Source organism: Amphibalanus amphitrite, unplaced genomic scaffold (genome assembly GCF_019059575.1).
Source record: "Amphibalanus amphitrite isolate SeventyFive unplaced genomic scaffold, NRLGWU_Aamphi_draft 000375F_arrow, whole genome shotgun sequence".
Taxonomy (NCBI): Eukaryota; Metazoa; Arthropoda; class Thecostraca; order Balanomorpha; family Balanidae; genus Amphibalanus; species Amphibalanus amphitrite.
In genome coordinates, this window is record NW_024881869.1 from 467,875 (window position 1) to 528,822 (window position 60,948).

General features: G+C 49.4%; 7 protein-coding genes across 22 annotated transcripts; 4 read left to right on the forward strand and 3 right to left on the reverse strand.

The window, feature by feature from the left end:
- The first annotated feature begins 3,053 nt into the window (after positions 1 to 3,053).
- Positions 3,054 to 6,529, forward strand: LOC122389871 (atlastin-like). The gene is made up of 2 exons (XM_043382332.1): positions 3,054 to 3,261; positions 3,899 to 6,529. Exons 1-2 carry the CDS (start codon positions 3,253 to 3,255, stop codon positions 5,777 to 5,779), a joined length of 1,890 nt encoding a protein of 629 aa, XP_043238267.1. The 5' UTR covers positions 3,054 to 3,252; the 3' UTR covers positions 5,780 to 6,529.
- Positions 6,530 to 14,810: 8,281 nt separating this feature from the next.
- LOC122389896 (collagen alpha-1(III) chain-like) lies at positions 14,811 to 33,162 on the forward strand. 3 transcript variants are annotated; one of them, XM_043382368.1, is made up of 6 exons: positions 14,923 to 15,128; positions 17,534 to 17,582; positions 24,330 to 24,374; positions 26,189 to 26,427; positions 28,004 to 28,225; positions 30,184 to 33,162. In XM_043382368.1, exons 4-6 carry the CDS (start codon positions 26,290 to 26,292, stop codon positions 32,578 to 32,580), a joined length of 2,757 nt encoding a protein of 918 aa, XP_043238303.1. In that variant the 5' UTR covers positions 14,923 to 15,128; positions 17,534 to 17,582; positions 24,330 to 24,374; positions 26,189 to 26,289; the 3' UTR covers positions 32,581 to 33,162. The 3 variants fall into 3 exon arrangements, with proteins under 3 accessions (XP_043238302.1, XP_043238304.1, XP_043238303.1); XM_043382367.1 differs by lacking the exon at positions 24,330 to 24,374 and having other exon boundaries at positions 14,811 to 15,128; XM_043382369.1 differs by lacking the exons at positions 17,534 to 17,582; positions 24,330 to 24,374 and having other exon boundaries at positions 14,916 to 15,128.
- A 41-nt stretch (positions 33,163 to 33,203) lies between these two features.
- LOC122389901 (thyroid transcription factor 1-associated protein 26-like) lies at positions 33,204 to 35,341 on the reverse strand. 2 transcript variants are annotated; one of them, XM_043382387.1, is made up of 4 exons: positions 35,134 to 35,258; positions 34,758 to 34,936; positions 34,117 to 34,249; positions 33,204 to 33,782 (listed from the first exon to the last, which is right to left on the reverse strand). In XM_043382387.1, exons 2-4 carry the CDS (start codon positions 34,900 to 34,902, stop codon positions 33,512 to 33,514), a joined length of 549 nt encoding a protein of 182 aa, XP_043238322.1. In that variant the 5' UTR covers positions 34,903 to 34,936; positions 35,134 to 35,258; the 3' UTR covers positions 33,204 to 33,511. The 2 variants fall into 2 exon arrangements, with proteins under 2 accessions (XP_043238322.1, XP_043238323.1); XM_043382388.1 differs by having other exon boundaries at positions 34,758 to 35,341.
- On the forward strand, positions 35,017 to 38,765 carry LOC122389891 (probable palmitoyltransferase ZDHHC24). The gene is made up of 6 exons (XM_043382360.1): positions 35,017 to 35,047; positions 35,879 to 35,932; positions 36,296 to 36,403; positions 36,561 to 36,678; positions 36,997 to 37,125; positions 37,758 to 38,765. Exons 1-6 carry the CDS (start codon positions 35,017 to 35,019, stop codon positions 38,083 to 38,085), a joined length of 768 nt encoding a protein of 255 aa, XP_043238295.1. The 3' UTR covers positions 38,086 to 38,765.
- A 164-nt stretch (positions 38,766 to 38,929) lies between these two features.
- Positions 38,930 to 46,124, reverse strand: LOC122389898 (oligoribonuclease, mitochondrial-like). 9 transcript variants are annotated; one of them, XM_043382379.1, is made up of 3 exons: positions 46,027 to 46,122; positions 39,690 to 41,222; positions 38,930 to 39,609 (listed from the first exon to the last, which is right to left on the reverse strand). In XM_043382379.1, the coding sequence occupies exon 2, from the start codon at positions 41,091 to 41,093 to the stop codon at positions 40,539 to 40,541; it is 555 nt and encodes a 184-aa protein (XP_043238314.1). In that variant the 5' UTR covers positions 41,094 to 41,222; positions 46,027 to 46,122; the 3' UTR covers positions 38,930 to 39,609; positions 39,690 to 40,538. The 9 variants fall into 9 exon arrangements, with proteins under 9 accessions (XP_043238314.1, XP_043238311.1, XP_043238315.1 ...); XM_043382376.1 differs by having other exon boundaries at positions 45,932 to 46,065; XM_043382380.1 differs by lacking the exon at positions 46,027 to 46,122 and adding an exon at positions 45,823 to 45,846.
- Positions 46,125 to 46,274: 150 nt separating this feature from the next.
- LOC122389900 lies at positions 46,275 to 48,504 on the forward strand. 5 transcript variants are annotated; one of them, XM_043382382.1, is made up of 4 exons: positions 46,275 to 46,617; positions 47,141 to 47,404; positions 47,587 to 47,762; positions 48,076 to 48,504. In XM_043382382.1, exons 2-4 carry the CDS (start codon positions 47,158 to 47,160, stop codon positions 48,253 to 48,255), a joined length of 603 nt encoding a protein of 200 aa, XP_043238317.1. In that variant the 5' UTR covers positions 46,275 to 46,617; positions 47,141 to 47,157; the 3' UTR covers positions 48,256 to 48,504. The 5 variants fall into 5 exon arrangements, with proteins under 5 accessions (XP_043238317.1, XP_043238316.1, XP_043238318.1 ...); XM_043382381.1 differs by having other exon boundaries at positions 46,275 to 46,341; XM_043382383.1 differs by having other exon boundaries at positions 46,275 to 46,311.
- On the reverse strand, positions 48,444 to 49,633 carry LOC122389897 (glutaredoxin-3-like). Its single transcript, XM_043382371.1, has one exon. It carries the CDS (start codon positions 49,631 to 49,633, stop codon positions 48,656 to 48,658), a length of 978 nt encoding a protein of 325 aa, XP_043238306.1. The 3' UTR covers positions 48,444 to 48,655.
- Between the last annotated feature and the right edge of the window lie 11,315 nt (positions 49,634 to 60,948).

The following is a 60,948-nucleotide window of genomic DNA, read 5'->3' on the forward strand; positions in this document are numbered from 1 at the left end:
TTCCGGCTCTGATTTCGCTCAGTTTTGCAAGCGAAGAAACTGAGGCTAATGCGCGTGCTCTCTGATCGGCGACGGCCGCGGCCCAACATACGGCAAAGATGCGCCCGCCACGTGCAAGCCACCGAACCCACCCCCACCAAAATTTAATACGACAAACAGATGCACGCGTCCGACTTGCGTCGAAAATTTCACCCCCGTAGCCCGCACCGTTCCGGAGCAATAGCCCGCCAAGCGTGACTGACGCGTTACATACATACATACATACATACATACATACGTACAGACGTTTTGATTTTTATATATGTAAATTAATAGCATGGAGGATATTGTGTTATACGGATCGAGCTGGTTGTTCATATATAGGTACTGTGATAATGTGTGCTTAGATGGAATGTGACTAAAGTTAAAGGTAGTGTGCCAGCTTTCTTGGACCGTATGGAGTTAATGACCCGGATAAGGAGAACCGGATTTTTAGAACTCATCCATATCTTCAAAGCTCATGGAAACGTCTTAAATTCTTCAAATTTTGAGTACCCCAGTGCGAAATTCGCCCCGACGGGTTGTCGGTCGTAACCCAATCACATTTCACACCACTATGAACAATAAATGCACACAATAAAATCGCTATTACCGATAGGCTCATCCAATCAAGTTTCGATAAACCCGTTCATCATCATCTCCTGCGGTTTCGAACACGCCTGTTAGGTGGCTTCTGATGCTCGTCGAGGTCGGAATTTCCAAATACGCGTGGTGCGTCGGGCCGCGCGCTCCTGACTTCGGCCAAGAAAAATGCGTCAACTGATCATTGTCATTTCTGCCACTTGCGTGTGGTGAAGTGGGGTCATAACTTAAGAGACGGCTGTTTCATATCAATTATTTTACATAAAATCATATTTCAAACCACAAATTTATGTTCGACAGCCAAATTAAAGAAACAATACCAATACAGGCTTGCAGTTTATGTTCGACATTGCGTTGTCTACGATTAGAACAGCTGATAACTCATTCCCGTACGTCGTAACTCTATAATGACCTTTGCTTATTGTCACATGTGCGCCGCATTCGCGATTGTTGCCAATGCCGACGCCTGTTTGCAGGTCAGCCCACCACAGTTGTTATACATATCGAAAAACCGATAAACTTTTAGGCTAAAAAGTCACTATTCCAGGCCCATTTTTTTTAAGTAAAAACAGAAGCTTCTTATCCTAGGAAAAATAAAATGGGAAATCATTGGAAGGTGGCACACTACCTTTAAGGCCAACAAAGTTGACCGAAGAGTATACTTCCCTACCAACGTATGGTGTGCTTACATTTACACCTCGCTCTCCCGTTGTCATGACTCATGACTATCTGGTGCTGGTTTCTGATTCTAGTGCAGCCTTTGAGTTAGTCGTGAATCGTGACGTGATTCCCGGTGCGTAAACTCCTTACCCCCCCCCCCCACCCTTGGGTCACCGATTGCTCAATTATGTACAGTGAAGTGTGAACCTATTTTGCGCCGCCATTCAACTCTTTCTGGACCGCCTCATTAAAACCATGTCCTCAGATCCTGTCACTTAATTCAACAGCTTCACTTTACAGAGCACATTGCGATCAACATGACACGGATCGATTTGTTCTATACGAATGTTTAGTTAGCTGTTTTGAAGTGGGTGATTTTGTGAGACTTCGATGACGTTGAAAGATCGTACAAAATATGCTCATCTCAAACACGGCATTTCTCAGCCGATCGCGATGAAAGTGCACCAATCAATTAACCGTTTGCGGTAGGTCACCGTAAGTCAACTTATAAACCTTTTCACAACTGCTTATTATCCAAAGGCGAACATCAATGAAATAGCTAAGTGTGACATACTGGGGCTAATACGTTAACTGGGAAGGGGGGACGCAATTGCCTCCCCAGTGGCCAACATTCCCCCCCCCCCCAGTCAAAACGTGAACTTTTTGCAAAGTATACATAATACGCTTTAGTGATGGTCGGTTTAGCCTCCAGCAGGGGCGCGGGAACTGCTTTCAGACGGGGGGGGGGCACACCACGATAGAGATCAACCTAGGGTACCCCTAAATCTAGTTTTCTCACCGGTTTTAGGCCACTTATTTTTCATCCCTTGACTTTTGCAAAAAAAAAGAAAACATTTGCATAAAAAGTGCGGTACCTATTCCGTCTCAAAGTTATGGGGGCACCGCCCCCACGGCCCCAGAGTTGTACTGCCTTCCCCCCCCCCGTTCCCGCGCCAATGGCGTTCAGAAGGAGAAAATTACAAAATAGTCGTTTTCACGAAAAATGTTTTTCTGCAATAGCTTTTGACTCAAAGGAGTTACGACCTTACCTTTGCCAGCATCGTGCTTCTGTCGGCGAGACGCGTCAAACAAATTATAAGTTGACCTCGAAAGGTCATTTTTAAAATTTGACCTCAGGTCAAGGCCATTAGGCCATCAAGGACCTGACCGGGAAAGGTAATGCTGCATATCAGTCTATCCGGTCGAGCTGAACACATGAGGTGTTTACATCGCTCTGGCATGTCTCTATCAAAAGTTATTGTCAAAAGACTCATGGGGACCTGTCATGACCTGATATGACCTCAGGTACACAAAGAGGGGTCACGGGCGGGATTTTCCGATTCGGTGTGTCATTTTTACCTGTACTCGTAAACCGGTGTTTTAGTGCTTACAGCGACTTTCTTGAGAGTGTTTAGAACGACTTTGACTTTTCACTTTGAAGTTATTTTTCGGCTTGCTGAGCGTATAAGGCAGAGGGCTATTGCACGGAAATGCTAGTTTTGTGATTTTCAGAGAATTAAGTAGCAAATTATCAACTGGCAGCTCGCCAGTGAGTACTCGTAGTGACCCAACTCATCTGGTCACCTGATTATGGGTGGCGAAGGAGTGATAAAAATTAAAATATCATGTTTGACCCGCCCCCCCCCCGAAATCCCTTAGACGAGGCTCTGTACCGCAGCATTCGTCAACCGATGCCAATACCTCACCACTCGGACAGTGTGTGGGCCGCCCGGGGAACGGGGAACTACCGATCTCCACCTACTGTTTATTAAGCGGCCTCCGCGGGGCGGGCCCCCCACTCCGAATCACGGCTGCATTGTCGCGCATTCCCAGCCGTCCAGTCTTCAGGTTAGGTCGGCAGCAGGCAGTGACAGGTGCACAAGTCATCTTATTGTCTAGTTGAGCTGAAGAGCTGAAGGAGAGTTTTCCGTCTACCTCTACAGCCGGCACGACCAGCACAACATCGGCACCATGAGTCAGGTGAGAGAGGTCAGAGTGCGTAAGGAGTGACGGAGAGTGCGGTGTCAGGGAGTGATTGTAAAACAAAATTAGTTATGTGGGAGTTTTCAAATCACTCGCACCGCCGTCAGGTATTAGCTGAGTGGTAACGGGTAAGTGTCATTCTATACCACTGGTCATTGTAGCCAACGCAGGACAGTTAGGCTTCCTAGGTAACTACTCATTGCTCAATGCTCAATGCTTTACTACCTATGTTATTCAGATGGCGAACAGCGAACATAAAACAAGCAAAATCACTGAGGGCCGAGGGGGTATTCTGCGTTTAAGGTAGCTCTTGCCATCTAGTTACACATACATTGGTTGGCAGCTACATATTTGTTGGTATGCCTCATATACCTAAGTTAACAGTAAACACATGCTAATAACCTTATTTCGGGGGCGACTATACGAGTTGCGTGCGAAAGTGGTTACATAGGAAGGTACATGATCAATGAAATTGCCAACTAAAAAAGTAGGTATTTTGTGTCTTTCCTTTCAAAATTTGCTTTCCACTGCGTCCTGAACCTCCAAGACATAAAGTAGGTAGGTTTGCGTAACAGATATCAGTCACGGCGATATCATGGTTAAGTGTTAATCTACACCTTTCCTTACCTTTCAGATACCTGTCAGTGCCAAGCAGATACTCAAAGAAAATGGTACTGGAGGCTTCACGCTCTGTTCGGACACCCTGGAGAGCATCCTTGGGACAGAACACGCCGATAAACCCGTGATAGTGATATCAGTAACGGGTACAACCGACCCCGGCAAGACAATGATTTTTGACATGATGCTACGGCATCTCGATCCATCCACAAGGAGCACAGACGATCGTGGCGGCTCTACAAGAGGAAACGAAGACCGTCCATCACGGAACAGCGGCATCGAGTTGTGGCCGCACCTGTTTCCCGTGACGTTACCCACCGGGGAGGAGGCCGTCATCGCGCTCATGGACACCCAGGGCGCCGCTGATGACGCGCCGCGGTCGCAGGCGGTGCAGGCCCTCGCCACTCTGCTCAGCTCGCTGCAGATCTTCAACGTCGTGGACGACTTGAGTGACGATGTTTTGGAGCAGCTGAGGCAGTCCATAGAGTTTGGTCAAACGCTGTCGAAGAGCACCAACGCTCCGGCCTTTCAAAAGCTCATGTTTGTTGTGCACGACTGGAAGGCGATAGACAAATTTCCAGTCGGGGCTGGTGGGGGTGACCAACTTGTGAAGAAATGGCTCCTGCAGAACGGTACAACAAATAAGCAAATCGAGATGGCCCGCCAGCATATAGGTGACTGCTTCAATGACGTTAACGGATTCCTCCTGCCGTTTCTTGGGCCTCCCAGCGATCACTCTCCTTCCGCGCCTGACGGTTCTGGTCTGCTGGGTGTGCTCCCGCTAGCAGTTGTGTTCCCACCAGCACTGCTGTTCGTACCAGAAATACTTCGCCACCGGTCAGCTTTACTGCAGGGGACAAGGAGTCGTCAGCTTATCAATGAATTTTCTGCCAGACTCATTGAGCTGATCCAAGAGACTCTGGCGCCAGAGAATCTAGCTATCAAGGTTGTCGCGGGCGAGCGCCTCACCACTGGCGACCTGTGCAGGCTCATCACCAAATATGTGGAACTGTTCTCCAGCAAGGAGCCGCCGAAGCCGGAGGACGTGGTGTACGCGACGATCGCTTGTCTGTATCCCGCAGTACAGGCCGCCAAAGAACAATATGTAGAGGCGATGGCCAGTGTGTTTCGTGAGGATCAGCCCGCGTTGAATGACGACGAGCTGATGAGACAACACAAGGAAGCCACAGCGAAGGCAGAGGCAACCTTCCACGCACAGAAAAAGACGGGAAACGACTCTCTGGTACAGAACGGCCTGAAGATACTGCTGAAAGACATTGAGAAGTGCTTTGATGATATTGATCGTGAGAACACTGGCAAACGCAAGAAGGAGGAACAGGCAGCTGAAAAGAAGAAGAAGGAAGAGAGCCAGCAGTACATCATAGAGCTCGTAAAGACCTGTACGGAGATGTACATCAACGCGATGAAAGCTGTTGCCGACGTCGACGGCTTCGTCACTCGAGACAATTTAAGAAGGGCTCACGCCACTGCCAAAGAGAAAGCGATGAACAAGTTTGACGCCAGGAGCAAAAACCACACAGTCGAGTGGGACAGTCGCTATTGGTTAACCTGTGTCATCGGTGCACGCTTTCGCCTGATGCAGTACCACAACGAGGTCATGAAAGACGCTGAGGATCGACGAGCCGTACGTGGCAACATGAAGGCCGTGGAAGTGGCTCTCAAATCCTACCGAACTGTGCTGAGCTCGACGATTTCTGGAGAAGGCATAAACGATGACAGTCTGCTGCGTCAACATGATCGGACAGTCGCGGCAGCCGTCGACACTTTCAAATCGCTCCATGAAGGGGATGAAGATACGGCTGAAAAATACGTGCAGGAACTCAAGACGCTCATCGGTGAGGAGTTTAAAATGATCCGATGCAGTCTCAAATCATAACACCCACTGCGACCCACAACGAACCGCGACGAGTGTCGATCGAGTGTCGGTCGGAGTCGACAGTCCTGCGCGGAGTCGGAGTCGTGGTCGGAGTCGCCAAAATCTTATCCGGCTCTGACCCTGATGTCGGAGTCAATATTGCATGGCTTAATGGCATGCCCGACACCTCTTTGCTTGAAAAAATCGTTCGTTGATCTTTCCAAACCAGGTATTGTCGAAGCTAAGGCAATAATTCTTTTTTGAACGAGCGTTGTCAGCGAAAAAGCAGAGGGCAACGGCTGCGCCAGGGCCAGAGCCTGCTTATAGTTCTCCATGTTATGTTTGTAATGCATGTCTTTGAAACGCGCATAGGATTATTTAAGGCAAGAGAAAAAGATGCAATGAACGTAAAGGGAAACCGGAAACGTCCGAAGTCTGAGCTGGAGTCGGAGTCGACTCCGACTCCGACTCCAGCTACGGAGTCAATTCCGACGTTGTTTTGACGACGAACTCCGACAACTTGTTCATTTTACGGGGTCGGAGTCGGAGTCCCTTAAAAGTTACCGACTCCGCAGCTCTGTCTGTAGTATTAGAATGTTTGAGTGTTGACTGGTTCTACTGTGATCCTAACTATGTGAGCCGGAGGCAGCGAGGCGTCCAAGGAACCTGTCCGTCACTTTAGGTGTCAGTATGTTATTGTGGATGATTTGTTTAATCGAGACAGCACTTTGTACATAATGTGACGAAAATACATTTTACGTAGAGCGACCACTTTGACATTGTTATGTTTATCTTTACCAAACGCGTTAAACCTTTATATGGGAGAGGTCATCTTGGTTGCTGACCTCAGCTTAAAGTTGAGGCCGAGGCCGCTCAGGTCAGGAAGTTTGTCGAAGGGGGACACATTGCATATCATTCGATTCAGCAGATAATTCATAGAGTCATGTGTGCTGAACTCAGATGACCTCAATCGACCCATTATGTATGTCACATATGACATAAATAGATATCGGCCATATGAAAACGTACCTACTGTGTTGTGTCAGACCTTGCAAGGAGTTCCAATATAAAAGCTCACGTTCCAGAGGGATGGGATTAGATCGTTACCGGCGCCGAGAGCAGTAAGCAGTTTCAATGTTCCCGGATTGACTTCAGAGTTCAGTCTTAGGTATACATAGGTAGGGCCTAGGGGAGCATGGGGTAATTTGGCCGGCAGTATAATTTGGCCGCCCCCACCTTTACGATATCCGACAAAATATAATGAAAAAAATCTAGCCTCTATTCATGTGTCATGCGTGGAACTAATCCGTGGCAAATTTTCAAAAATCTCCCCTTCTTAATTTTCTTCAAAATCAATAACACATGAATTTGATTAGAAAATGGTAGCTTTCACTTCCGTTCGAAAAATTGTATAGCATGTGGAATTCGAGTAGACAAATTTCGACATTGTGGTCCCATTGCTTAGGTAGGATGCTCGCTCAACTTCAAGAGTAGGTAATTTCACGCATTTTCGTATAACCGTAACGATTTTATAGAGTGTAGACAAAACTTTTCAGAATTGCAATGCGGGGTAATTTGGCCGGTGCTAGTGGAGCAGCTTTGACGGTGCCCTCAGAATCGCTATGCTGGGAAGTGGGACAGCCAACTTGATAAGGTCGTCGTGCCGAGCTGTTTGGTTTTATAGCCGTTGGCGGTGGCATTGCGACAGTCTGCCTCCTAGGGGCTCATCAAGACACCGCGCAATGCAGCACTACCAAGATGCTAGGGATCTGCTCAAACCAAATTGATAGTCACATCTCCAGCTCGCAAACACTATCGACAACTTGTTTGCAGACATCGGAAGGTTACGAGATGCGAGTATTTGAGACTGAGTTGAGTTATTTCATTGATTGCAAAGAACTTTTAATTGAAATTAGTCGATTATTTCCTTACTAGAATAAAAAGCTAACGTTTTCCCCAAACAATGCCCTCTTAGGTACTAAATTCACTTATTATAAGTTTCATTGTGAAAATATTTTTTGATAATAAATAAATCGTTTAGCGGACTGACTGTGTGTAAAGAAGCTATTTTTCTCCTGTACCGCTGGGCGACCCGACCGGACAGATCCGGCCGTACCGGACGACCAGACAACTGAACGACCCCGTACTATATACGTACATCGGTACATTAGCATCCCCTACGTCAAAGGAACCAGCGAAAGAATTGCTAGGATTTTAGCGCCGCACCAAATTCGGTTAGGATAGGTTTAGCTCGAAGTCAACACTCAGGGACAAACTAGTTAAAGCCAGGGACGTACCACCAAAGGATTTGCAAAAAGGTGTCATTTACAACTGACTTCTTGTGATTGTGGTGTCACGTATGTTGGCGAGACCGGGCGTCCTATTGTTTTGTCAAGACGCATCGAACATAGGCGGCGGAACGGGGAGGGCACCGGGGCACCGTGCCCCCCTTTGATTTTTGCATTTTAACATTAGCCCTATGGGCGTTGCATGGAAAGATTTTTTATAAATTTAGTTCGAATGTTTGAATAGACGGATTGACAGAGCCGACGCCCACGCTAAGCAGAGCTTGTTGCGTAGACCCCGACCCCTACAGTCCGATCGCGCAATTCCGGGTAACGGGAGAATTTAGATGCCAAAGTTTAACGTGCCCTTCAAAGCCGGACACGGCCTGTCCCACTCAACTGACTTCAACTGGCTACGGATGCTCCCACCAACCGCAGACCATCCCCGTCAGGAGTCTCATATATCGAGCGCCGGAGCGACTCGAACCCGGGCTCTCACTACCGGGAGTCCGGTGCTCTACCAAATGAGCTACGGGACAGGCTGAGACCAGAATGGGAATGGGACCAAAAGTCGGCAGTGCCCCCCCCCCTTAATTGAAGGGGTTCCGCCGCTACTGGCATCGAATGATGATAATGTACATTGTACAGCCCTCAGCAGACTGCGTGGTAGGAATTCTTTTTTTTTCGACAAAACCGGCAATAGGTAACTCAAAGATAATGTTATCAGTCGGTCGGAACTCACTGCAAATAGAGGCGCCATGCTCCACTCCTTCGATTGGGTCTATCACTAAACAAAGTATATGCCTTGTCACGTGGCAACAAAATGCAAAAGTTTGTTTTGGGGCAAATATAGATTTTTGGTTTTTGTTGCCAAACTGGATGGAAAATGAGTACGATGGTAATACCAATCTTAAATCTAAGGTGCGGAGTCTCGCCGGACTCTCGCGCGTCTTGCTGTTACGATTTCCAAGCGACCGGTAGCTATAGTATCCGCGGTATTCTCGGTTTTGTCGAAAAAAAAAATACCACTACCACACAGTTTGCAGAGGGCTTTTTGTTCGGTAACAAAAAGCCCTCTGCATGTTGATGCAAGCAGGCCTTTGCATGTTGACCACAGTCCAAACCAGTAGCGGCGGAACACCTTCGATTAAGGGGAGGGGGGGGGGGGGGTTACAGGCACTGCCGACTTTTGGTCCCATTCTTTCCATGCAACGCCCATAGGGCTAATGTTAAAATGCCAAAATCGAAGGGCCAGCACGGTGCCCCGGTGCCCTCTCCGTTCCACCGCCTATGGTCCAAACGAAGAATCTCGGATGACTTTGGATGACCACTGACCAGTTGACACATGAAATGTAGGTAATTGATTGTGAACCTACGTGATGTAGGCGCTGACCACGAATCTAATAGGTATCCACTTAGCTTTGAACATTCATTCAGAGTCTCGGGATAGCGAAAATAACAATCATGCCTAATGGCTGACTTAAATCGTCAGATATGGCCTCTAGCAACGATACCCTCTTTACATGACGTAGACTTGAACTCGGACCAGCCTGCAGCCCTACATTGTTAGGTATACGAACCACAACTGTTCACTGTTGCCTAAGCCTTGACAATTTTTTCAAGAACATTTTGGAATTCGTTCATACCTATGACACACAAAAAAGTGTCAAGTTTTCGGACAACTTGAAACATGACCCTGACCTTGGCATTACCTAAATTTAGAGCTTAGATATATTATTCTCATAAGCGCGGGAGCCGGGGGGGCAGTGGGGGCAGCTTGCCCCCCCCCCCAACTCTGGGGCCGTGGGGGCGGTGCCCCCACAGCTTTGAGACGGAATACCACACTTTTTTTTGCAAATGTTTTCTTTTTTGTTGAAAAAGCCGAGGGGTAAAAAATAAGTGGCCTAAAACCGGTGAGAAAACTAGATTTGGGGGTACCCTAGGTTAATCTCTATTATGGTGTACCCCCCAGTCGGAAAGTAGTTCCCGCGCCCCTGATTATTCTACTCCTCAGAATGTCTGCCTTCGCTTCCAACCATTTTTGCCCGATTCGGATTTTGTCTTGCTATCAGTAGTGGCGGAACACCCTCAATTAAGGGGGGGGGGGCGCTGCCGATTTTTTGTCCCATTCTTTCCATGCAACGCCCATAGGGCTTATGTTAAAATGCCAAAATCAAAGGGGGTACGGTGCCCCGGTGCCCTCCCCGTTCCGCCGCCTATGCTTGCTATCCTCAGGGCTGGAGCAGGGCCTCCTCTAAGGATTTTTCACTGGGTGGGCAAAATTTTCGCAACTCCCCTGCCCAAAGGCGGATCCAGCCACTTGTTTTGGGGTCCAACCAATTTCAAAACCTGCGACCGGGCGGAGGGTGCGGGGGTGAGGCGAAATAAGCTAAGCTGTGCCATTTTTTACCAAGCTGATTTTTTTCCAAGCTGATTTTTACCTTGTAAGACCGATGAAGAGCAGTGCTCGAAATATCGGGCAGGGGCTCTTCATAGCCCCCCTCCTAATTCCGAAACTACTGGGCCGATCGTCAAAATTCAAACGGCGTCTGATAGCCCCAGAAAACTGTCGGGCGAAACCTAATTTCATTGACCTCGAGGTCACCGATGACGTCAGAGGTCAGGTCAAAGTAAAAATTATTAGCATTTTGGCTTGTTCACATTTTGGGCTCTGGCCGCCGTCTTACAAGTCAGATCAAGCTCATTTTTTAGTTACACACTCGTGAACAGATGCTTTAGATACCCTCAAGGTACCAAAATTGTACTTTGATTTTCAGGTCAGGGTCAGGTCATCACAGGTCACGGAAATATTATATCATGCGTCGGTCAGGTGACACATGTTTTATGGTCCATTTAGGCCATATATATATATATATATATATATATATATATATATATATATATATATATATATATATATATATATATATATATATATATATATATATATATATATATTTCGAATTTGATGTCGTTTGTGTCATTTGAGGTCATTTTGAGTTGAATTTAGCTTAGGTCAGGTCACTTCCAGGTCAAAAAAGGTCAAATTTTGAAGTAAGAACTTTTCAACAAAAAAGTGTCTATTGGATGCAGTTTGAGCTCAAGAACACGATGGTGCTATTTATATTGGTGTACGATGTCAAAAACGCACGGAAAAATTGATTTAAAAAAATATTATTGTGAATTTTTTGCAATAATGCGTATAATTTGGCCATTTTTTTTTAATTGAAACTTGCTAGTGTAAGTCATTAGCATGTGTTCTATCACATATATTTGTTTTTTTCGAAAAGTCCAAAAGTTTTTGAAAAAATAAAAATAAAAGTTTTGAATTGTTTCTCAAATTTTGAAAATTTTGAAAATCCCAGATAGCAGTTTGATAGCGCAGTCTATTCTGAGCCCTCTCATGCAAATAAATTGGATCTAGCTTAACCCTATTCCTGGCGGGCTCCGCCGGGACAAGAAACTGGCGGGGGGGCCGATTCGTCCCCCCTGAAATCTCGAGAACGAAGCAAGATAGCGACAAACGGTAAACGGCATCGGATACGCACGGTCAAGATCTACAATTTTTACTAAGGTCATTTTCAGGTCAGGTCAAGGATGACGTCACAGGGGTCGAAAAAGTCAAAATGGCGGCGCTAGATATGGAGAGAGTTTTTCTCGAATAACTTTCGAATTAGTCAAGATAGGAACAAACTAAGGGCATCATCGTGATCCTCTCGTCAATCCGCATCGAATGATATATATGTTGACCTCGCAAGGTCAAGGTCAAAGGTTGACCTCAGGTCACGTGACCTCGAGGTCATCATGTATATCATTCGATGCGTCTTGACGAGCTGAACACAATGAGACCATCCACGCGTCTGTATCTTGTTCCTGTACGGAGTTATTGGCCAAAAACCTTTGGTGACCTTTGATGACGTCACATGACCTCACAGCTGCCCAACAGCAAAACAGACCTCAAGGTAGTGAAGGTTGATCGTATATGAAGTCATGTATGGTATATGGGGCCATTCCGACCCGTTTTAGTGGTAAAAACAGGGAGTTGATTTTTCCCCCATTATTGACTTATAATGGGGAGGTCGCGAAACTGACCTGACCTTAGGTCACCGATATCAAAATTCCGAGATATACAAATTGCACATACTGGTACCCTAACTATAGCCTGAAGAGAAGAAATTGATCGGTCAAAAACTCTAGCTCTGGCGTGATTGCAAACTTTTCTGAGGTAGGGTCACCAAACCGCCTCTGGGCTCTGGTGACCTGACCTGAGGTCAGATTAACTCAAAATTTACAGACATGTTGCGTAGAACCCTTTTAGGAAAAGTCAGAAAATTTGAGCTTCCTAGCTCAACGCGTTTGGGAGAAATAACCAAAAAACCTCAGGGGGGGGGGGCTCCTGAGGCCCCCCCCCGCCAGGAATAGGGTTAAAAACTGAGCTCTTGGGAGCGATTGCCGTGGTTCAATGTTTTGCGTCGAAATCGGCCGAACATGATGTCACTCTGGCGTCATTTCCGGCCGACCTATGGTAGCTACAAAGTTCATATTTTGACAAAAGGTGTCAAATTGATGCAACCGAAGGTACTGAAAGTTTGGCTTCTATACGTCAAGCCGTTTGGAAGTTATTGCAGAAAAACGGGAGGGGGGCTATGAATACCCCCCCCCCCCCCAGTGGGGCGCGGGTTAAGACCGGAAATGTATGTACCGGACGTCCTGCCAGACCTTAATTTTTTTATTTGCTTCTGGGTGGGCAAATCAACGCCACTGGGTGGGCAATTGTGGTGACTTGGTGGGCATTTGCCCACCCAGTGGGTATGTTAGAGGAGGCCCTGGGCTGGAGCGCGGTCGGCGGTAGATTGAGGTCTCAACACATGAGCTGGCTTTGACCTTTGGGCTGGCCTTTGACCAGAGATAAATTAACTAAGGCTCTTTAGATTTATAATCCTCTCATTGAGACATTTCGTTTGGTACCGCTTTTGTTTCCATAGCTTATCCGTGGACGGAGGGAGCTAGAGGGGAGGGACGAAGTACGCCCCCCCCCGGGCTGGATGGCAAGTCTTGCCCCCAGGCCCGGCTGTGGGTGGGGGGTGGGGTGGGGTAGAACGTCAGGTCAGAAACAAGCTAATGCGTCCACCCGAGCGACATTACCATTTTTGATCCATTTGCACGCAATACGCACAACAGAAACATTCTGTGTATAATCGTCCCATTTCAGCACTATAGCAGTCCGCATTCCGAGCGATTACTACAGGATTACTAGCCGGCTCACTCAATTTCAATCCGTTTCCCATTAGTTATTCGGTATTCCGCCTAGCAGGCGGAGTCGGTGCGCAGTGCTGCCCTGATGCACCGCGGCTCAGTCACCGTACAGCGTTTTCATTGGTCCGCGCCGGCCTTGGAGCGGCGGAGCTCGTGGAGAGGCTATCTGGTCGCCGCCGTTGGAGGCTTCTCAGGAATAGTGCCGCGTGGGGAGGAGTCAGACACAGGCTCCCCCGGCTGTCAACAAAGAAACCTGGCAAGCTGCCAGTTGTCATTAAGGGCCATTTCTCTTGACTCACCAGTGAATACTGGACCTTATGGGCTGCCGGTGACAGCTGCCCGGCGCCGGATCAATAGCTGGGACCGGGACCGGTGCTGCCGCAGAACCGGACTTTAACGGTGCTAGGGCCGTTCCGGGCGCAACGCGCGGTCCCAGACTGGGGCGGCCAGCTGGTGTCGAGCCGGCGGATACTGCGCGGCACAAGCTGATTGGCTGTCGCTGTTGGGCAGCAGCTGAGTCAGCTGCGTGACAAAGAGCCGGATGTGGGCGATAGGCGCGGCTCACGCCTGGGGCCCTGCTGTAGCGGTTACCAATGGTTGTTGGAATGCTAAACATTCCGCTCCTTTTGATGAACCGGACGGGAGGCATGCGTCAGGGGCCTTCATCCAAGGAATAAGGATGGGTGTCACTTTACGATATTTATTGGGAGGGCTCTTATGGTTGGTTGTTAGATGTAAGATGAAGAAATCATGCAGCGTCAAAGGAATAGCCGAAATTATTGGTAGGTTGGGTGCCTATCAGGTCTATTCAAAACGATACCCTTCATAATTCCTCGATGGCTCTTAAAAATGTACTTAGAAATCAAATGCATTGTAATGAAGCACATTTTGGGTTGGCTCTGATATATGATGTGATAGGTAGGTATATGCAAGGTGCGAACTGTTCGCTTTGTTTCTTTTCAGAATGTAATAAAACGTTTCTTTTTCGAGCATAGGAGCTATGCGAATAAATTGAACGTTTCCCTGTATTCGCATTTAGCTTGAACTATATCGGTCAGTTACTGACTAGCATCTTTTGCAGACCTCTTCCCTAATAATATTATGCTTACGTTATGGTAGTGAATCGGCTGGCTAACCAGTAGCAATTTGATAATGTGCGTTCACTTCAGCTCTCACTTTTATCACGTTCAATCCGCAAATTATACTGCACTTCTACAGTAGGTAGGGTAGGGCATAAAGGGTAGCAGGCACGATCATTGAGCGTCGAAGCATAATATAGTTCCAAAGTTAAGTGCCCACTAAGGCTGGGTTTCATTTCACCCAAACATTTCAGCTTGACTGGATCGAACTGTCAGCACTCAGCAAGCGAACTGTTATTTCATCAGTTATTGAATGCCCCGAGACCCCTAATCCGCTATGGATTCCTTAAGGTTCATTTTCTCGTATCGTTTACCGACCGTTTCACCCGTATGGACAAACAGAGAAAGCTCATACTGCGCGCAGAACGGCCCTGTGGGACAGGCACTCCCGTCACTGCGGGCTTGGCTCGATGCCAGCGCCACAACAGGCTGGCGGCCTGATCCTATTTCCTAGCGCTAGCTGAGCCCACGCTGAGCCAACGGGCCCAGGCTCCGCCCCCAGCTGGTGAGCGCCAGTGACTGCTGCCTGGGCCCTGACGGCCCTGAGCTCGTGACGCGCATGCGCAGTAGGGACACGTGTGACCAAGTGAAACACTACGGCGGGCGCTGGACGGCGGTGGGGATGTGCTCCACGCTGTTTCTGTGTTATTTGTGGTGTGTACGCGACGAAGAAACTGGAGCATTTAGCAGGTATTGTGGCATTTCTCTCATAAACTTGTCGTTATTGTTTTTCAGCGTCCTACAGCAGTGTTTTGATAACGCTGGGCTGGGGCCTAGGGGCTAGGGCGGCCTCTGGTGGCCGGACGCCATTGCTGCGTCAGGCGCTGGCGGGGCCGAGGGGCCCAAGCGTCGGGGCCCTGGCTAGCGGGGTGACGCAACGCCGGCCTTTAACGTCGTTGATACGTCAACGGACCCTGGCGCTGGCGCTTGGCTAGCGCTGTACTACACCTTTTTGCACTCAAAATAGGCATCTTTTCATTCAATTTCGGCGAATTGCATTCAATTTTAGCGATCTCTCTATTCGAAGCAAATGAGAGATCGCTAAAATTGAATGCAATTCGCCGAAATTGAATGAAAAGATGCCTATTTTGAGTGCAAAAAGGTGTATAATGTGCTGCGCTGTAATAATCTTAGTTTCAACAATAACAAGAAAGACGTTTATTACAAATTGTATTGTAGGTGCACAATTAACATCGAACGTTCGCCCGTTCTTCCTGCACTTTGGGGGGGGGGGGGAAGGAATGATTTGATATAATTGCACTTAGGTATGTTTGGCATTTATTCATTTAGGTATTAGGCATACATATTAGGTTGGCAGTGAGCGCTGTCCTTTAAAATCTGAACTTTCCCCCATTTCTCTGCATGAATTGTGGCGAGCATCATAAAAATACGTTTATTTTTCACATTTTATACATTTTTGAGACCAAGTCATGCAGACAGACATAAACTAAATTCCGGAGACGGCGAGCCGCCACGAATCCGGTACGTCTACTCGAGCCGCCAACTAAATCCATCGAGGAAGCTTGCTGCCAACTAAACCCAAGAAACTAGAAAGAGCCTGTTTCAATGGGCAAACGTTGGGCTAGATACTATCTAGTATCTATCTATTAGGCAGCTAGTTATTAGATAGCTGGCTCTCCAGCAGGCTGCCAGCTAAATACCCGGCACTCGTCGGGCTGGGGCCATGCATGGGACCGACTGTGGGGACGAGAGATTGCCTTGGGACCGGCTGGCTGGACCGCCAATGTAGGCCCGGCGGTATTGCTTTGGAGTCGGGAGCCCGCGCCTCGCTGCAGCGGAGCGGTAACCCCAGGAGTCAGGACCCCCAGCGCGCTGGGGGTCCTGGATTTTCACGCCCTGCTGAGGGGTGTTTGAACACCCCCCCCTTAACTAACTCGACTCCTGGGCCACGTAGCGGTATAATACGGGGAAGGCGGCTTTTGAAAGAGCGTCAAAAGTAATGAATTTACTTTGATTACTTTATAGTCACTAGTCAGGTCACCAGAGGTCATTGAAGGCCAAATTTCGCCGATTTCTAGGTCAAATGTCAACAACTTTTAACAAGCCGACGCATAATTCTGAAACTAATAGAGCTACAGCGCCGCGGGAAAGAGCATTTGATAGTCCTTTTAACGCTCTTTCTGATTGCCTCTCTCAGATTTGACCTAACGTCAACGCCAGCGGTTTTGCTTGCAGGGGGCAAACACTGCCAAAATAGGCGATGTTTGCGATAACAGTTTTTCTGCAATAACTTTTGACTCAAACCATGCACAAGCTTACTTTTACTGACATCGTGTTCCCCTCGTGAAGACGCATCGAATTAACTATAATTTGACCTTAAAAGGTCAATTTGAAATTTAACCTCAGGTCAAGGTCATGACCTGACCGGAAAGGGTCATCTGCACATCAGTCGATCTGTATCGTCGAGCTGATCCCATCTAACGAAACGATTATCGATTATCGAAGTCGTTATCGATGATGATAACGTTTTTTGAAGTTTATCGTTTTTGATCATCGTTATCGAAGTAACGTTATCGAAATCCCCGTTTCGGTCAATCGATAACGATAACTTCATCAAATGCGACGCGAGCGCATTAAAGGGAAAGTTCACCTTCAACATAGGGTTTTGAACTGAGATAGCAGTTTGAGTTTTGTAGATTGAGAACTGAAAGATGCTGTTTGGAACGCCTTGCGGCCCAACAAGGTCTGTCGCCAAAGATATTCAAGTTTTTCGACGAATGTTTTCCTTATTTAAGGAATATGTAAGGAATTACATATTATTTAGTTAGAAGCTTATTACTTTCAAATATTTTATCCTTTCGATTTCTTTTTTTAGGTTATCGCTATCGTTATCACGTTATCGAAGTGACCGATTTGGTTTTCAAGTTATTGATATCGAAGTCACCGACCTCGAAAAAGGTTATCGAATTATCGTTATCGAAGTCGCGATCAAGTTACGAGTGCTCACCACTGCTAATGAGCGTCCAACTCCAATGCACATTGCAAATGCGAGGATCTTTATGACTTGATCACAATGGTGCTCGCTCGTTTGTCGCCCTAAAAGTCGTTTTACTGATATAATATTTCTCTTTTAGGGAATGAATTCTCAAGTGAACGTGGTTAAGGCTGAGCCCATTGTAACAGGTAAGTCAACTGATTTTTATTGTTACTTTGGTTTGGGGAATCGGTAGATTTTCCACATACCTATTTATCCTTATCCCTCGACCATATCGGCATTTTCACAGCGGTTAACACGTATGGGGTGAGGGAGAGGGGGTCGATCGGACTCTTTTGTTTTGCTGGAAAAATGAGTGTTTGCCTGTGAAGATAGATAGCCGATTGTACCCAGTTTTAACCCGGCAGGCGGTGGGCCTCCCGGCCACCTTCCGCGTGGTGGTGGTGGTGGTGGTGGTGGTGGTGGTGGTGGTGGGGGGGGGGGGCATTCCCCCCGATCTCCGAACCTACTGTACATACAGATCCGTAAAATTCAAACGGCGTTCCATAGCCCTGTCACATTTGTCGGGGAAACCAAATTTCATTAACCTCGAGGTCACCGATGACGTCACAGGTCAGGTCAAAGATAAAATGTTTCACCGTTCACGGATCTTCTAGGAAATGCACTATAAAACCGAGTAAAACGCATTTTGTCGAAAGTCAGTGTTAGGGCGTCAGTTGCCTAGTGCATATGATGCTATTAAAGGTCACTGATAATACCAGCTCAGGTCACAGGTCAGGTCACCAAAGGTCAGCACATGAACCTAACTTTACTAAGATTTGCGATGCATGTTTTATGGCCAATTTTTCATTTCCAACTCAATGGTGTTGGTTATAAGACCATCAGGTACGGTTTAGGTCACTTTCTGGTGGAGGTCAGGTCAAAAAAGGTCAAATTTCAAAGTTGATAGTTTTGCATAGTTTTGTAGCCCTCCTAATTCTTCACCTTTTATCTCTGAATTTTTTTTTCTTCTGTATCTCTTAAACTGTAGGCCTGACAGCTCTTCCCGCGCAACCTTTTTTGGGTCGAAAATGGCAGAAATGACGTCAGTCCGATGTCATTAGCGGCCAACCTATCATAGCCTTTGGAAAATTTCTAGTCACAGTGTGCAATAGCTATTCACGGGAGGGTACTGAAATTTTGGTGACGATCGGCGCAGCGGTTCGGGAGATATATAGAAAAAACTAAAGGGGAGGGCTAAAAAATCCCCCCCCCCCACCGCCTGGAAGGTTGTCCAAGGACATTGGCTGACATTCCAGATTAAAATTTTCGGGGAAATCGATGCCTGTTCAAACTACTTGAAGGGAGTTTCATGGGGTACCATAGGGGAGAGCGGGGCACTTTCGTGCATGGGACACATTCGTTTTCAGCAGTTTATGGGAATACGAGTGACTGCCCGAGCTCAAGGTAACTTATGAAAATATGTCATCATTGCCGCCCCTCGTTCACTGTAGAAAACAACACTGTACCTGCTATCATGCTTGATAAAAACGCAAAGTCGTATTATTCGTGCGCTTTCCACTTTTTTCATAGCATCCATTTTCGTGATCCTGACTCTGAAATGTGGTTCAGCCTTTTTTTTAAATTAGCGACGAAGAAGCTCAGTCTATTCACGGAACTGCTGCGAACTTGTTTGTTGCGAAAGTGTCATTTTTTCAACAAGAAATTTTGAAATATATCACAAATAACTTTGTGAGGCAGGTTCGTGCATGCACTGCCTAGGGGCACATTCGTGCATATTTTTCTCGTTTTTGCGATTTATGACTATCTGTAGAAGGTTTCACTTATGACGCTCGCGTGACTCAGCCTCGGCTGCTTGCGACGTCGTGACAAGTAATTCACGCGACCTCGGCGAGGTCACGGAGGCGGGTCGATGGCCGGCAGTTGGCACATTCCTGTAAGCCAGCCCTTTCTTTCTACATTTGTTGTTCCTGTCGATAGGAATCGAGTGAAATGGCCCCCTGCCAATTTCTTTTGGTAAATTTCTGGTAAATGCCCGGTAATTCCTCGAACTTTGCAGGGTGCACGGAAGTGCCCCATCCCTTGCACGAAAGTGCCCCATACCTGGGGCAGTTTCGTGCAAACGTTCAGAGTTATTCAAAGTCATTTTTTTTTTCTAATAGAAGCGATAATTTTAGAGGATAATTTTAAAGGGGAAAAATGTCTGCAATAGTTCCTTTCCATACTACAATCAACAATTTTTATACCATTGCACCAACCAAAGAACAGATATATGGATTTATCCTTTTTTTTGCACGAATGTGCCCCACTCTTCCCTACTTGATTTTGAATTTCACGTTACTTTTATGATGCACCTATTTGTGCATTTGGGTTGGGCCGGGTCAGGTCAGGTTAAACCGTCAGCCATCCCACAGATTGTTCTTGAAGTAGGCATTTACCACCATGCTGATGCCTCCATCACATGTTATGTTGACCTTTAAAGTAGTTTCCAAATGCTCAATTCAGTACTAAATTTGAAATCATCTCCGAACACTGCTCTGAAAATTGCATAGCTACCTAACTCAAAAAGAACCGAATCCATCCAAGGCTGATCCAAGGTCTCCTAACTTGCATTGACCTTCGCGTGGCCTTATTACCCACCATGATCCATGAGACAAACTTACGTTCACATGTTGGTACCTACTTTTGTTTTCACAATAAGTCTGAAAAAGTACCTATAGGTGTAATGTGTGCTGGCATGGTCTCGAGAAAGAGGTCACATCTCAAAGGTCATTTGGGTCAGGGTTATGAAATTTTCGGGGGAGGTATGCGTGAAATAAGTCGAGGTTAGGGAAAGTTTTGTTGCTACCCGTCGCTTTTCACGCGAGTTATTTTATTCGTGAAAAACGAGACTGGTCGACACCCTCAATAATGCGTGGGACCAACATCAAATCACATGTTTGAACGCTTGAAACCACAAAAAGGCTGCAAACACGCGGCTAATGCGTGCCGACATACGCCGAATCGCGATTCCGGCCAAACGGTTTCGAGAAATAAGTCACAGGTCAAAGGTCATTTGGGTCGGGGAGAAGTCTATGGTCAGGGTTATGACATTTTCAGGGGAGGTGTGAAATTGATCAACTCGAGGGTACTGAAAGTTTCGTCGCGATCGGCCGCTTTTTACGCAAGTTATTCGCGAAAAACCGAGGGGGGGTTCGTTCGACCTCCCCCCTATGCGGGTGAGGGCTAGGTTTATGGGTGCCCTATCAAATTTTTAATTTCATTGGATACCGTATCTGAACAATCTTATTGCCCCCCCCCCCCCATGCTCCTGTCCTGAACATATTTTCTCTCATTTTTTTTTGGGGGGGGGGGAGGGCGTCAGGAGGGTTGCAGGTGGGCCCCTTGGGCGGAGGGTGACGCTGGACGGACGCGAGCTGGGGGGAGGCCGGCTGAAGCGAGTGGTACGGCGGGTGGTGCCGGCTGCGGGCGGCCCGCAGCCGCCACTGAGGCGGTCCGCCGGGCTCCAGACGGACCGACCGATCCAGACAGGCCGGCCGGACCGACCACGTCGGGCGGGTGTCGGGCGGGCCGGTGTCGGGCCGCCAGTGGGCGCTGCGGGCCGGCGATGCGGGCCAACGTCGGGTGGTGCTGAAGTTGCCAGCTGGTGACAAATGAGTACGGGCGGGTGCTGGGCGGGCGCTGGGCGGGTACGGACCGGCCTCACGCGATATAAAGCTGGCTACGACCGGACAGCAGGCGGTCAGCGTACAGAGGGCGGACACAGCGCAGCGGGCCAATAGCGGTCAGCTGGCGAACCAAACGGTCGATGGGCGGACGATCGGACCGGCCTCGGACGGCCGTCGGGCGGGCGGCTGTCTTGGCGCCGGTCCAAGCTGGCTTCCCGGACAGCGGACTGAGGGCGGACAGCAACCAGCGCGTGCGGGCTGCGGACATTGGGCGACGGCTGATGGGCAGCAGGACAGCTGGCGAGTCATACGGTCGATGAACGGGCGCTGGGCGGGTAGGAGGCGGACGGCTGGTATGGCTAGCCTGGCGCCGCGCCGGTCCAATCTGGTTACGGCCAGACAGCCGGCTATGTGCGGGTACCCAATGGGCCTGGCGGCGGACGGCAGCCCGGGCGGGTAGCGGACTATTAGTAAAGTAATCTTGTAGCGGACATCTCACTGTCTAGCCATACGGTTCGTCGATTGGGCGGGGTTGGGATACAGCCTGCGCCCTGCAGAGGTGGCGCACATTGTGGGAAGCTGGGCAGAAACAGCCTTGGGAACTGGTGTACCTATAGTTCGTTTTTTTTTTTCAAAAGGACGCTGGCTCCAAGTATGTTTTTCGAACAAGCACGTGTTTTAGCGAGCAAAACGAGCAAAAACTGAACCTGAGAAAATCGAACGTCGACTAATTTTAACATGTGATTTCTTCCCGATAATTTCCATATGTGCGTTTTGGAACCATATATGAGAACAGTGGTGACGTCATACTGTCGGAACATGTATTTCAATGTAACTTATAACTATCATGGACGGAACTGCTTACTCGATTATAAGCTCGGCAACAGTGAAAAACTAAGTTTCACCCAAATTCGTTGACACTTGTCCCATTGCACGGACATTTGGGTGCCTGCTGCCACCAGTGACGTCATCATAGTATGTTCATTTTTAAGAAACAATTTCCAGCTACTTACCGTGCACAATTTGAAATCGGTTATTTTTTCGGTAAGAAATTCTTCGCCAGACACTGAAGCTGCCAAAACTCACGTGAGAGCTTCGATATTGAACTTTGAGCCAGCGTCCTTTTGAAAAAAAAAACGAACTATAGCTGCAGTATCGCCCACTAACCCGACGCTATTTTTAGCTGTGTTATTTTTGTTGGCTCCGATTTCCTGCTCAGCGCTCACATGTTTAGTCCCTTTAAATTGAACATGTTGTGGCATCGCCCCTGAGAGTGTGAAACTTGGCAAATTGTTTACGTTACGCAGAACCTACACGTGAATCCTTCTTTGCTTGGTAGGTAGTTTTGTGCAAATTCGTTCCATTGTAGCATGAATTTAATTCAGCACTATGAAAATAGCCATATTGCAATTAATTAGAGCTTCTGGATGTGTTCTGCTTTACGCGAATAGGTCAAAATAGAATAGTTATACTAGCTACCTATGGCACCAGTCTGCAATATGAACAAAAATCTGAATGACTAAAGGAGAAGCGATCCCACCTTACCCAGGATAAGCGTGCCAGTAAAGTCATCGTTGCACTCACAATCCATATGGCTCAGTGCCTCGTTCTTGGCAGACCTATTTCATGACATTTTCGGCTTTCGGCATGAGAAAACAGGGGCCCGGGAACGATTTTCAAGTTGGGGGGGCGAGCCTAAAATACTTGACATGATGCATATGAAACAGTAGCGTAGCTAGGGGTCTAAGGGGACACGTACCCCCCCCCCCCATCGGGTTCAAAGGGACCCTCGGGTCCGAAGGGCCCTGTGGCACGGCGCCATTTGACCGCTGGTGGTTAACGATGGCCATATTTCTACCATGGATGAAGTATTCCTAATAATACCTAATCCATGTTTCTACTCAGAAGGGCCCCATGGGGCTCGTTAAAGCACCTCATGAACCCTAAATAGCCACACTAAGATCTCCATAAGGGCCCCACGCTGGTTTCTGAGGGCCGCTTGCGGCTTTTAAGGGCACCTCGGTGGTCTCCAAAGGCCCGTTACTGGCCTCTGAGAGGTCTTACCGGCATGAGGGGCCAGTCTAGGGGCATTTCCCGCCTGTTATGGTCCCACACTTATTTTTCTGAGAGCCCCATAACGGCAACTGTGGGGCCTTCGTCGGCGCCTATGAGGGGCGAGGGCCCACGGTCACATCGGTGTCTCTGAGGGTTTCACATCCCCAACTCTGAGTGCCTACACCACTGCCTAAAAAAAGCCCTATATCGGCGGCTCCGAGGACCCAACCAACACCTGCGCATCTAAAGGCCATCCACTGGTGACTTTTGAGGGACCCACACCGGTGACTGAGGGCCCCACATGAGGGCCCCACCATGCCGGTCTCTAAGGACCCCACAGGACTTATTCTGCCGGCCTAAGGACCCCTTGCCGGTCACTGAGACCCCTTGCCGGCTTGTAGAGAGTTCGCGTCAGCAGCTCTAAAGGCCCCACACCCGTCTGTAACGGCTCCACACCAGCGTCTATGACGGCCCACAGCAACGCCTGTAAGGACCCTCATCGGCGCCTCTGAGAGAATCACACTGGCACCTCTGAGCGCCCACACCGGCACCTGCATGACGGCCCCACACCAGTACCTCTAAAGGCCCCTTACCGGCGATTCTGAGGGCCCTACGTTGGTGATTTTAAGGGTGCTACCGATAACCGAAGGCACCACGCAAGCCCTTAGTGTCGGTGTCGCTGAGCTGTAATCCCATACGGGCCCTCCGAGGGCGCCACGTCAGTGCACTCGTTGCCCCACACCCCTCCCTCACACCCGGAGCGGGTAAACTGTGTTATACCTATAGCAACGATTTTACCACCGTTGTACGTTATGTATTTTTCAAAGTTGACTCAAAATGGTCCAGTATAAAAGCTGGCCTGCCAAACTTATGGCCAAGGTCAGGCACAAATCAAAGCGGGATGACAATAGCAGATGTTGTCAAATCAATGCTGTATCAGCAGAAACCATTCAGATGGCAAGGAAAATGCCGCGTGCTGATGTTTAGATGTAGGAAACAAGACGGAAAGAAGTCCGGAAAAGGGAGGAAAGATCTTTTCTCGCTGCCTCAATGTTGAGGGGGCGCCGCCCCCTCGGCTCCCAAGTTGGGGGGGGGGGGCAAGCGCCCCCGCTGCCCCCCCTGTTCCCGGGTCTATGTGAGAAAATTATGAACCCGAAGGCCGAGTTATGGGACCGTCACCGTTTAATCACCCTGAAACTTTGTTGTTTTCAGATGGGTGGCTGAGAGGCCGGCGCCGCGAACTCCGCTGATGCTTAGGTGATTTGCTGCCCTGGCGTAACACGGAGTGTGCAGTGTCCTTTGAGTTTTGGCCGATATTGCTTGCTTGGGGAAGGAATCATCTTGGCCGCGACGATGGTCTCAAAATGCTTGTGTTTCGTTCTGTTCTGCTGGCGCGTTAGGTTGTGTGTAGTGCTCAGCGGCGAGCTGTTTTGCGTTGTCAGCTGCCAACTTTTTGTAGTAATATCTAGGTGCTTTTGGTTGCTTTGATTTCGGGTTGAATCGCACGGACGGTTTCAGTATATTCACTGATGATTTATTTTTGCGCACTATCAACCGTTTTAAGGGTCTTTGTTCCTAGTTGGTGTAAAATTGTTCCTTTTTTAGGCTCGAGCGGAGGGCTTATTTAGCTGGTATAAAATGGCAACGCCTTGTGCATCCTCTGACAAGGTGTGCCTTGTCATATTTTCCATTTATCGTGGTGATTCGCGAGCGATCGCTGAGTTTGCTTGCCAAGCACTCTTTGCACGAAGTCTTGATTGTCGATATCCCTGACCTGAAACTTCACCCAATCAGACCCAATAGGCCAAACAATCGCACTTTTGGCTTGGTTCACCGCTTCTGATCCGCAAACAGCATGCTTTATTTGTCTTCCCCTCCGAGTGCCTTTTGGGAACTATTAATACCTACTGGAACCGGGGAATGCTTACTGGGACTGACTGTGAATCGCACAGGGGACTAGTATGTCTGGCCTGGAGGCTAGATGCCTTCAGTGGTTCATTCTCACAGGGCCTGCAATTTACTAGAATGATAGGCAAGCTGAGTGCGCTATTTCTCAGAGATGATGCTGCCGTAACTCCTTCGGCGCTACCGGCGCTGAGTTTATATCATGAGATATTGTTTGTTGTAGAACTGTTGCCGAACTGTATGGCCTTTTGGGTAAAAAGCCCAACGTCGTACCGCCTGGCTTTTGGGACGCTGAATCCACTGCCGTTCTCTCGGAACGGCGGTGGCTTCCCGGCGGTGTCTGGAGGATACCAATTACCAGGCAGCGTGGATCAGGTGCTGGGATCAATAGACAGTCTGTGGATCACCGGACTGCGATCAGGACGCCCCCTGTCGCCGGTGGACGTCCGGGGGTCGATGGTGCCGCAACTCTTGGCGCTTTCGACCCGGGCGACCGACCAACTTTCCCCAGCCGTATTAGGGGAAGGCAAACTTTCGCCCCGCAGACTGATGGCGTCTCCCATCTTGGTGGACGCTTCTGATGGCTTTCTTGGGGACATCTCACTGGGATGGGCGCCGATGACCACTGTGGTCCGGGCGCCCAAAAACCCCAATTCATCATCATCATCTTACTGGGAGATTGCAATATAGCTTATTTTTACAAAGACTGACATTATTTGCCGTGACAACCCGCCGTCATTGGCGTACGATATAAAAAAGGGTTGCGCTTGCCTAATTTTTTTTCCAACAAGGCACGTTATCCTGCCAGATCCCAAGTGAAAAGCGACCCTGGTTTCCACTCCCTGCTGGCTTGAAGTCGGTATTTCTTTTACCGGGGCTTATCCCCTTATTCTTGCCGACTTTATCCTCGAGTTTTGAGATGAATTGGTTGCTGACCGGACACAGCGCTTGGGGCTGAGCTAAATTCGTTTACCTGTTTAGCGGGGTAAAGTGTGGCATTCATTCTCAGTTAACGCGGGATCATTAGCTGTTAAAGTAACAAACATAAGTAAGTGGTTCTTCCCATTTTCAAGTTGCCAACTTACCAAGCTTCCCATTCTCAACCCGCCTAGCTGCCCAGCTGGAGTGTGTAACCGTTGCTGATGCCCCCGTCTCTCTCCTTTCAGAGGTGCCTCCTGTGCTGCCCGAGGCTGTGACAGTCGCCTTCTTCGCCGAGTGCAACGTCTGCCACGAGAGGTTCGCTCTTCAGGAGGACCATGTGCTGCACATGACCTGCCACCAGGAGTCGCACCCTGCCGCCTGTCGCCGTTGTCCCAGCCAGTTCGCCACGCCACAGGAGCTCTCGGAGCACATCAAGCAACAGCACGTGACTGTTCAGAGACGACGCAAGCCCGGCCCCGCCAAGGTACGCCCCTGCGAAAAATGTGTTGGTTTGAATGCGAACGATTTATTCGGATCGTAAGCTCAGAAGGTACCTATTGGGATTATTGAACGGAATGATAAAATCTAAAACGGCGGCATTATATGGTTGATTTCTTAGAAAGTGAAACCGTAAATGAAATAACGATTGGGCCAAGCGTTTCATAAAACTCAGTGTATTTTCAAACTTTGCTCATGCAACACCCTTCTCCCATCAAAAGCACCCACCTCGCCCCCAGCTACGCTATTTACAATCTACACAGACGCAGGGCGGATACACGGACCACGTGTACCGCGCTGCCCCTCCCGCGTGGTAGTAGCGGCGCCCTCCCCAGTGGGACGGGTCGCATTTCATCACTCAGCCCAGCGCGGCGCCATAACAGCCCTCCCGCTCCCCCACAGCGTCCCCCCCCCCTCCCTCCGTCTACCCAGCGGCGTGCCGTAACGACGCCCTTCACTGCCTCCGCTGCTCTCTCCTTCCCCCTCGCTCTCTCCAGCTCTCCCAACGTGACAGAACGGCAACTCGACTCCGCGCTCTCCCAAGCTCTACCTCTCCCCACCCCGGCCGTTGCCCACTCCCGATGGGACAGGGTCGTATTATCCTTATCAGCCCACGGCGGCGCAATAACAGCCCTCCCCTCAGTCCCATCCCCTCAGTCCCCACGACGTCATAACAAGCCCATTCGACGCCGACGCTGCTCTCTCTCTCTCTCTCTCTCTCTCTCTCTCTCTCTCTCTCTCTCTCTCTCTCTCTCTCTCTCTCTCTCTCTCTCTCTCTCTCTCTCTCTCTCGCTCTCTCTCTCTCTCTCGCTCTCTCGCTCGCTCGCTCGCTACCTCCCGCAGCGTGACAAAGGTCACGGCTCTACCCTAGCTCTCCCCTCTAACCATCGCTGCCATACAGTGACTCTCCCCCCACCATTACTCAGACCCTTCCCCTCCCCACATCGACCCATTCCCCATCCCGACCCCAGTCATATCACACCCAGACCATTCGTCCCCTTCCCGTCCCCAATATTCCCCGCAACCGCCTACCCATCCCCTACCCCCACGCCTGCTGGACGCACCGCACACACCGCACGCAGCAGTGTGCGGTGCCCGTGAACACCCCTCCGGCTTTTTCTCCCCCGTCGGATTACCCGAAGTCCCCATGTGGCGCTGACCGACCAGGCATCCCAATCACCGCTGCCAGTGGGTACCCTGCTGAGCCCCTGCCAGTAGGGAGGGTCTGTTTTCACCCCTCCCTCCCTCCCATGGGGAATTGAGAGGGGCCGGCCGGGCGCCCCAACTGGCGCCCCAGCTGTTGCTACGTCAGTCTCAGTTGGCGGCCTGGTGCTTGTCCCTCGCCCCGACCCTCCTTCGGTTGAATTTTTGTCAGAGGGGACATGAACAAAGGAAGTGCCCTTCCAGCACACACTCGACCATACAGACTCTTCCACGTTGATGGGTGCATAAGTAGCCTTGAGCGCACAATGGCCTCGCTGCTACCGCTCCCTAAACCCCAACTAACAAAACCCTCCAACGTTCTAACAAACCCCTCTAATGTTACGTATACCCTCCGGCAGGTTGACAGAGTTCTTCGCTGCGTCATCTGTGGGATCGACAGCTTCCCCAACTTCTCCTACTTCCACGACCACCACTTGTACCACCACCTGGTGACGCGGCCGGAGCCGACGGTCACCCTGGAGCGCTCGGAGCCCGCCGCTGCCGCCGCCGCCGCCGCGGCCGCGCTCAAGCTCACGCTCCGGCGCAGCAGTCAGGAGCAGAACGGTGGAAGTCAGTTTGAGGTGGGTGAGAGAAGAGATATAATACCCATATCTCTATGGGTGAGGGGGCGAGCATGGGGACTGTGTGCGGCGACTGGCGGTGTGTATGGCTTGTTGGATGGATGTATGGCTTGGTGGGTGGAATTGGTGGATGGGTGTATGTCCGGCTACATGGCTGCGTGTATGTCGTATGACTCGGTATGTCTGGCTGGCTGGATCTGGTCAGGTATGATTAACTGGCTAGTGGCTAGTCCGGGATGAATGCAGTGATGCACGTTGTCTGGGTGACTGGCAGGATGGTCGACTGTATCTGGTTACAATATGCCCGACGGAATGGATGGCTGATATTTGATACGCTGGGTGTAACACGCTGGTTGATTGGGTGGTAGCGAAGTAGCTGAATGCTGACATGGTCGCTGGCTGGGTTATGTTGACTGCATAGCTATGTGCATCGACTTCCCACTGTAGATTGGACGGCTGATTTTATGACTATTGGGTGACTGGCTGCATGGCTTATTGGGTAGCTGAGCTGGATATATGGCTGACAGGGTAGCTGTTCGGTAGATTGGCCGCTGGGGCTGGCCCAGCCGGGTCAATACGTCGCCTGTATGCTGAAAGGATCGACCGCGGGCGGCTTGGAGACCAGACAGGCTGCAGGATGGAGCATCCTCCGACTGGGAGTAGAATTTAACGTCGTATGGAAGCAGCTTATCAGTTTCTCCGCCACCACCCAGCTTCCGTAAAAGATTCGTGTTATAATAGCACTCGTTGCCGGTAAAGCCAGTACATATATTTGCAGCTGCCGAAAGGGCAAACCTGCTGTAGTGTTAGTGCACTGCACCAGTACATTGTTATTGCACTGCAGTTGCAGTACAGTGTTCGCTGAGTGGTACGACTCGATAAGATCGGCTGTACTATCTGATAGTTATGTTATCCTTATGTTTTATCCTTATGTTTTTATGTTCCTTATGTTTTTGTCCTCCTGTACTTGGTAACGACGTTGCCGTTTTCCTGTAGCACCCACACAGCAATTATAGCATAGATAAGCCAAGATTACCTGTATGGTTACCTCGCTACATACTGTTATCTAAACCATCTACCTGAACAAATCACAACCCTTTGTTCCAAGTGTTAGGGAGTAGGGACCATACATAGGAGGGTAACAGTCTGTCGATGATTCGGCATCAGCGTCTTTAGCATCTCATCAGATGACCTCGGTCTCGATTCGCGCAAGCCGCTCTGAAGCTGCCCGCCTGCAGTTCCAGGCAGGGTTACTAAAGGTCAGCCAAAGGGCAGCGGGCACATAACGACCCTTTACGGCGCTCCAGGATTGGACGGCCGAACCACGGCAGTATGGCGGTCGAAGAATAGATTGGTGGATTGATTGATCTAAGGATTGATCTATCATGCTTGGGCTGTGTCGGTACTGAAAGAGGCGGGCTATAATGGCACGATATCGGAGTCCTATTGTCACGAAGATCCAATCATATCCTCTGAGAAGGGCTATTCTATGATTTTCGTCATACAATGGAGAATCGGAGCAAAAGCTCCAGTTCGCACCATTAAAAGAACAGCACATTAAAACATCACTGAAACACAGAATTAAAAACACTTGGGTAAAATCGCAGGTAAAAACAAATAGTACCTACATGCTGGTGATCTAACACGATAACGAGTTGGCTGTAGCTCGCACTAGCGCCGGGACATGGACTCACGTTTGAGCACTGCTTTCAGCCGTCGCGCCGTCAGATCCTGGCGATTTTTAGCTAGAGTCCTAGAGTCCTAGAGGGCATGCAACGGATGGTACTGGCATGGAGACGGATTAAGTACCTACGGAAGACTGGACTAAGTACGGACTACGGAATGAGACTGGAATGTCTGACTAATGTCTGCCCCCCCCCCCCCCCCGATGATCTCATGTCCCTCCGATGATCTGTCATCCCTATCACTGTGTGACCCACTGTCTCTCTGCTCCTCAGGTGATCCCATCGGACGGCTGCTCCTCTGCCGGCTCCGACTCCGGTATGGACGCCTCCGAGCCGGCCTCACTCTCGGGCGCGCCGCTAGAGGCGCCACCGTCGCCGGCTGAGCGGCTCCCGTCCGACGAGGGCCTGGCGCCCGGCGAGGATGACTCGCGCTGGTCGGCCGGAGAGATGGGTGTCGCCGACGAAGACTCGCTCTCGCAGGGACCCACCGATGCCCTGCACGTGGACGCGGCCGCCGGCGACGATGACGCCCTGGCGGAGGATGGCGAGGCGGTGGACCCGCTGGATGATCATTACGGAGACGAGGGTGAACCCGACGAGCCGGGCGCGATAGATCCGGACTTTGACACGATGCACACGCGACTGTCGGACGGCTCGGGCTCGGGATCGGCCGAGGGAGACGAGGAGACGGTCGACAACGGGCTGAGCAGCGACACGGAGCGGCCGGGCGGTTCGTCGGCCGGGGATGGAACACAGGCAGAGGAAGGAGTGATCGCTGACGTGCTGCCCGAGGGCGAGGAACAGGATGACGTGCTCCGCCTGCTGGACTCTCTGAACCGTGAGGGCGCGCGCAGCGCCTCCACGCCGCCGCCGCCGCGGCTGCTGCCGGTCGGCTCTCCGGCGATGCCACAGAGGATGACCGCCTCGGCGCCGCCGGCGGACATCGAGGCCGGCAGTCCGGCGCCGCCGCGCTCGGTGGCGTCGGACCCGGGTGGGACAGGAGACACCGACGGCCCGGCGCCCACCCTGCAGGACCTGGCTCCTCAGGCGGCCGACGGGGAGTCTGCACCACCCGCGGAGGGCGCCGACGGTCAGCCGGCGGGCGACCAGGCGGAGGGCGGCTCCGGTCAGCCGCTCATCCGGATGGCAGCCATCGCGGCGAACATCCCCGACGAGCGCAGCTTCCGACACGAGCCGCCGGCGACGCCGCAGCCACCGCAGCTGCAGCCGCGTCCAGACGGCGCGCGACTGCCGGCGCCGGCCGTCAGTGGCGCTGCCGGTCTGCCGCCTCTGACGCAGGGTGTTCGGCCGCCGGCGCCGCCCGGCTCCGTGTCATGCTTCGTGTGCCAGCTGCCGCTGCCGAACGTGGCCGCGCTCCAGGAGCACCTGCTCACCCACCAGGACCAGCTTCAGTGCAGCATGTGCCCCTTTAAGGCCTCATCCATCAACGACCTGAAGGCGCACAGTGTCACTTTTCACGGCAAGATGCAGGCGGGTGCCGTGGGCCGGCCTCCCAACAGTAATATGTCCAGTCATATGGCGGCGATGCAGAGCCCCATGACGGGCGTGGGACGACCACCGATGCCCGTGCCGCCCGGCACGCGATTCCCGCACATCCGTCGCGGTCGGCCACCGCTCGACGCAACACGCATCGCACAAATGCAGCACATGAACGGCTTGCGCGGTCGGGGTATGATGGGCCCGCGAGGGATGCAGCCGGGCCGTATGCCGGGGATCAGCCCGCAGAAGCGGCCGGCGCCGGGCATGATGGCGCAGGACCCGAAGCGCCGACCCGGCATCCCGATCCAGCCTGACAAGTCCGACTGTCAGGTGATCGCGGTGCAGCGGCGACAGCAGGGCGTGCCGGTGATACAGAACGTGGAGGGCAGTGCGCACGGCGGCAACCAGGGCACAATCCGACTGAGCGACTCAATCACGTTGAGCGTGCAGCAGCCGGCCCCGGCGGCCACTAGCGCCGCGGCCGCGCCCAACGCCGACGTGGCCTCCATCCTCGCCAACCGCGGAATCTCCATCACCCCGGCGGCCTCGGCTCCGGCGCCGCCGGCCGCCCAGCCACCCATCTCGCTACCCAACCTGCCGGCCGGCATCTCCCTGACCCCCGCCTCGAGCGCTAATGATAACTTTGCCGTGCCGCGGCCGCCGGGTGTGCAACAGACTAACGTGTCTCGACCGGCGCGGCCGCCCACCGTCGACCTCACCGTGGACACGCCGTCACCGCCGGCGCGCGGCTCTCTAACCTGCCGCTACTGTGAGCGAACCATGCCTAGCATGGCGGCGTTGGTACAGCACGAGAAGGCCCACCTGTCGGGACCCAACCAGAGCCTGCGCTGCCGCGTCTGTGGCATTGTGATGCAGAACTTGGCGCTGCTGCAGCAGCACATGCAGTCACGGCACGGCTCGACGCTGCCGCCGACGGCTCCCGGCCGCGGCTCCTCGGAGCTGGTGGTGCCCGTGTTTGACCTTAGCCAGGTCAGTCGCGACCAGCTGGAAGCGCTCGGCGTGCGCGGCTTCCTTCCCGTGTCACAGGTGAACCAGCGCCAGGGCCAGCTCGGTCTGCCTATCATCAGCCTGCAGGGACTCGGCAAGACAGGCCCCAGCCCGCGGCCCGTCGCCTTCTTCAACCTGGGACCGGTGCGGCCACTTCGGTAGTTGCGCTGCTTCCATCGACAGACCCCTCCGCCCACGGCGTGTCGAACACAGGTGGACCTTCTCAGAGGGACGCGAACCCTCGCCCAGCCATGGCCGAAGTGGTCTGAACGGTCTGAACAATAGTGGCGCGATGTGGTGTTTGTTGAAGCATGTAGTGGGCTTCAGAGACGCAGCTTACCTGCGTCTGACAGCGACGCACAGACTCGGGCGATGGGATACAAATGCATCGCCCTGATACAGGGTAGCAAGTTTTAACGTTGGACTTTGTGGCCGCAATGCTGCTCCGCTAAAGCGGCAAATGAGATATTTATGTGTATTGTGTCATGCTAGTGTACCTGTATATATGTCACGATGTCAAGAATGTTCGTTCGTGGGAGTACATCGACAAGTTTCTAATCATTTCATGAACGAGAGATGACTCGTTTTCGTTATCGGAGAGCTTTTATCTTATGCTGCGGCGGTTGTCAGTATTTTTATACCAAATCTGTTCCGTGGACAGTATGTGAGGCCTCCGTTTGATCACTCAGTGTTAGCCTGGCCGTTTACGTTCAAATAAAGCGTTGCTGGTGCAAATGCAATGACGATCGTGCTTTTATCCGCCGGAAGGAGACCCAAATATCATGTACAAATCAAGGAAATCATGTTTACCATAACCGTATGACATACACAATACGCACACATGTCCCCATCCAGAGCTGGGTGCCATGAAGTGCGCTCAGTCTTAGATGCAAACCATCGGTGACATAAATGTCTCGCATGACAATGTGAATCCCACCATAAATTGCAGTTTGCACATTTTCTTCAGATAACGCACTTTCGAGCCAAACCCCCTGCAGTCCGTTCTTACACCAGTGGGTCGATGTGCTAGCACGTACCAACAATTTCAACACAAACATTACGTTCATAGACAAAGCCAGCCATCACTCAACAGTCAGTCCCCTTGCGCCATGCTACCTTGTATCTTTTCCAGGAGGACCTCGATCCTTCCTCTCATGACCGGCTGTCCTTTACTGGTCTTCTTGGAGAGTTTGTGCAGTCGTTCAAACTTCTTTTTCCTGTACTTCTTCAGCGCGACCTCCCTCTCCTTCGCCTGCCTTTCCTCCTCTTCCTTTCGCTGCTTTCTTTCGGCTTCCTTCGCCTCGTATGCCATTTGCGCCCTCTGGTACGCCGTCATCTTCATGCGCTTCTTATTTTCAACAATACTGGAGACAATGAAGTATGAACGAATGAAATTTACGTTGAACTCGGTAGCGACAACATGCTTGGCATTGATAGTAAAAACGCTGCTGAAAACTACTCCGTCATACCTACTGAGCAACAGGAATCTTGGGCAAGCACCTGCTCGATTTGATTGATGCGCAAAGGCTAACACAATCACCGAACTAACGCCAAACACCTTTTAATGGTTGCCCAATATGCCCATGAATCACGCCGTACCGAAACACCGTGATAATGTGGCCAATACTCGACACAAATAGTTATGCAAGGACATCCATCCCTGATAATTGGTGTACTATGTAGTTAGTAGCTGCTTACCTGTGTCTCAGCCGCGACACACCCTCGCTGCCCTCGGCACCAGCTGCATTTTTCTTCTCTTCCTTCTTCAAAATACGATGGTAATGTCGCATGATTCCCTTCTGTTTATCAGTAAATGCACTGCCAACAGGACCTGCAAAATGAAACAAGCCAGAGTCTGAATTCAAATTCATAGGTGCTACCTACTAGCAATCTAGGCAGCCTGAGGCTGAGTCTTGGTGTGAATGGACCTATATACCAATCTCTGCATTGCATTGCCTGGTGGAATCCATAAATTATGACTTTCCCAATGCCATGTCAGGCACAACTGAACAGAAATAAACAGGTCAACTAGAATGCTTAATGGCACCATGCACTCTAAAATACCAGGTCAAGAAACCCTGAAGCCGACCAAAATGGTTGGACCTCTATCTTTCTCAGTCTCTTGTTCTCTCTTCACATCCAGGGGTGGAGAAATATGCCGAGTTGGGGTTGCATGGGCGCAGCAAATCCGCCGCCGCCCTAGAAGTGACCTTGACCTCCGCCATCTGGTTTGGCTCCAAAGCCAAGCCGGCACAGCCAGTGTGGAATTGGGAAGGCTCGTGCGACGTGCTACCCCAACTCGGCACAATTGTCCACCCATTCACATCAGCCATACATACCTTGACCAGCCTTTTTCTTGTAGCCAAACTTTTTGTCCTTGAAATTTCCAGCTGAAGTATGATGCTGAGATCTTGGATGAGACCGTTGTCCAGCATTAGCATGCTTGAAAGCTGCTTTATTATTATTATTGTTTTTATGCTTCATGACAAACTCCAAATCTAGCTCAGGTAACAGGAAACTGCAATGATGTCACCGGCCGCTATTAAGTAATCAACAACGATGACTGGTTGCACTGCAATCAATCACAAAACAGTTAAAATGAAAATCACATGCCACTACTACGAAATCTGTGAGGGCTTTCACAACAAATCGCCTTGTTCGCTGTTCATTTTACAGTTAATGATAAAAGTGAAGCAGAGTTTTATCTCAACTTACCATAGCAACTTGCTGTCAGCCAGTCAAAATAGTGCTTGTGAGCTTTGTGTATCCTGCTTGCGTTGTATGTGTAGCTTCTCGAACATAATTTTATCCATGTGGCCTTTGGCGCTTTTGGCTGCCACGTTTAATCCATACAATTCATCCAATCCAAATCCAATCCAATCATCAATCTATCTGGTAGGGGCTAGGGTCCTATTATTTATCTACTCTGTGGGTCCTATATTGCCCTATAGATATGGCCCAAATATGGCCTTGTAAATTGCTATGTTTTTGTGTTATGATTTCCCTGAAACTGTAAATTGTGTTCTGATGGTCTTTGTTGTTGTTTTTACAGGATTGACTGGATCTTGAATTTGTAGCAGTCTTCAGCATCAAGAGACCCTTATGCAGCATAACTGACATGATTCAATTGGTTAAATTCCCTTGTTGTCGTTGGACTTATGGAATTTTGCCATAAGCTTTTACTAACATCAACATGCCAAAATCTTCAGGCCTTTGGCAGGAAATATTTCTTTCCTGGTTCATGACAGTTGGGATTCCGTATGCACTGATATGGCTTGGATTAGTGGTAGCACCAACCTACCACTCAACATTTTCTTCAGTTATTCTCATTCATGCTCTAATAGGGCTATACCTGGTTATGGTTATTTTGGTGAATTTCAAAAAGGTTATCAACACAGACATATCAGTCAAGACATCTCCAGCTCCAGGTACTCTTAGTTCAATTGTGGGTGCTTTGCAGGGGTGTACAGCCAGGATTTCCTCCAGGAGGGGACCAAACTTACAGGGGTCCAAGGTAAACCCCCTCAAAATCCAAAAAGTCATCGGATTTCATCCACTATTTTTTGGAGGGGGCCCAAATAATGTGCCCCTTACTGTACTTATGACACCGCGATGGGGACCCTTTTGGGCTCCAGGGGGGGGGGGCCATGGCCCTATGGCCCCCTCTTGGCTATGCCCCTGGTGCTTTATCAAGTGTAAATTGTTGAGTGTGAATTTTAATTTTCTTGATTTTCTTTTTCTCAATGAGCTGCCAAGTGCCAATCATATGCTGATGACTCACATTGACTGGGGAAAATATGGCATGTGTTGCTAAGTCAAAGTTATCACTTGATAGTTTCTAGCAGGTTGAGCACATCAATGCATTTTCCTCTTTCAGGTCAGCCAGTATGTGGCACATGTCAAACAGGCCAGCCACCGAGGTCCCATCACTGCAGCAAATGCAGGCAGTGTGTTGACAAGAGGGACCACCACTGTCTCTTCACAGGTATGAACCAGTGACTTGATATCTCCATTCCTTAAGACCTAGACCACTGCCATACCAACCCATCCACCCTGATGCATGGCCATTGGCCAGTGCTTTTCTTACGCTGGCTGCCTACGCTCGTCGTCCCTGCGCTTGATGTTGTGTTTTTTCCCCACAGGCTGCTGCGTGGGCAGACAGAACCACCGGTACTTTATCTGCGGGATTCTGGCAGTGTTCGTTGGCTCCCTGTACGGCATCATCTACGAGTGGGACATGGTGCTGGAGGCCGCCGGAGGGTGAGGAACGGAAAACGGCCGGCGGTAACGAGAAGGGGAACATTTCCCGTTGTCTTCGACCGGAGGTAACGGTAAACGTGTTCTCAGTATTGGCTTCTGATGGGTTGCTGACGATAATAGATCGATGATAACGGCGACAGGGACAGGCTGGTTAGAAGCAAGGTTAGAAGCGCTTGACGACCGATCAGTAGCGATAACAAATCAATCATGACAACCAGATACCAATCAGTGTCGACCAGAGACCAATCAACATCAGTTAATGACCGGTTAGTAACGCGTAACGGTCATTTGACGGGTGTCCACCCTCTACCACTCCAGGTATTCGCTATGGCTGCCGCTGCAGTTGTCTGCTCCCCACCTGCTGTGGCCTTTTGGTCTGCTTGACGGATGGGGTCTGCTGGTCTGCGTGCACAACATGCTGGGTCTGTCCGTGCTCGTCAACGCCGGGTGAGTGTGCGGGAGAGGGGCTGGGGCCACGGGGTGGGCCGATGTCTTTTAGGACAGGGCATCATCGCTGTCATTTAGGGTAGGCCGTAGGACTAGGACGGCGGTGGGATTGCTCGAGATGCCGCTGGGTCAGTGGGGTGGGGAGAGGGGAGCTAAGTTCAGACAGGGTGGGGAGAGCGTTCCGGCTATTACACCTTTTTACGGCCAAATGTAGGCATAGTGCATACAGTTTAGTAATAGTTAGTGCAACCGATTTCGACATTTGGTCATAGACAGACTATGCTGTACTGCCGAAATCGCCCGCACTATTACTGAAATGTGTGCACTGCTGCTTAAATTGGTCGTAAAAAGGTGTCGTTAACGGGGGTGGAGACAGCCGTCAACCAGTCGAGCGAATTTGCTGCATCGTGACGACAGAATGTTACACTCAGATTTCGTACCTTAAACAAATGAACCCAGCCTAGTGTTGCCTGGTGTATGAATAACTGAAAGGGTAACTCATTTGCAAACTGCATCAAGCTGAACTTCGTTTACCTTCTGATGTTTCTCGTCATGCGAGGCAGTGCTGTCCGTCGAGATACTCTCTCCCAATCATGGATCACGTTGACTGACGCTGTGTATTTTTTCTACAGGCTTCTCGTGTATCTGCAACTCTCCGCTCTGCGGCGGGGACAAACTCAGTTCGAGCGGAAACGCGGCATCACTCTGTATGACCGAGGTCTGCGCCAGAACCTGCGGAATGTTCTGGGCGAGCGCTGGCTGGTGGCACTGTTTTGGCCGTTCGCCGACTCGCCTCTGCCAGCTGTGGAGGAAACGACGGAAGATGGCGGTGTCGGCGCGGGGAAGGCGGATATAGGTGACGATGAATGCAGTGAAGCAAGTGGTGAGCGGTTGGTGGGTGATGACCGTGATGACCAAATGCTTACAAAGAGACTCACTAGGCGTCCTTCGACCGATTGAGGTGACCTATCAATGGGCTGTGAACATCTCCATCGCGGCAACTATATTACGTTGTTTTCTTGACGGAGGACCGCTGTTATCGTGGATTTATCTTGCCTAGAATACCATGGAAATGGGACCAATTGCCATGCGGCTGGTTATCGATTATGAATCGGGAGGGGGAAGGGAGGTACGATTTGCGTGCGATTTTTCATTGGCTGTGCTCGCTGCCATATATCATGCTTTACATCGAGGTAGCAATTCGTAATGCTTAGTTTGCATCTATTGGGGCAGCAGTCTGCACCAGTCATGCCATTTTGATTATACTGAGTTCAACGTATGCTATAGAGATCATTGATTAGCTTATTTTGTATCCCTTGCCAACTACGCCTGCCAAGTGCCATTACTGATGACGATATTCGACCATATTGCGTATTATACAAACGTGCATTTGCCTTTCTCATATCATTTGATGGCAACTGTGAGTTTTTTTCGCGCGTTCATTTGCATTACAATTTAATATACCCATTACTTAACAGTGCCAACTTGCGATGGTCATAGGTCTGTTTGCTATTTTTTTTTTCGTATACCATCAGGCCTAGTTGCATGCATAATGCATATAGCAAATGCCAATGTTGTTCGTGCCATCCGGTGTTTTATGTGAATACGAGTAGTGTTGAAAATAAATGTGACTGCTTTTACTTGAAGCTCTTTGCTCCGGATGATAAGTTTTGTGCGTCAGCTAAAACGTCAAATGAATCTTAATCTGATTATTTTCATACATATCTATGTTCCGGTTGCATGTGGTTACGAATGCTTCTCAGTTCTCGACGACACAAGCGAATGATCGAAAGTAAGACGCTTGTTATTGAAACTACATATATTCATCAACGAATCTACTTTGAGAGGCTGTCATTCATCACGAGTGCGAGTTTCAAACGGTAGCAGGTCCGATCCACTGTACGGCACCGCCGGCTCCTGTCGGAGTCCCATCGTTCAAAGATCACAGCTCATTAAGTTCGCATCCTAGCCACACGTCATGTTCCTGTTCGCAAAGACAATTCATAAGTGCCCTCAGATTTAAATTCCTCATCGTCTTACAGTCAAACTAGGCGCATGCAGTTTCAAGAAACGTTTCTCCGTCCCGGGGCACCTTGTGAATCAGTGGAAACCCACGCCAGTGATAAACATTGGTGAACAAAGTCGCAGTGGCTATCACCCGTTCACTGGTCAAGCCTGTGACATGGTTCAGACCCGGTGTGCGAGAAAACTGTTCATGATATCGATAGAAACATCGCTGGCGCGCAAGTATAAAGTTGCCGACAGTGCATCGCAGCCCAGTGTTAAACGTCGACAGATTGGCGTCAGATCCGTCACCGTGGTACAACGCAGCAAGGGACCGGTGCTTCCTTGTTACTAGACACTAAGGAAAACACAAACACGAACGGAGACGATACCGTCCTGTGTCAATGCTGGTGCAATAGGCGATCAAGTTGATAAACTGGTAGAGATAGGTGTCATTAATTCCGCAAACTTCCACAAACGCTGCCGTCCAAAGGCAAAACCGCATATGTCGGGTCAGGTCATGACCCGACATATGCGTTTTTGCCTTTGGACGGCAGAACGGTGAAGCAGCCGTGTGCCGAATACACGGTAGGCACTAATATATGAATCCCGCAGCTGACAGATCAAATCAGATCAGGCATCTGAGGACCCGAGCCGTTCACAAGAACCAACCAACCTAAATCTTTCCCGGATGATGAGATATGGAGTACAAGGTAACAACAGTCTTAAAACAGACAGAACGCAAAGTCAAAATCCAGCACGATAGAAACTATAGAATGAAACATCAAAACAAGCACCACTAGCCATCAAAGCTTGAAACAATTCATCTATCCAGGCTAAAACAATGAAGCCACAACAGTAATCATCAGCCCTATCCCTTCTCACTTCTTAATGGTTACCGCTTCTCGTTCACACCCATAATTTTTTCGTAGCAAAGATCTTTATCCACCATTGACAGCACAAATACTATAGAGTTAATCGACTGCAAACAGCCGCCGGTTTTTATGCCAAGGCGGACCGCAATCTGCCGTTCATGATCTAAAACAAGCGTACGTCTGGGTCAGTCGTTACGCCAATCTGTCCAACAGACACCGGCTAGACAGCTGTAGAATCTGGTGGTGGCAGCTCACAGATGCCGTGGGACGGGCTGGGCATGATTTCGCCAATTTGACCAAACCTACTTAATCATACATCTCTGCGATATTGTCGAGCTCAACAAGCGATATTCCAAAACAATGAACAAGGTCAACGTTCATTAACTACAGAATGTTAACGTCTTTGTACGACTGTTCGCATCGCCAATGGTCGATGCTGATTCTGTAACGTCGCTCCTCCCCTAGACGAATCGCCTAACCGTCCCGTTGCCCACAGGGGTGGCAGCACGGGTACGGTTTCTCACCCCTTCGCCACTACGCTCGTATAAACTTCTCTCTGTAGAGACGCAGCTCGGCAATACTCTCCTGGATGTCGTCGAGCGCGCGGTGGGCGCACTTCTTGCCGCGGCGGCCGGCGTCGTGCAGCTCGGGCCGCCAGCGACGCGCCAGTTCCTTGAGCGTGGACACGTCGACGATCCGGTAGTGGAGGTGGTCCAGCAGGCGCGGCATGTACTTCATGAGGAACACGCGGTCCATATGCACGCTGTTACCGGCCAGCGGGCATTGTCCGGCCGGCGTCAGGCGACGGACGTAGCTGAGTAGGGTCTGCTCGGCCTCCGCCAGGCTGATGGTGCTGCGTCGCACTGCCTCAGTGAGTCCCGAGCGGCCGTGGTGCTCCACACACCAGGCGTTCATGGATCGCAGCACCGACTCGGGCTCGTGCACCACCAGCTGGAGTCCCGGCTCGAGCGGCCGCAGCGCGCCGTCCGTCACCACGCAGGCGGCCTCTAAGATCCGGTCCCGCTCCGGGTCCAGCCCGGTCATCTCCAGGTCGATCCACACCAGCCGGTCAGAGATCTGCGGCGGCATGGTGCAAAGACGACGGGCGTAACGCAGGTACTTCAGCGGCAGACGGGCCGCGCGGCTCACGCAGAAGGCCACTGTGCCGCCCAACCAGGTCGTCAGGCAGCAATGGTTTGCAAAAATGGTGATGGCTTGCTGCAAAAAATGGAAATTATTTTCACACAAATCATGATTAAAGTTATTTATGGGGTTACTACTGACCTATCCCATTACTCAAAACATATTTATCCACCCTACTCATCTAAACCCCCTCCAATTCTTTACAATGTTCATTACATCCCCTGCAAAGAACAAAAAGGCAGCATTTGCATGGCTGCCAAGTCTGACATTGACTAGTGTAGTGGCATAGTCTGTCTGAATCACCAAAATGTTATTGAACTGAAAATGTGACTAGAATACCTGCATTCTTGGTATCTTTATACAAGTTACCACATTCCTGCAAAAGGCACTCTTTTCAAAACAAGAAATAAATATCTTCATCTTGGCCTATGGTAATGGTTGGGCCGCCTTGGTTGGTTGGGCCACAAGAGCCCCCGATTTGTGTAGTCTCAAAGAAACTGCCATTCCAGTTCAAAACCCCATGATAAAAGTGGCATATTTCCTTAGAGGATTCATATAGCAGTAACAGTAAGGGGTGGAACTAGAGGCGAGACACATTGACATCAGTAGCGGCGGAACACTTTCAATTAAGGGGGGGGGGGGGCACTGCTGACTTTTGGTCCCATTCTTTCCATGGAACACCCATAGGGCTAATGTTGAAATGCCAAAATCAAAGGGGGCACAGTGCCCCGGTGCCCTCCCCGTTCGTTCGGACACGCCTAAGAGCTGGACTTTTTGATGACGTCTTCGGGTGACGTCATGTCGTGTGTGACGTTTCGTGAGCAGGTAAGGAAAAGTCACCACCGCTGGCGAACATATTGGTGCGGTAAATGGCAAACACAAATGCTGCGCAGAAAAGACAAATGTGTAACTTCAGTCAACATTCGTTCGGACGACAATGTCAAGGCGAATTTAGAAGTTCTTCATGCGATTGTTAGTTATCTGTCGTGCTATTTTAGTATGATTGTTATTAGCAGTTGATTTGTGAAATGTATTATCAAAATCAATGTTTATTGAACGCAGATTCAGTTTATTTTCAGATGTACCTAGGTCCTAGGTACCCTTACACTTCACTCATCTCAAGCTGTTCAAACACCCTTAACAAAGTCGATTAAGATGAAACGTTGGGTATAATTTATACTGTGTTTCCTCTGCATTATTAACATATTCATCATATATACAATATAAGGGCCACATGCTTTTTACAGGGAGACATGTCAGACAGCCCAGTAGGATGAGGCTTCGTCAAGCGTCATTTTTAGCAAAGCCTTCCTTGCTTAAAATCCAGTCTGCAAAACATGGCAGGGCTTACACTTTGGCTTACACTTGACTCCCAGCTGTTGTGTCTTTGCTATGCGATGTTAAACATATAAAACATCTTACTATTCATGTATGCGCCATGACTCATGTAATCTTTTCACAGCCAAGATGCTCCTAAGGTACTGGGAATGTGGGGAGTGCAGCAGCATCAGTGCAGCACCGATGGTTGGATGCGACGGCTGCGATAAATGGTACCACTTCCGTTGTGTGGGACTGACTAAGGAGCCAGGTAAGCGCAAATGTTTTCTGTCTTAGTATTTTTGTTGCAGCTCTAGTGATCAATGAAATATTTTCCGCACTGTTCAGCCAAACATGTATTTCAAACAATCTGCTTCCCAACCAAGGGCGTCGCCACAGGGGGGGGGGGACGGAGGGGATCTCGTCCCCTCCACTTTTTAAAATTCAAACATTACGCCTATGGCGTTGCATGTAAAGAATCGACTTGAAATGGTCCTCGTCCCCTCCAAAATGGTCAATGTCCCCTCCAGTCGTCGCACCGTGGCGTCGCCCCTGTTCCCAACTACACAAATTTAGTCAAACATTGTGCCAATATGGAATTTTCAGGTTCAGTTGAATGAAATAGGAACAATGATAATTGTAGATTACTATACCTGCAAGAGAGGAAAACAGAATACATTGTATTGCTTGTCCTTCACCGATACTGTTATTTTTCCATTTCTAGAAACACCGACATGGCGATGCAGGTGGTACTGCCTGGTGAGGCCGCGGTCTCCGGAATCGCCTGCAGACGAAGTCACCTGGCGTACATCTGCACATCACTTGCAGCAGTGGCCAGTGAGGCCTGCTGACAGCGTCTGGCAGTGTCGGCAACGTGCCAGCCAGCTATCTGGAGTCCTGCTCACCGCAGGTCGCCGACAGGAGGGGCGACGCATCGTCTCCGAGGTCGCCTCAGCAGCAGTGAGACCCCACTGGCCGTCTTCTTAGGCTTCAACTAGATTGCGAACAAACTATGCTGAGACAACGCCCATGACGTGTGATCCGGTACCGCTACCGCACTGCGTGCCTGTGCCCGCCGTGAGCCGCTAGTGCATGGGTTCGACCATGAGAATATGTGTTTATGTTGCTTTTACTATTGTTTATACGTTGAAGTGACGAATTGTTTATTTTTCGCAAGCCTCCGCTGTCCGGTTGCCTGCAGCTCCATGCAACGCCAGCTGTACTGTTGTTTTAATGTTGTCTCTCCGCTCAGCTGTATTGTTGCCTCTCCGCTCAGCTGTATTGTTGCCTCTCCGCTCATAACAACCTATGCTGAGACAACGCCCATGACGTGTGATCCGGTACCGCTACCGCACTGCGTGCCTGTGCCCGCCGTGAGCCGCTAGTGCATGGGTTCGACCATGAGAATATGTGTTTATGTTGCTTTTACTGTTGTTTATACGTTGAAGTGACGAATTGTTTATTTTTCGCAAGCCTCCGCTGTCCGGTTGCCTGCAGATCCATGCAACGCCAGCTGTACTGTTGTTTTAATGTTGTCTCTCCGCTCAGCTGTATTGTTGCCTCTCCGCTCAGCTGTATTGTTGCCTCTCCGCTCATAACAACCTATGCTGAGACAACGCCCATGACGTGTGATCCGGTACCGCTACCGCACTGCGTGCCTGTGCCCGCCGTGAGCCGCTAGTGCATGGGTTCGACCATGAGAATATGTGTTTATGTTGCTTTTTATACTATTGTTTATACGTTGAAGTGACGAATTGTTTATTTTTCGCAAGCCTCCGCTGTCCGGTTGCCTGCAGCTCCATGCAACGCCAGCTGTACTGTTGTTTTAATGTTGTCTCTCCGCTCAGCTGTACTGTTGCCTCTCCGCTCATATATGACACCCTCTATATGAATGGCACTACTGATTGTCACATCCACTGTCCGTATTGTCCGTAGTGGTGTCTACGCCCATGTTAATACAGCGTGCAGAATCCAGATTCTATTGAGGAGAGTTGAGCCAAGTCACGGCATAGGCTCGGGGAGAGAGCAACGTGGAGGCCCACTGCCCCTTCCTCGGCCCCCACTGGGGGCGCCAGCCACTCCAACTTTTGACTGGATGTCAAGAGCGTCGCCACGAGGGGAACGAGTCGCCGGCCAGCCAAGGTAGCCAACGGCGTGTGAAGGTTGCCTGACCTCGAGGAAACTGAGATGGCACCAACGGAGGTTTTGTTAAGTAGGCGACCAAAATTCGAGCGGCAGCAACCTGGGCACCTTCACAGATAGCAGTGCCGCGTATCAGGGCGCCTTCGACGTTGAGCTGGGCGCCGATCAATCCACTATTTTTCGAGCAGGTCCATAGATTTCCGTCCTCAAAAGTGCGGGGATATTCCCCAGTGTTTGAGTTGGATGGGACTATAGTGGCGTTTACACCGACAGGAGATTCCTATTGCCGGCTGTGGGAAACTACTGTCGGTGTAAACGCCATTCATATTTCCTGCGTCACCCCTGTGGGGACGCCCTTACTCCATGGTGCCGAGCTTATCAATTTGGATATCAACGGAATCAAAATCTCTTATCGATCGATGAAGAACTAAATTACCCCGACCCGGAGAGCATCTTTGGAATCAAAGCAGTAGCACATGACGCAACACTTCAGGCAAATAAATCCTTCTTGTCTGAAATAAAACATTTTTGTATTGATAATCACGTTTTATAAGCAATGGTAGCAAGATTCTCCATGTATTTGGTGTAAGTGATAATTTAGTAGCAGATACTTACCGTCGCATTTCGTTCATTTTAATTAATAATTTATATTGTCAGAACTAGCAACATGTCTCATCACTCAACAATAATTACAAAAGTGAAAAAGAAATGATAAATTGCTTATATTTTGGTGAAACTAAAAATTAATTCAGCACATATTTTTTTTACAGCGTTGAAGTCCAGCTCCAAAGGACAGCTGACGATCGTAGCCGAGCAGGCTGTTTGGTACTTCTTCACTACTTCTTAGAAGTACCCGTTAGTACCGATCATGTCTCACATAATAAGCTATTGGAACAAAAATATCCATGTTCTTCTAATTATTCTCCTTTCACACTTTAAATAAATACTTTTGAAATGCATTTACTAATAAATTTCACAAAAATGGCTTGAAATTTTACAACGTCAAAATACTTATTTCAATTTCCACCATGAAACCACCACTATATTACTTGCTTACAGAACCGTGCGTACAGTGCGCGCAGTTTTATCGTGACGTCAGAGGGTGCTTCCTCAGTGGCGCCCCCTGGCGGAGAACGCGTGCAAAAAGTCCAGCTCTTAGGCATGTCCCCCCGTTCCGCCGCCTATGATTGACATGGGCATTGAGCAGCATGAGCACAAATTGAAATGTGGGAGAGCTGGAGCCTCTGACATTCTTCACAAAAAGTAGGGCCTTGAAAAAGGTGAATTTGAGGTGTTGAGCATAAAAAACAAGTGAATTACCTTACCTAAATTATCCTTAAATTGAAATGCCACCATGCACCTAATTGCACCCAAATAAACTAAAAATAAATCAACATAAATAAATTCTTTTTTTTAATACCTAATACGTGTATTGCCTCAGCTGCGCAGTAACTGAAACTGATCAAAAGTAAAAATGAAGGTTTACGTTGTCTGCAATGCTGTACAATATCGATGCAATATTGGTAAAAAAATGTGTTAAAACTGAAAATTTTAAAGTGACGGATGTCATTATATGCTTTTCTGAATATCAAGAAAATGTTTTTAACTTTTCTATTCACATATCAAGCAGAAGACGGGAGTGACGTAATCAAGGCAGTATATACCGACGTAATGGGCGTAATGTAAACAAAACAAAACAACACGGGTAGAAATTGTGTGGGAATCGGTGATTAGGGTCGGTTGCTAGAATTTCTATTTAATAATGCACTGATTTTTAAGTGTACTTATGTTATTATTGGAGCTGGAAGCCAATGAAATACTCTGCGACACAAAAGCTAGAGCCTAGACTGAGACAAAACTAAAAGTGAAAGAGACTTGCCCCCGCCCGCCCTCACGGCTCGCGCATTGATAATTATTTTGATATGTCCTGCAGTTAGAGCTCTATTTGAGTTTTGACCTTCAGCTCACTCTCCAAAAAAGAAACACGGAAAAATAATTGCAAGTAGTATAGGTATGCGATTATAAAATATGTTCATGCAGTGGCGGCGGAACACCTTCAATTAGGGGGGGGGGGGGGCACTGCGGACTGCCGACTTTTGGTCCCATTCTTACCATGCAACGCCCACAGGGCTTATGTTAAAATGCCAAAATCAAAGGGGACACGGTGCCCCCTCATTCCGCCGCCTATGTGTTCATCCATTAGGTATTGCGCCCCTCGGCAAAATGGGTCACGTCACACCATAGGCGGCGGAACGGCCACCGGGGCACCATGATTTGGGACGGATTTGATTTGGGAATTTTAACATTAGCCCTATGGGTGTTGCATGGAAAGAATGGGGCCAAAGTCAGCAGTGCCCCCCCCCCCTTTAATTGAAGGTGTTCCGCCGCTACTGGGTCACACACATCTAGTATCTACTGTACTGAGTACTGTAGTCTGTACCTATATACAGCGGCCGTAAGTGCTCGCTTTGTACCCATTTCAAAGATTTAAAAAAAAAAATCACACAGCTCAATGTTAGAATTTTGATCCTCAGGACCGTCGCTCTCAGTCATGTCTACCATCGGAGACTTCGGGCCTACGGTGAGCCGGCTGCAATCGAACGTGCAGAGTCTTCAGGAGGAGACTGAGACATGTCAACGAGCCGCTGGCGAGCTGCGCGATCGGCGTGACTCGCTGCAGCGCCGTGTCGACGAGGCCGATCGGCAACTCGCCGAGCGCCGCGCCGCGCTCAACCAGTTTCAGTTCAAGCTGAAGAGCCAGGGCTTACTAGTTGAGGACTGCGAGAAACGCGCTAAAGGTAAATAGGTGCGCACCTGTTACATTTGGCGTGACTATTGATCCGTAACACCGGCTATTACAATTCGTTGACAGCGCAGATTACCATTAGTGACGGTGAACCTCCGTGAACCCTTCTCTGCCGCCCTTTATTTGAACACATGTGATCTACCCACTAACAATCGTCATACGGGGGTTCCACAGAGGCGGAACAGGAGAACGCTGCAGTGCAGGCGGAGCTCACCCAGATGCGGGACGCCATCGCCACTGAGAAACGCGAGCGACTCGAGCGTCTGGAGGCGGCGGACGGCCGCGTGCAGGGCCTCGCGCGCCGGTTCAGAGACGCTTCCCTGCTCTCTCAGCCAGATGAGGCGACACCGGTTAGTGAATATGGGCCTGGGGAAGAAGTGCTCCCTCCTACACTTATGGTGCTCTAGGGTAGTCAAATGTTACGCATAGGAGCAAACATACTTTAAAACAATCATCCAAAGTTTACTAGGATTAATTTGGCTGTATTTGTTACAGTGAAGCAACAATCGTCATTGCTAAAATTAAATGGATTTAGTGATAATACTCATGATAAATCCGTGTACCATTATGGCCCAGTTATTTTTCTTAGTAATTTCTTTAATATTGTGAAACACCAAACGGAAATTCGTGCACCTCTGATCTCCACATTATGTGTTCATGCAGGAGAGCGACTCTGAGGCGACTCGCGCTCGGGTGGATGCTGCTCGGGAGACGGTCGCCCGTCTCGTCTCTCAGCTGGAGGCCGATCAGGGACAGCACATGGTGCCTCCAGATGTGAAAAGCGCCACCCTGAAGGATGCGCAGGCCTGTGTCGACGGGCTCAAACGTCAGCTAGGGCTTTAGGTGTGAAGCGTAGCGCTGGCCGTGCTGTGAACAATGCAGGGGAGCCTCCACCAGGCAAGCTGCAGTGAGGTGGAGGCGGTTTCGACTTCGAACTTATCTATAGGTGCGTTGTTTTGCACCCTGGTAAGGTTTACTTTGTGTTGATGCAGAACATTTACATGTCATAGGAAGGCTGTGAAACATTTGCACATGACTCAATTCCTGTTTATTTTAAAAGTTAAATGCTCTGAATACAACATTATGACACCAGCTACAATTTTGGGTAACCAAACTGCGTCGAATTAGGTACCCGCTTAGACGTCAGACAGTGAAGCAGCGAACCCAACACAGCGTAACACATTGTGGAAGCAAGCACACCAACCAAAGTCAATGGTGGGTACGCCATCATCAGCGCCTCCTATCACACTTTGAGCGTTTCGTCAAGCTCCCCGCCCTCTAGCAACTCCTTGATAATATCCAAACCTCCAACGAGCTCACCCTTGACCCAGACCTGCGGGTATGTGGGGAAATCTGCGAACCTCTTCAGCTCCTGCCGCACCTCATCGTCAGAGAGGATGTCGAACGTACCGTACTGAACGCCGGTCGAATTCATAATCTCGATCAGCTGTCGCGAGAAACCACAGCGCGGCTGATCGCGGTCGCCTTTCATGAACACCTGGATGGGGTTGGCGGTGGTGAGCTCACGGAGACGCGCGTCAATCTCTTCCCGGGTTTTCTTGCAGGGCAGCGTGGAAGCGAGCTCGCCGCCGGAGACGAGCTCTTTGATGATGTCCAGGCCGCCCACCAGCTCGCCGTTCACGTACACCTGCGGGTAAGTGGGCCAGTCGGAGAACTTCTTCAGACCCTGGCGTACCTCGTCGTCCTCCAGAATGTTGAAACTGGAGAACTTGACACCATGCGTGTTGAATATTTCGATGATTTGCTTGCTGAAGCCGCACTTTGGCTCAGCTGGTGTGCCCTTCATAAACAGCATGCAGGGTGCCTGGCTGACTAGGCGCTTCAAGCGGGTGTTGAGGTCCTCCTTGGGTGCTGCTGGCGGTAGTGGAGGTACATCTCCCTGCTGCGCATGTGTCTGGACCTTCTTGGAGAGTTCGGCGGCCTTCGCGCCGTCCACACGGTCTACGGCGCGGCCGCCGCTGAAGAGGACGAAGGTGGGCACCGCGGCCACCGCGTGCTTCACCGAGAGGTCCGGCAGGTCCTCCGCCTCCACTGTGACAAAGCGGACATGGGCCAGCTGTGGGTCACGTGCCAGCTCTTCCAGAACCTCGTTCATCTGCTGGCATTGTGGCGCCCAGTGAGCAGCAAAGTGCGCCACCGTCAGAGAGCCCTGACATGAGGCTGTGAACTCCTCAGCAGTGGTGATCTTCGTCAGAGACATTGCACGGGCGATGTGCTGGCCACGCCAGAGAAAATACACACTGTGAAAGATAAAAAACAGTCAACCAATTAGACTCAGGCCAATGTAATTGCATGCCAGTACTGGGTGCAAATTGCAATGGCCAATGGTCATGGACAATGTTAATGTAAGGGATTGCAATCATACATCTGGTTCTTGAGAAACTGAAATGTTATGTACTCAACAAGTAACATTACACCAAATATGGGAATGCAATGAAAAATGTGACAGACCAAGAAACTTGTTTAATAAAACCTCACGAATAGTAGCCTGTCAGTCAGTTGTATTCTTTATTTTTCCCAATTGAGTGTTGACTTTGCAAAGTAACTTACTATTTCAATTTACAAATCAAAGGCATTGAATCATGATAAAGTATTCACAATGTATCCATTGATTTGGGGCATTTTTTAATTTTTTTTTATACCAATTAGCATCAATATGTGGGTTGCACCTTCACCTTGTATCAACTGCATAACTGGCTGGCTAAGGTTCACTTCTCTAGCATGCCACAATGTCAGGTTATTCAATCAACATTCAGTGGATTGTGCGCTCACGTCAAGGTACCCTGAAGTATGAGCGTCGCTTAAAGAAATCAATTTGCCTGAGCATTGCTCTATCTTTTAATACCTATGCAGCTAGTAAAAGCAAATATCTAGTATTTATCAATCAGACATAAAAGTTCCACTTTTATTCAAGTTCTTTTTGCTTCGATTCCAAATTCCTATAAATTTAGCATTTTAGAGTTACACACTATCAGTATGGATCATGGGACTCGTAGCATGTTTACACCAGCTCCTTAAAAAGTTATTGCCTCGTCATCGAGTTCAAATCCGCTGGTCATCACAGATTTCAATTTGATTGCGTGTGAAAAATTGCCTGAGCCACCTATCCCAAGCAAATCTTGGCTTTTAAGAGTTGGTTGTAGGATCGATCGTTCATGAGATATCTGCTTAAAATGCTAAATTATCATATAACTTACCCAATTCCAACCAGGCCACCGGCCTCTCTCCACAGTCCTATTTCACAGACTTGTTTACGCAATACAATTTTGTGCGCCATTCATGAAACAGACGCGCGAGATATGTCACCGATTTCCCTTCACCAGTTCGAAGAAAATCTGGGCAGCGTAAAGGGATCCCTCTGCAATCGTATGCCGCGACACTGGCCTCTGGCCTTTGCGTTCGACATCCGAAAAATGTGGGATAATTATCCGGGATATCGGATATCCGATTACTATTTGGTATTGCAGGGACATTGATGCAATTGGTCATATTTTCATATTTCTTTTGCTTCAACGGGCTGTTTTACTGTAAAGTAATCTTGGTTTTACTCGTTGCCATGATTGTTGTGCACGGTGTCAGCCTATAAAACATCGAATGGTCCCGGTGATCCCGGAGGGAAAACTATCCCTGAATATCGGGATGTTGAACGCACGCTGAGCGGGCATCCAGCCCTTCCCAGTCTTCGGCAAGCGCCATGAGTCATGGTTTTGTGCTAGGAATGCCTGGGAAAGAAAATTATTTTACTCTGCCTCCGAAGCTTTGTAAGGCTCATTTCGGCTACATGCGTATTGGGACTCAAAGGGAGTGCAGTGCACACTGCACACTGCACAGTGCACAGTGCACAGTACACAGTGATGAGTGAACCAATGCACATTGCACAATTAGCCATCCATGTCTCACCATCGCTCAACGCTCCGAGGAGGGGCCATCTCATGGCATGGCCATCGCGTCAAGTACTATCTCGGGTCATCGCCGGCTGTGAGCCTCGGTCTCACATGAATAGGTCCTTAGCTTTCAGTTTATGGCCACTAGATAAGTATAAGTGGATTCAGTGGAGGGCAACAGAGAAACATAAAACATTTCCCCTCGGAGCTTCTGGTTTTACCACAAACCAGTCACCTAGCCGTGACCCAGTGGCGGCGGAATAGGGGGTGCAGGGGGTGCAGCTGCACCCCCATCGAAAAACATGGGGGTGCAAACATATCTTTTTGCACCCCCAAAATCCGTACAAGGGGCCCGTCGCACCATCCAATACATTTTCTCCTGAAAACCAGTGATCGAGAAACGAACACTGATGTGGAATCATCCGGGATGTCCAATTATGGTCAGGAGCGCCCCATGCTAGTCTTTGGGGCCCCCACACCGACTAGAAGTGTTCCGAGCCGCGTTTGGTGCTCCATGCGGCATCTGAGGGCCCCCACGACAGCCTCAGAGAGCCCTTTTATGACGATCTCTGAGGGGCGAGGGCTCCCACGACGACCCCTGTCCCCTGGGCCCTACAACGGCCACTAAGGGCCCTCATGGCGACCGCTGAGGGTCTCACAGAGACTCTAGGGCCCCAAGGAGACTCCAGAGGCCACGCTGGCTTCTGAGGGCCCTATGAAGGCCTCTGAGGGCCCTATGACGGCACGGCCCTTACGATCTCTGAGGGCTCTCACGACGACCTCTGTCCCCTGGGGCCCTATAACGACCACTAAGGACCCTCATGACGACCGCTGAGGGTCCCACAGGACTCTAGGGGCCCTGCTGGCCTCTGAGGGCTCTCGTGACGGCCCTAGACCCAACTTAAGTCTGAGGGCCCATTTGGCTTCAGACGGCCTAGCGACGGCCTCTGAGGGCCCCAACACAACCAGGCTGCAGGGGCTATGCTGGCATCGGAGGGCCCTGCAACGGTCTTTTGAGGGCCCTAACGATGGCCTCTAGTGGTCTTACCAAGGCCTCTGAGAGCCCTGCAAATGTATCTGGGGGCCCATGAAGACCCTCACTATGGCCAAGGACCCTCATGACGACCTCTGATGATTCTCTCGAAGGCTTTTAAGGGCCCTCACAACAAATTCTGAGGACCCAAGGATGGTCCCTGAGGGGCTGAGGGCCCTGACGACGACCTCTCTGGGCCCTCACAATGGTCTCTAAGACCCAACGCAAGCTCCAAAGGCCCACGCTGGCGTCTGAGGGTTCCACGACGGCCTCTGAGGGCCTCGACGCAGGCAGGCTCCAGGGGCCATGCTGACCTCTGAGGGCCCTCTTGACGGCTTCTAGGGCCTAACGAAGGCTTCAAGGGCCAACGCTGGCCTCAAGAACCCTACGACGGCCTCGGAGGGTCTCACCTCAACGCAGGCAGGTGCCAGGAGACATGCTGGCCTCTGAGGGCCCCGCAGAATTCAGATTCAGAGGACCCAACGACCTTTGTGGACCTTACGAAATACGAAGGTCTCCGAGAGCTCACGCAGGCTCCTGGAATTCCACACTGATTCTCAGGCCCCATGCCGGCTTATTGCGGCACTATATCTGCTCTTGGTGCCCCGTCGCTGGCCTCTGAGAGTCTCAATGTCGGAACTTAAAGGGCCATGGGCCCTACACCGGCTTTTATGGCCCCTACATCAACTCTTGGGACTCATGACCCATGAAATGTGGGACTAAGCGGCTTCTAAGTCCTCAGAATCCCCATGCTGGTTCTAGTAGCCGCCAGCCGAATATTTGGGCACCCACGCGAGCTCCTGGGACCCCGTGCATATCCCAGGGGTCTACCTGCCTCTAAGACCCCACACATACTTTTGGGGCTCAAACGCTTGCCCCTGAAGGCCCCACTGAGACCACTTTCCTCTATTCAGTCCTCCATATAGGCTCTTTAGGCTAAACATCGGCTCCTGTGGCCTCCATCCCGGCTTTGGAGGGCCTCCATACAGGGTTTTTTGGGGGCCCGATGCCGGTTTCTGAGAGCCCTCAAAAGACTTTCGAGCCTATAATGCCTTCTGAAACCTTTCAGCAACTTTCAAGGGACCGACCCTGATCGGAGGGCTCATTCAGTCTGGGGAGTCATGTAGGTCTCTGGAGGATTCTCTATGTGGTCGGTTTCCAAGGGGCTTCTAAACACGGTCTTCTTGGAACGGTCTCGTAGGGCCCTCAATGGTCCACTGCGTATCCAGAAAAGTGGTTTGAGACGCTGCGGGTGGTGGCTAGACTCAAAGATAAGCCGATAAAAAACTATCTGCATTTGCTTCATTATGCTTTCATTATTTGAGATATGTATGTACGGCCCTCCAGGTATTAAGTGGTTGGTTGCCAACATCACAATAATCGCTCTGCATTGATGAATACGTTTTATGGCTGTTGAAACCCACTGCCGAAATGTGTGCACGAACCCTCTTCTCATTTCTATTGAGTCATTTTACAGGAGTGTCTCCGCCATTTAAAGTTATTACACCAAAAGCACATAGGCTAACCAACCACTCTTTTGCTGGAGGGCTGTACGTACACTGCAATTTCAAACCTTTTACAGAACTTGTGTGTATGGGGATAATTTTCCAAAATCTTCGTTTTTCATCAATCAATAATAAACACTCAAAAAATGAAGGGGGCCCAAAAACTCCGGAGGGGCCCCTTGAGAAAACTTTGCACCCCCATCCAAAATTACCTTCCGCCGCCACTGCCGTGACCTAAGCTCTGAAGAACGAGGTACATCGGTGCTTCGCAGAAATAAAACTGATTTCATTCGCTGCCAAACTTTAAGCCACGCCACTTCTGAAAGCAGCTGTCCTTTCCTTGCTAGTGTGCTCTGTGCAGAGCATCATCGCGGACCCATCTGGCGTCTGACGTCTCGTTGTAGCTTCCTCTCTGATCAATGGGGCTCTGTCGTCCTATTCCCCGCGCCAGATCCGCACTGCGGAGGCCATGAGGATGTGCAGTGCACACATTTGCACATTTCTGTGCACATTAGTTAGCCCCGGTGCCGGGCGTGCATGTTCACCGGTTTTGCATTAACGATCTGATCTTCCTTGAAAGAGCATTACTGGTGGCATTGAAACCGGCTTGCTTGGTACGGTCATTATAAATGCACTGTTGGTGTAGGCACTCGTAGTGAGGTGAGTACTTGGATGACGTCAAATCACCCATTTCACCTAGCATGAGTCGGTGCTCAAGGTATATGAATAGCGTCAGCATGTTACCTAGCTGGTGGTTGGATTTTGATTTGAACATATACATATTTTCTACTCTCAGTGAAATTCGACAGCTTTTGCCGAAAGTTAACGGAGGAATACCGATGCCAATATAATTGCCATCTGCTGTATGTACATACATTAGCTCCCAGACCATCCTTCATTCTAAGCAGGTATGCCTGCTTAGAAAGTTGGCATTACACATTCAGACAGTACCCATGTCTGACCGCGTAACTCGTAATTAGTTACACCCGGTTCAGTCATTCTGAAAAGGTTTTATCAAAATGAATATGACGGCATTGACATGCAATACCTATTGACGCAACGTCACAAAAGCATGGGGCCAGAGGAAGCCATGGTCACGGCGCTTTTTCCAAAATATTTATATTTGAGAGCAAGCCTTTGAAGAAGAAAAACCGGTTTGGAGAGCTGAGCTCAAAACTAAAATTAATGTAATGGGTGAGGATCAGGTAAGAAACCAAAGTTTTACTCTCCACACTCAGTCTGAAGCTCGGGTTGACGTTGCAAACCGTTGCAATATGGCATGCATGTACATATGTAGGTACTGATTATAGCCAAACCTCGCATCAAAATAATCCTTGCCGATGCGCGCTGGCCTCGAGCTCTGGAGGGCGTCGCCGGTCGGCGGCGCGATGGTTCGATTCCGATCACCGGCACCGCTTTTCCTCCTTTCCCGGCGGAAATCGCTTCGGATCGGCCCCAAGCAGCTCCAGCGTCTCCGCCCGCAACTTTGCTGTCTGTATCGGTTAGAATCTACCGCTGTGTGCATGACAACAGTAATCGGGCGGTCGGTGGGCGCGGGTGGAGTTGTCAGCCGTACCAAGGCCAGCGAAGTCGGCGAGAACGGCCGGCTAGTCTGGCATGTTCGTCATCCGGCACGGTACGGAGCAGTGAGCACGGCCACTCGGTACGTCACTTAGCACGGTACGGAAAACAGCTGGTTGGTACATACGTCCACTAGCACGTTACGGACTACGGAACATTATTGGCTGGTCGATTCGCTCGAAACAAGCCCAGGACACATGTGATTCAGAATCTACTCTGTAAGTAGATGCTGTTTGACCAGCCAGTTTCCACGTGGAAGCCGTGCTCGGTGGTGCGAGATGTCAGCAATCCATTTCTGGGAACGCTCCTGTTCGAGCAGCGCTCAAAACGCACCGGAAAGCGCTGTTGCTTGCATTGGAATCCCTCCTGGATACCGGGAGATGCTCGGAAGGACTTCTGCTTCAACGATGGGTGTGCCACGTTGCGACTAGAAAGTAACGGACACAGCCCATGGTTTATATTTGCGTCATGAAAACAGCGAGTGCCGCCTGAACATCTGCTTTTCGCGGTAACCGTTATTTGTATATTTATAACGTTTTCTGTTTTTTCCTCTCCAATATTTCATTGTTTATCGTTGCATGTTTTCATTCAGTCTTAGAGCTTGGTATTTATTTGAGCTGCATTTTCCACGCCGTTAGTGACGCTCAAACTCAAGTCGGTCATGACCGTTCATCTTCTCGCATGCTGCTACTTCTTCAACGGGTCTGGTAGCATTTATTTTGTCGAAACAAATACCGGCCATGCCCCTATCTAAGATCTAAATCATGCATCGATTCTGTCTAAATCATTAGCTTCTAGGTCGTAGCGACTGACGTGACTTCTCATATCATCAAAATCTGTGCCATAATGATCGCATCATCAAGAGATACCGGCACTCATGTAGTCGAGTTGGACACACCTCATCAGTCAGTGTGCCAAAATCGGGGCTCCCATCACCCATTGAAGCCATAAATGCGGAGAGCCGCCAATCCGGACGGGCGCCGGTCCACTAGGGCTGCCGCAGCTGCCGTACTACAAATCACAGCGACTTATAATTTAGACCATCGCCAGGGCCAGTTTTGAAACTAATGATCCGTTCACTAGTATGTGCTACAACACATATTGAGACCACATGCTGGTCTTTTTCTCTCTAGCGGAAGAAATCGACTGAGATGTTCTTTTTAACGCCGATGCTGCCTGAGCGATCTCAATCGGGGAGGCATCACACTTCCCGGCAGTTTGTAATTACGACATTAAGAGTTAATTCATGTTATTCTCCCTAACAAGTTTTAAATAACGTGATATTTATGACGGGATCATGACATGCATGGATAAGCAATAACCGTTTGCGCGCTGCATGTAACAATTAATCTCACATCGTGTTCAGAGGCTGGCAAATAATGAAATGATTGAATCTCGTAATTTCGCAACAAAAACTAATTATAGTTGTGGACTTGCTATAAAGTGTACTTACAGGATTCCCCACGACCGCAGCACAAAAATATGCATACATATGTTCTCATCCGTTTGGCTATAACGACAATTTGGCGCTGAGTAAATGTGGCTGCCTTCCTCTGATACCGGCCAATACCCAGTTTATAGCTTTTAATATCAGTCTTACATAACCGGATGGTATGTATATTTGCATATGCTTACAGCACTGAACAGACACACATGCATGCTTATATATCAGCGTAGTTATGTGGTCAACTCCGCTATGTTTTAGAGGTATACAGGATACAGTAGACGTATATCTACACATATGCACCATCTCCCGCAGCTGTTTACCAGAATATTGTTTGCCACTATCTCCCCTTCCATCGTTTTTCGTGCGGCACGGATTTGTTGTAATTGCCCTCTTAGTTTCTGTACGGGTTCATCATAAGCATGGCGGGCTGTCTTGGTCATTGTGTGTAATGACTTCGGTTTCCTGGCAGGTGACAAAACCACAATACCGGCTGATAAGCTACATGACAAACCGGAATGTTCTGCATATACATTTGAAATATTTATTTCACATGATGAGAAGAGGACATATAACTGTTAAGCATTACGTTTAGATTTTCAGTTCTCATTTTCAGCTTTCTTTATATTTATTGCAAGATCAGTGCGCACTCACAATATTTTTCCAAGGTGTATTGACAAATAGTCTTTACAAAAAATAAATCTGCAATAGCCGTTTTCACGACGGGCTATCCGGCGAATGCACCTAATTTGACCAAATCTGCACCTAATCTCTTTTACAGCAAATATCTCTTGTTTATGAATTTATTTCAGTGTTTTAATCGATGACACTCTCTGATAATATGACAAAGGAGGCATATAAGCAGTTAGTGCAACCTTAGCTGACAGCTCCTAAGAGATACACTGAACCTAATTTGACCAAATCTGCACCAATTCTGCACCAAATGTGCACCAAATGTGCACCAAATGTGTACCAGATGGCCGTCGTGAAAACGGCTAATGTCTGGTGTGAATAACTTCGATGAGCTAAATCGTCTTGAATTGTGCACCGTACATGTATTTGATGTCCAGTCGACAGACAAACCATCGCGAATTACAAAATTGATAAATTGTTGAGATACTTTAAAGTTTCCTTGAGAAACCTAGCCATGCGAAATAATCATGTCTGTAAATAGGAGAAATGTGCTCAGCGAACCGCTAATCTCTCTCCCATAAAAAGGCGAACGCAATTTTCTGGCGAAATGATCAGATTTAATAATGCGAGGTTTCCATTTACCTCGAACAGTGTCATTCCAGTTCATAAATCACTCAGCCGTACCGCGTACGCTACAATAGTATTGCGCGCGAGCGGCGAGACGAAAGTCTGATTCCCAGGGCTAACGATGCAGTCCAGTTTCAGCGGCCGGTTTGTGATACATGTACGGGTCAGTTGCTCTATGAAGCAAACATGGCAGCTGGTGCATGTGTACGACCACGCCATACTTGAGCCTGGCATCCAAAGCTTTGGCAAATGCACCTTTTTCGACATTCGGAGTTGACATGACGCATATTTGGTCTGAAAATATTATCCCTCGCCGGACCTATTGGTTTTCTACATACGCGCCGGCCGAGCGTGTGCGCCGTTACGAGACGCAGAGATTGATACCCGATTTTAAGGTCCTAGGTCAACCGGTGACCTCTGAGGTCAGGTCAAGTGCCCCAACGTACGGTTCAGTTTTTGGTGGATAGCTTTGCAAAAAAAAAAAAACGGCCGCAGAGCCGCGATTTTGGCAGCATCGTGTTCGCCTCGCTCAGGCGCGTCGAATGATATACTTTTTGTTTGGGTCAGGTCAACTTAGGGTGTTGAGTGTTGATCTCAGTTCACGGTCAGGTCAGCGCCCCCAGGTCACGAAGTTGGTCGAAAGAGATCATGTCGCATATCATTCGATTCAGCAGGTCTTCTTGAGTCCATTGGTGGCTTTCCCGACTCGCTAGCTCTATTTACTCGGGAGTTATTGACGAAAAACTACTATGACCTTGATGACGTCATAAATGACGTCACGCAAGGTCAACATTGCAAAAGTGACGTATCTAACCTTGCAAGGAGTGCATCAAATCACGATTCTGTTTGCTTGAGATAGTTGGAGATCGTTCCCGGCGTCAGAATAGCAGTTTTTATTTTTCCCCATTGACTTTAATGGTGAGGTCACGAGAATGGCCTGACCTCATATGACCTTAAGGGAAAATCCGAGATGCAGAAGTTGTGAGACTCGCAATGGATAATAGATCCTGCAAGTTTCATTTCCCTGTGAAAGCTCCTCTGGCAGTGAGGGCGTTACGAAGTTGCGTCGCGACATCTGAAGACCGTGCAGAGGTTCCCTTATGACGTCATAGGTCAGTGACCTGACCTGACCCGAAAATGCATTTAGAGTTAGTGTCAAAAGATCCGGCTTGAATCAAAGGTCAGGTACCTATGCCAAGTTTCAGCTCTCTATCGCCATCGTGTTCGGAGCTATCGCGAAAAAAAACCTATGGAGGGGGGGGGGGCGGCACCGCCCCCCCCCCCTCGGCCGGCGAGGGATATGCGTATGAAAAAGAACCGTCACTCTTCGGTCCCTCTCGATTTTATGGAATACTTTTTAATCTTCATTTCAGAAAAGGCCGCATTAAAAATAAGGTATACAACATAGAATCATCGTGAAACCTCGTTTCGACGGGGTAGGTACTAGGCAGTAGGTACCTACGTGTATTAGTGCAGCTATAAAAATAAATCTGAGCTCTTCTTACTTGATAGCACTTTCACATTATCAATCACGGCCTGTCAGACGACAGCAGCGCTGACGATACCTTCCGCATTTGCTGGCAGCTGTTGCCAAGCTGTCAGATATCTATTGCCGAAAAACCTCACAAACATACTACATATATACCTACATATACCTACCATCCCGGAAGTTACCACGAGTGCAAGTACTAACGCGCAAATGTGGATAGTAATTACATAAAATGTCGCGTCTCGTTGCTGATAAGTCGCACTGTGCACCACCTGTGTCTTTGAGAGTCACACTGAGCTATCAGCCAACATCCGTGGAGAAGAAACGCTACCCGGCTGCAGGTACAGTCTGGCAATGTGCGTGCATGCATAAATGCCTTGCATCCATATTCCATAGATGACACGTGAGATTGATGAGTATGCACACTAAAAACTGGCCTGCAGCAATGGCTGGCGTTCAGCTGGGAGGACTAAAGCATCCGCATAAGATTTCTAATTTTTCCTTCAGTAGGCATTCATCTGAAATATAATGCATAAAATTAAGTATTATGCATATATTTTGAATGGTAAGATAAAAAAGACAATTATGACGTCAACTAATTAATTACATTTCTAAGGTAATGGAACGTAACATGTTGTAATGGTTGCATGTGCATACACACTTATGCGGTGAATTCGAGCTATGTATTCGCAATTTGTACTTTACTGCCATATTTGATATTATCGTATGCATGCTTGCCTTATACACGGTCCTATCGTAAACGATTCATGAGGTATTTCATTACCTAATGCGGTAAGATGTTACAAACCCTGTACCCGGCATTAAGCAGGCAAATATTTCACATGAACATCGCTTTGCTTGCACATTTGCATTTATTTTGATAACGGTGGCCCTGCTGACGCCTGACATTTTATAAATAGGCATTACTTTAATTTAACAAAAGTCGGTATGGTGGATAAGGACAGTGTTGAAATTTGTTGATACCTAAAATATGTGTTTACATGTGAGAGTTACATGTTAGAGTGAGAGAAAGTCACATGTTACATATATGAGACTGTGGTTTAATTGCATCCATCATCATCGGATCAGGGGCTTTCCCCGTCATATAGAAAATGTGTCCACAATCAACTCATGCTTACTTCAAGAGACACTATAGCAATGCATTTATATATCAAGAGGGTCTGCACTAAGCGCTCTGTTGTATGGCCACAAACTACCAGCCTATTCTGCCCAGCCAGTCGCACTTCCGACGGGAGTTGAACGCTCCTTATTTTGGGATTAAATCGCCTTTGTGACCGCACCCCAACCGCGGCGCCGCC

Excerpts from the sequence above, each read along its gene's own strand:
- LOC122389896 (XM_043382367.1), top strand. The coding sequence starts at position 17,537 with ATGAATTCTCAAGTGAACGTGGTTAAGGCTGAGCCCATTGTAACAG. Across the intron at positions 17,583-26,188 it reads GGCTGAGCCCATTGTAACAG|AGGTGCCTCCTGTGCTGCCC; the intron begins GTAAGTCAACTG and ends CTCTCCTTTCAG. Across the intron at positions 28,226-30,183 it reads ACGGTGGAAGTCAGTTTGAG|GTGATCCCATCGGACGGCTG; the intron begins GTGGGTGAGAGA and ends TCTGCTCCTCAG.
- LOC122389901 (XM_043382388.1), bottom strand. The coding sequence starts at position 34,902 with ATGAAGCATAAAAACAATAATAATAATAAAGCAGCTTTCAAGCATGCT. Across the intron at positions 34,250-34,757 it reads CAAGAAAAAGGCTGGTCAAG|GTCCTGTTGGCAGTGCATTT; the intron begins GTATGTATGGCT and ends TTCATTTTGCAG. Across the intron at positions 33,783-34,116 it reads GTGTCGCGGCTGAGACACAG|TATTGTTGAAAATAAGAAGC; the intron begins GTAAGCAGCTAC and ends CATTGTCTCCAG.
- LOC122389891 (XM_043382360.1), top strand. The coding sequence starts at position 35,017 with ATGAAAATCACATGCCACTACTACGAAATCT. Across the intron at positions 35,048-35,878 it reads ATGCCACTACTACGAAATCT|GGGTGTACAGCCAGGATTTC; the intron begins GTGAGGGCTTTC and ends GGTGCTTTGCAG. Across the intron at positions 37,126-37,757 it reads TCCGTGCTCGTCAACGCCGG|GCTTCTCGTGTATCTGCAAC; the intron begins GTGAGTGTGCGG and ends TTTTTTCTACAG.
- LOC122389898 (XM_043382374.1), bottom strand. The coding sequence starts at position 41,567 with ATGAAGATATTTATTTCTTGTTTTGAAAAGAGTGCCTTTTGCAGGAAT. Across the intron at positions 41,223-41,486 it reads TAAAGATACCAAGAATGCAG|CAAGCCATCACCATTTTTGC; the intron begins GTATTCTAGTCA and ends CATTTTTTGCAG.
- LOC122389900 (XM_043382382.1), top strand. The coding sequence starts at position 47,158 with ATGTCTACCATCGGAGACTTCGGGCCTACGGTGAGCCGGCTGCAATCG. Across the intron at positions 47,405-47,586 it reads CTGCGAGAAACGCGCTAAAG|AGGCGGAACAGGAGAACGCT; the intron begins GTAAATAGGTGC and ends GGGGTTCCACAG. Across the intron at positions 47,763-48,075 it reads AGCCAGATGAGGCGACACCG|GAGAGCGACTCTGAGGCGAC; the intron begins GTTAGTGAATAT and ends GTGTTCATGCAG.
- LOC122389897 (XM_043382371.1), bottom strand. The coding sequence starts at position 49,633 with ATGTCTCTGACGAAGATCACCACTGCTGAGGAGTTCACAGCCTCATGT.